Here is a 61,179-nt window from a genome sequence, read left to right as displayed (position 1 = left end):
ATCAATCATAACTATAAAAAGAATGATAAGTTTTTTAATTTTGTTGAACAAACTCCAAGTTTCATCATAGTGAAAGTAAGAAAATTTTGAAAAATCAATCTTAATTTCAATCTTTAAATCTTAAATCTTTAAATCACCATTTAAACTGCATAAATGAGACAACTAAAAGAAAACATTTAACCATTAGTAAGATATATTAATCTAATACAATTCTTTTCTTTTATCAATCATAACTATAAAAAGAATGATAAGTTTTTTAATTTTGTTGAACAAACTCCAAGTTTCATCATAGTGAAAGTAAGAAAATTTTGAAAAATTATTTTTTACTACATTGATTACATCATACAATTTCTCAATGCAAACTTAATTAAACAATGTAATCCTAACTACTGCACTATTCATGGGCTACAACAATACTAATTAAAGAAATAAATATAGGACTTTAAGCTTTCATCTAATAATAATAAAATTAAAATAAATTAATTTAAATAACTTGAAAAATTCTACAGAAGAAAGTTTTAAACTCTAAGTATTATTATTATTATTATTGAAATGTTGATTTAACCATCTATCACTAGTCCAAATTTATTTGTATCAGTATTTTATGTAATCGGAAAATAGCCAGTAATTATGTTTACACTATACAATTTGAGCTTACAAGGAAAGATTTGATGTGGTACTTAGGAATTTCAATAAAACTATTTGTATGGTTAAGCCTTATTAATAAAGGAAGAAAGCATATTTCTGACATTTTCAAGAAAATCAAAGTTACAAACCCCAAATGATTCATGAGTTAGCTTTGTGGAAATTTTCATTAAAGACCATGTAGTTCAACAGCAGCATACTTATCTCTCAGTTGCAAGATTGCTAGTTTATCTTGACAAGTAAATTTTTTCAAATGTGCATAAAAAAGTACTTTTAATACCAAAATACCATTTTCAAAAACCAGCATTTTGATGCCAAAGTTCTTAGCTTTTGCTGCCTCTTCCTCTCCTACTTCCTTTCAAATATCTTCATATAACAGTGGTAATATGTTTAACAAATGAAGAAGAAACCAGAATTAACTTGTCACAACTAAGTGATCAATGGCCGATGCTTATTAGTTAATTCAAAAGTTGATTCTTTCCACCAACAAACAATTTAGTTAGAGTGTATGTTGTTGATAGAGATCTTCAATTCATATTGCTAGATGCTTTTCCATTATTTTTCATTACATCATTCCTCAGTCATGTTAATTTCACTTCAGAATGGCATAGCCTAGTTTTAGCTTTGGCTTCCAAATCTGAGGCTTTCTTAACAGTTGTGTGAACTGTAGTCTCAGGAATGTTAAAGGCACAAAAAACATAAATTAAACATTCTCCTTTCAATTAATTATGTGTATTTTAATGTTTAGACCATATGAAGCATGTTTCCTTTTAGGAACTCCATCATCAGTTTTGCTAAGCTTTGTTGACTTAATTTCAATAAGAAAATGAAACAAAAAACCAGCCAGAACTAAAACTGAAATGATAAACACATGTGCAAAAGTGAATTTTATGTACGGTGATATGTATCAATGCACATGTAAATCACATGGTGAGGAAGTTACCACTGCCAGGAAAACCAGGAAAATTTGTGGAAATTTTTAAGTGGTGTTCTGCAATTTTTTGACCATGTAACTATGAGGAGTCAGATAATACTCATTAAACAAGGACTTCCAGTACGTACTGTACATATGATTAAATTCACTAAGATATAAAAAGAGGCTTAAAAAAATATATTCCATACAAATCTTTTATATTCATAATTTTCAATCTGAAATGGCCTTGACTATTCATTTTATCTGAGTTTTGAGGTAGCACTGGTCCACATGGCCTTGCATAATCAAAGTTCTATTGTAGTTCTTTGTCCCAGTGCATATTTATGATAAATGCTCATGGTGTAGTTTACGTATTGTCCAGACTTTGTTACTGCTTCATTTTTGTCTGTCTTCTTATTACTGAAATTAATTAATCATTCTTTTGCTTCAATTCAACTGTATATATTAATTTTCTTTAGGGATAAATAAGATACAGTACTCCAAACAATAGATATTTACTTACCTTCATGTGTTCACTGGAGAATATGTTAAATTATATGATAATATTATAAACAAACACTAGATACACAAATTCTGTGAAAACATAATTGCCAAAAAATTCCTAAACAGTTTATAGGCAGGAAGATATATTATAGGAAGAATCTTATGGAATACAAGCTTCCTATATAAAATAAAAACCGTATACAGAGTATATGGTTTTTATTCTTTCTAAAAAGAATAAAAACTATATACTCTGTAATTACCTGGTGTGTATAATATTCCCATCATAGATTAAACAGTCAACCAAAGTTTGGAGTATGCTGGTGATACTTCACTCTCTCTTAAGATCTGAGTTAGATTAGGGAACATGAGTATACAATTAGAAGCAAGCTACCTTCCACAGTTTGAGCAACTTATGCCATAGATGAATCAGTCATGTTGAACTGGCAAACATTGCCAAACTATTAACAGATAAACGCTCAAACACATGAAAGAACTGAAGATTTAAAAAGCAGGGAGGTCTATAAACTTAAAAGACCAGGATAATCTCTCCCAAGTGTGGGCATCATGGTTTGAGATCCCACAAAATAGAATATGTGTAGTAATTGTGTAATACTATAACGATATTTATATTATAATTTATTTACATTATTTTTAAATTGTATTTTAACTAATACCACTAATCAAAGCACAGCACTTGTTTTTTAAATGTTAGATTTTTAAGTGTGGTTCATGGTTTTATTTAAAGACATTCAATTATTGTAAAGCAGCCTGATGATGACAATTAAATATGGTCTAAAACATTCACTGATGTGCATTAAAGTGCTTGCTGATTTTAAAGTGTAAGTGTATTCTTAATAATAAGCCAAACAATTGTAATAATGGATTGGACTAATTTTCCACTACTATTAACAATTAAATTCTAAGTAACTTCATACTAGAGATAAATGTTATTTAATAACATTATTAAATAAGTCCTACCTCTAGCACCAAATTACTTAGAATTTAATTGTTAATAGTAGTGGTAAAGTAGTCCGATTCATTACAGCAAACATTTGGATTATTATTAAAAACATTGGGCTTTGAGATGTTTATATATGTAACTGTATTCTTGTTTCTGGTGAAACTTTATTGAATTGAAATGGTACATTTTAATAGTATAGATAAAAATTTATACAGTATACATTTTAAGTTAACTACTTATGAGTAAATGATATGAGCTTAAAATTTGTATAAATTACTTTTACAAAAAATTCAATTTATAATATTTAGTCCCTTCAACATTGATTTATAAGTTACTATTAAACATATGTAACTGTATTCTTGTTTCTGGTGAAACTTTATTGAATTGAAATGGTACATTTTAATAGTATAGATAAAAATTTATACAGTATACATTTTAAGTTAACTACTTATGAGTAAATGATATGAGCTTAAAATTTGTATAAATTACTTTTACAAAAAATTCAATTTATAATATTTAGTCCCTTCAACATTGATTTATAAGTTACTATTAAACATATTGCTAATATTAAATCATCATATTTAAATTATTAATAATAATTCATTTTTCTTAGCATTAATCATAAAATTTATAATAGTCAATAAAAATATTTTGTACCTTGCTGTGTCTCAATCTCTCCCAATTCTATTTGACGATGAGTCTTTATTACATCAAATGGCAGTGTTAAAACTGCAGCAACCTGAAAATATTTTAAATTAATACATATTCATTTATTCTAAAATATTAACTTTAACCAAATAATTATAATTCAATATCTTTAAAAAATCAAAATACTGGAAATAATATTTGTAGATATTTTCTATATGAAATTCACATTTAAACTATATTTGTTGTTTATTTGTTACTCATTAATTTATATATCCATCATGAAATACAATTTCTGTTTTTCAGCAATAAAACTTAAAAATATTTTATTCATTTTAAAAGTTAAGGTTTTAAAATAAAGATATGCAAAATAAGTATTTATTAGTATAAATGCTTATTTAAATAACAACAACACACATTAAAATTTGTAAGTAATTGACTAATGTTAATTCTTATTTGTATGTTTTTGTATTTACCATCATCAAAAACTGGAGATTTTGCATTTTGTTAGTTTTATATTGAAAATTTTTAAAGAATTATTTTATCAAATATAATCAAAGTTTATATTAACAAATCTGTTGGTATATAATATGTAGAATTCTACATTTAAAATAAAATTTCTTTCTTTTTTATAATATAATTATTAAACATTAAATATCTTTTTTTAGCAAAAAAACTTCTCTTCAAACAAACAAAAAACAGCTCATAAATTTCACATGCTCTAGGATACTTCACAGTTTGTACTCTTATTAAACAGTCAAAAGTTTTGAAAGTAAACTTAAGTAAAATATAAAAAGTAAATCACAGGAAAATAAGTACTCTCACAACCTATAGCCTTTTTCCAATAAGATGTAAGTTTGTAAAAACATTCCAGTAGCAATTCCAATCTTTAGTAACAAAAAAAGCTGCCAATTCTGTTTTCATTTTCAGTGCTTCTCAAGTTCAAGCTCTTACTTATGACATGGTTGTAGAATCAAATAAATAATGTTAGTTGGATAGTATGATGTCATAAACTTTGACTCAGAAAATAGTAATTACTAATCAAAAAGTACATATAATACATACTGCACCAGAACTGGCTCCTGCTGCAAAACTGAACCAAAATGTTGGTTGTTCTTGTTGAAATTTCTGTTTTAATGTTTCATATGAAGCCCAATATATAGCTGCAGGATAAAATTTAATTTAGCATTAACTATAACAATATATTACAATTCTAACTACATAAAAATGAAAAGCAAAGCATTACAAAAAACATTTTTGATGTATAACCCATATTATAATCTAAGTTATGCATATGTGACATGACTCTTCAACAATGAAAAATAACTGTATAAAATAATTTTCTTATTGACTTCATTAAATGCTCTCATTCATTTAAAATAAAGTTCACATTACAAAAACTTATAAATTAATGCAATAAATTTATATCATATAAATTGTCTATTATAAAAATTCTAATAATTCAAAACTACAAACTTAACAAAAAAAATTACACATTTCATTGCAATTTTGTAAAATAAATGTTTAATAGTTATTTCAACCAAAAAACAATTGATATGAACAACAATTATAATGAATGAAAATGGTAACTGATCTTTAATATATTAACAACAACAAAGGTCATGAAATTTTTAAAGTTACTCTGATCTGAAAATGAAAAACATCAAATTTTCAGAAGTGTTTATGAATTAAAAATAGTTCTGATTTGTAATTTGTTTTGTTTTAGTTTAGATAAATTCAGAATAAACTTGTTTGGCAGATAATTCTAAACCTATTAATTGCTATTAATAGCATGAGCTGAGCTTATAGGAAACATGAGCTAACCAGTGATAATAGAATTTTAAATCATATGTAAAATGAACTATACTTAAAAATCCTATTAATATAAAATACCTAAAATTTTGTATAAATTATAATTTACAGTTTTGATACATCCCATTAAAAAAGTTTACTAACACTTTTTTTTGTAAATAATCATCCTTTTGCAACAAGCTTAAACATAGTATGATTAATAGTTATTATTACTTCATCCTAATAAGCTAAAAACTCATTGTTCTTTTGTCTATCTGCAATAACCTTAAGTTCTCCACAGTAAGCATTTTTATTTCTTACTCAAAGTTTAACAAGTACAGTACATGTTAACAAGCCTTTTCAGTATTGCTTTTGTTTCACTTATTTTGTTATTCCATCTACAACAAAGTATAATAAAAAATCAGTATTTTAATGTTTGAGAAGATACTTCTACACTGCATACCAGTAAGTGCCATGCTATTATATCTACTCCAGAGGCATGGAGTATGTTTAAAGTGACCAGATTTTCTATATTTAAAATCAGTACTTTTTTTATTTCTCATGTCTACAAAAAACTAAGTTTCAATATATTTTGGTAATTTATATATTTATGTATGTTATAGAAATTTTCAAACATTATTATTTACATTAAATATTAAACATTGTTCCTAATATCGCTTCTCTCTGGTTAAGTTTTTCATGTTTTTCTTTTATACTATTAACCGAAATATGATCCATAATCGCTTTAAAGGAAACTTAGTAACTTTTATTTGGTAATGGTGGATTGTATTAATGTTTAGCTATTGTAGTATGTTATTTATTTTTTACACTTATGTATCATTTACGATTTAATTTTTATTCTAATTAGTTGATATGTTATCAGTTTTTTGGTATTTTTGAATTTTGAAGGTGATGTTCCATTTATGATGTATTCCATTTTTGTATGTTCTAACCTGATGATGATCTATTGAGATCAAAAACGCTTGTTTTTAATAAACTCCCTCAGCAACGAATAAGGTGTTAGTTACTTGATTCATACCAGTGTTTCTCAACGGGGGCGATATTGCCCCCATGTGGGCGTTTTTTCATGTTCAGGGGCGATTAGTAACAATTTATATTTTGGGGGCGAAAAACAATTTTCTGGGCGATATAGTAAAACATTATATTAAGAATAATTAGATATATTATTTGTAACATCTTACAATAATTAAACAAATAACATTATACTAGTCACAAGTCTATTCAATGCAATATGAATTTGGCGTTAGCCTTGTCTCTCGGCATCAGAATTTTGTAGTGAAGGGGGCAATACTACGTAACGGTTTTATTAAAGGGGGTGACGATTCGTTAGAGGTTGAGAAACATTGATTTATACTATTAACTTTTATTTCTTAGCAGAGTTGTACATTTATTTATTTTTTTGTATGAAAAATAAATGTACAACTTGAAATTTTTTTACTACATATTTATTTACTTCTTAAAATTTTATTTTAAATTATTTAATTTTATAAAATATGACACTGTAGTAGTTCGTCTTCATATTGAGGTTGGATAAATACAAGGATGATCACAGCTGTAGAACCTGTGTAGATGTCAAGTGGAAAAACAAAAAAATATTATATAATCAGAAAGGTTGGCATTGTTATCCAAACTAAAATCTTTCAAATAAAGCCTTGTAAAGAATGACATAAAAACAAAAAATAGGATTTGTTTTTGTTTTTTTGTGCTTCTAATTTTTCCAACTTTTATTGGTTAAAAAAAGTAAATAATGAATGGCTAATTTTTATTCTAGTTGTAGTAGAGAATTTATTTATGAATCAAATGAGTCTTAGTTTAAAAATATCATTCCATTCATAAAACTCCCCTTGCTCATAGCCATCATAGGTGCAAGAAATATAATGCTTGTTAGGGGGAACTACTCAGCATTATTTTTTTTCAAATCAGAACACAATCTCTAAAATCAATACATCTGGTCATTTTAAGTGTATGTAGACAAACTCAATTTTGCAAGACAAACACAGAAATAAATCGCAGAAATTTATACTGTCTATTTAATTAATTATTTTAAAAAATTTAAGTTGTAAATTACTTATTATGTGGCCTTTTTAATTTGTTTCTAGAAACAGAAACATATGACCGGTCAGTGCAAGAAATTATGAAAAAGCATAGAATATGTAAGATTTTCTCTTATTCTTCAGTATCACAAACAATAAAATTAAATAGAATTTGATGGCTATTCTGTTTAATTTATTGTAAGTATTGTCAAATCTGAGACTAACACTATTATACATCATTAGAAAGAAACTGTTTAGAATTCAAGTAATTAGTTATATGTAGAAATAGATAGTTAAAAAAAATATGCTACATTATCAAATCACACAGAATAAAATTATTGCATTAATTTATAATCTTATCTTTATTCAGAAATAATTTCTTAATGTATTCTTTTTATTATGTTTTGAACATTATAATGAAAATCAATAAGTCTAGAACCAAAATTGATTAAAATTTAATGAAGTCAGTTTAGTTTGTAAATCACAGGAACACCCCCACACTGGATTTGCCCCCTTTGTGGATCAGCTTGTACAGTTATATAANGTATAAAAGTAAACATTGCATTATTTTATACAGTTCTGAAAGAAAAAAAATGATAAATATTAAATTATAATTTTATGTAATGTAATTAAAACATATAATCATCTACATAAATAAAGTAAAGAAATCAGTTACAATTCCAGCATATTAATCTATTAATTTATAACTGTAAAAATTGCTTATTAAAAAATTCAGAATGAATAACATGTTATACATTGTAACACATTTTTCATTTTTAGTAATTTAACAAATTCATTTGGGATTACAAATAACAAATGTATTAGAAAGTTTTCTCTAAACTATGATAAATCTAAATCTGATTATATAATTATCAGCAGATAAAAAGTTGATAAACAATTTTCATTTTTTTTTATCCAGAAATATTTCAAGTACAATTAATTTTGCAATGCTATAGAAATTAATGCTAAGGAACTGACAGAGTTATTATATATTATAAATCTAAACTACTGGATGTTTCCTTTCATTAATACCCTAACAGCAAAATAGCAGAGTTTTTGGTTATTGTTTAAAATATACTTTTAATAAGAAAAAATTTTGAAATCTTAATATTTTGTAATATATTTTCAAATTTCTTTTATTATTTGAAATTAATGAATGGCAATAATTTTTGCAGGACAGACCTAATTCAAAAATAATATTTGATATATTTACCCTATTCAATTTTGAGCTCTTAGTTCAATTCAATACATATTGCATTAATAAATATGAAAGATAGTAGTATAAGACTGATTTAAATGTTAAAAGTAAGTATTTTAGGTTAATATACTAGATAAAAAGCCCTGAAGTTTCTCCTCTTGCATTGGATATATGCAAAAGAGTAGATAATTCAAATGTGCATTTTTATATTTTAAATATAAGTAGGAATTAAAGGAATATCTTGCTTTAAAGTGTTTTGCATTAGTGTGCCTCACTAATATAGTGCTTTTCAATTATATTCAATGTTTATTATTTTCAGTATTTATCTTACTCTTAAAGAGTTTTCAGTGTTTTTTATTTTTACTTTTTTAGGTCTAGTACTATTGCTCACTAAATAAATGATAGTATAAATATGTTTATAGGCTTTTATGTAGGCTGTTTTTTTTTTCTAGCTCTGATGGTCCATAAAACAAAGATAAGTGTAAATAACAAAATGAATTTATTACAAAAAGTTAGGTACAAACATGGTTACTTTTAGACATAATCACTGTGAAGATTGAGGCATTTGTAATATCTGTGGACGAGCTTTTCCATCCCCTTGTCATAGAATGTTGCCACCAGTGACTTCAGATGGGCCCTAGTATTGTTTTGAAGATCATCATTAGTCTCAAAACCCTGCCCTCCTAGTCACTTTTTCTGTTCAGGAAAAAGGTGAAAGTTGCTTGGCGCTAAATCAGGTCTATACTCTGGGAGTTTAAAGGTGGTGAAGACTTCCACTCAGCTTGGAACTTTTTAATGTGTGAAGACTTCCAACTCTTTCCTGAACTGGAAATGTGGCTAGCAGGGCAGAGGTTTGAGATTAATGACAATCTTCAAAACAACATTGTTAAGGCAATCTCAAACTAGCAGCACACACTATGCACTAGCATAGTGTGTGCTGCTATGTGTTGCTGCTAGTGAAGATAGTGCACACTATGCACTATCTTCACTAGCAGCAACATTCTATGACAAGGGGATGGAAAAGCTCGTCCACAGATATGACAAATGCCTCAATCTTCACATTGATTATGTCTAAAAGTAACCATGTTTGTACCTAACTTTTGGTACTAAATTCATTTTGTTATTTAAACTTATCTTTGTTTTATAGACTGTTGGAGCTTGAAGAAGCCGCTGCTCTCTTATATGCGTTGACATATACTTAGTAAAATAAGAACTGTGACTTAAGGTTTAAAGGCTATATTCACTTTATGACACTGGTCTGAAATCTAAACAACCATAACAAGCACATTAACGTTATGTTTCTCTGAGCAAGATGGAAAAAATTAACACAAAACAAACTTTCTTGGTCTACTCCTAAGAGACTCAATTTTCAGATATCAAATCAATTTCAACATAAAGCAGGTTTTAGGAGTGGACCAAAAGAGTTTCTGTTAATTTTTCCAGAAAAACATCTAACCAACTATATTTGCAAAAGAACGTGCTCAGCAAAATAATTAATAACCAAACATCTTTATTATTGCTGAGAAAGTTTAATTAAAGCAAACGTTTTCGACCTATTCCATAGGCCATCGTCAGGTTGAAAACAGACAATTGGAAGATTTCGTTCCACAAGATCGAATACAAATATTCAAATTTCAAAAAACTGACAATGGATTAAAAGGATAATATACTAGTAATGTATGAAATATATATATATATATAATAAAAACAAATAAAATAAAAATAAACTCAGAAATACTACTAAACATAAGTATCAACTAATACAATAAAATTAATGTGAAAATTATCTCTTCTCAGCTTGATACCAATGCACTAGTTACACAAGATCCTGGGACTGTGGTTAAAGAAATACAGCGCATATCATTAATGGAAGAGGAAGTAGGAACGGTATTAGATTATGAGGGCTTGTATCCTTCCATAAAAATCTTATCATGCAAGGAAGCACTACTCGAATTCTTGTTCAACAAGGTCCCTGAATTGTTACATTACAACAGTGAAGTAGTGGAACTGGCTAACCTGATATGCTACGAGTCTATCTTCAGCTATGATAGCCAAACATATAGACAGATGAGGGGAGTTCCAACAGGAAGTCTGATCTCAGGAATTCTTTGTGAGTTGGTTGTTAGAAAACTGGAGAAAAGAGTTTTATATGACTTCCGTAATGATATACTATATTTTAAAAGATATGTGGATGACATCTTTATATTATGGAATAATAGCCATAAGATAAATGAATTCAGTGAAAGCATTAATTGTAACAACGATGGCCTAAAACTGAAATTAGAACAGAAAAGTTCCATAATAATAGATTTTTTGGACATCAGCATCCAATTCAGAAAAGGGCATTTATCTACCAGTGTTTATGTTAAACCAACGCACAGTCCACTTTATATTCCCTTGCAATCAAATGATCCTTATTGTTACAAGATGGCAGCATTCAGGCTCTAATCAGAAGGGCCTTTCTATATTGTAACAATGTTATGGACAGAGCAAAGGAAATTGACAGAATTCTACAAGTTGCTGAAGCCTTAGGGTACAATAAAGGCACAATAACAGGAATTGTTAGAAGATGCGAGAAGAGCATAAAAATGGGCTCGATACAAGGTCCCAGTAAAATCACAAAATTCACTTATAACAGTTAAGCTAAAGGCATTATGAAAGAAATTGCAGACTGCAAAGGATCAACAATAATTCTAATAAGAGCCCCAAACCTATATAAAATTTTAAGAAATGACAAGGATAGCATTAGGAAGGAAGAAAAAGCAGGTGTGTATAGGATACCATACAAAACCCACAGCTGGGGATTAAAAAAAGATTATATCAGTGTTACAACAAGGAATTTGAGTGTAAGGCTAAAGGAGCACAAGTATAACATCAATATGGAATAGGTCAAAAACGTTTGTTTTAATTAAACTTTCTTAGCAATGATACAGGTGTTTGGTTATTAATTATATTTGCAAAGTCACATCTATATATGAAAATAAATATTTGAAATTTAATTAAAAAAGGCCATTTTAAAATTTAATAGAATAATGATGATAGTTATTTCAATTACCTATGTTCATTTTTTAAACATATTTAACAGTACAAAATGAAAATTATATCAACTTTTTAAAACAATGCATTTTATAGTATGAGAAGAATTTATTTTAGCATTTTATTTTTCTTAATAGTTACTGTATCATGAAAGCATCGATTATCCGAATCAATTGGGGATTAGGGTTGTTCATAAAATCAATTTTTCAGATAACCTATTATGTACAAAAAAATATATTAACCTACCCCATGTTGAAATTTGTTCAAATCCTGGCACATCCTTAAGTACCCTCTCATGGTCATGCCAGTGCTGCCAGCTAAAACACGCACACCAACAAAAATAATATTAGAGTAGCCCAAGACTGCAGCGCCACAGCACTAGTGGAAATTTAAATTTGCCGACCGGAAAGCTTTTCGTTAATTGACATTTTTGTTGATCGATATTTGGATAATTGATGCTCTACTGTATTTACAATGACACAACAGTGCAGTGCCAAAATAAACTGGCACATAAGAATATGCTCTTATATATATGTAGAGTATGGAAATATGAAAAGAGAGATCTGTAATTTACATTTATTTAAAATGAAAAGACTATCAAAAAATCCAGTTTCACTTAGCAATATGTATTGAAATTTGACTAACACTTATAAAAAAAAGTCAAAATTTAATGTACAAAAATTTTTTCATTACAGTATTTTAAATGAAAATTTTTTTATGTTCCTGATGATAATTACTGCCACTCAAAGTCAGAATTTCCAATTAATATTAAATCATACAATAAATAATTTTATCACTGCAAAACAATTTCAGATTTTTCCATTTTAAACCTGTCTATTTTATTAAAAAATTTGTATAAAAGCATAATTTTAATTTTATTCGATAAATAAAACCATGCAAGACAGATGAATATAACTTTTTATAAAAAATAAGTAACTTGTAATGAGCATATTTAATAAATTAATAAAAATGCATGAGAATTTCATAATAAACAATTTTTAAATATTTTATTATTGATTTTATACTAAAAAAAGCAATTGAGATTTTCCCTCTTTTTAATCATGTATTATTAAAATAATATTGTTAACATTTATTTTCAGAAATACAAGTTCCAATAAAACTGAAAATCTATATTTTATTATATCTAATGTTTCAAGTAAAAACTATCTTGTTATTAAATAAAAATAACTTGCAGTAAATTAAATAAGATTAGTTTTAACAAAGTGTACTACAAAGTAGTAATAATATTCATGCCTGCTACTTTTTAAAATGCAACATTTCACATAATAAATAATTATTTTTATTTTCTACAGAAATAACTACTGCATGCAGTTATTTTCATATAAAATTAGTTAAATTTTGTACTGTATTCTACATGCAGATTTTTTTCAATATACTCACTGTGCATACACATCTTATTTTTCATTGTTATTGAATTTAAAATTGATAAAAACACCATGGATTTAAAATTGATAAAAACACCATATTCTTAATACATATATATATACATCTACTTACGTAGATGTGATATATATGTATTAAGAATATGTTTTAATGTTTCTGAATAATTTTTGACCGTGGAAAAAAATCATGTACTACTTTCTGAGGTATTTTAGAACTTTTATTATTGTCATGTAATAGGTTTTTATGGAAAATGTCAAAATATTATTAAATAAAATAATAAAATATTAACATAGTATAACTTTATGTACACTTTGTTAAAACTTTTAGTTATCAACTGAAAGTCATTTTTGATTCCAATAATATTTTTATGTTCTCTTTTATCAATTCCTGTAACAAATAAACAATTATTTAGAATTAAGAGATGAAGTTTGAAATTGTCATTTGAGATCCAGCACCTAAAATAAAATTTTGATTTTTATAAACTGAAATAGCAACAAAATGTAACATCTTTATAGTTTGAGTCGTCATCATACCTAAAATAGGAAACTTATTTAAATACATTTTCTTATATTTAAAGAAATGAAAAGTAAAGTTATCTTTATTAGTAGTCAACACCATATCTACTTATCTGAAATTTATTTAACAGCAACTCTAGTCTTAAACTAAATTTATTAAATTTCATAGTATTAAATGTTTAAACGTTTCAGTATAATTAATACTTTTAATATGTATAAGCTGTTATTTACCTAACTACTCAGAACAAATATTGAATTAATTAATTTAGACTGAAATTTAAATGTCTGGTATATATTAGAAGACTTGAGAACAGATCTATTATAAAAATGTCATAAATACTATATAACATCTATTTATTATTTTTATTTGATTATTTATAGATATAATTTCCAGGCTTTCTTTAAAAACCATTTTTAATGTTGCAATCAGAAGAGTCAATATGATTTTGGCATTGTATTCCTTTTTAGAGATACATTATAGTTTCAAATCAAGATTTGAATAATATATGTAAATCAAAATATAAAATAAATATAAATTTTGGAAAAATCCTGTTTTGTTGGGATACTACATATTTAACAGAAACATTCAATCCCAAGCACTTTTGAACTCTGTACCCATTCTCAAGTGATAAAATGATTCCAAACATTAACTTAGTATTCAGTTTTATTATACTTTAAAGTTAATTTCTTAAACTTAAATAAAACTTTAATGATGATTCTATATTATGAATTACTATAACTGGAATATTTCTATAATAAATAATAAACACTTAATTTTCCAGTATTTGTTCTGTATTGCAAACTGGTATTTTCAATTATTTTGAAAACTCATCTTCATGTTCAAAACACACAAAATGAGAATTTATTTATGTAAATTATATAAAAATATGAATGATATTCAAAATATAAGTATTGAACAAACTAACCAATCTATAAGAATATATAAAGTTATTTCCAACAAATGAAATTAACACCTATATACAAAATATCTAAATATGAATGTTTATTAATTATTATTAATTACATACAGTGATTCAAAAGAACTTTAGAAGTTTGAAAGCCCTATAGTTTCAATCAAAGACTTGTAGAATTAGTTATGACACTAATTTATAACAAACCCACTAAGTTTTACATTGAGTAATCATTTTGGTTTGATGTGAAACTAGTGATGTGGCAGATGTTGCATTTGAATTCAATTTCTTACCAAATTCAAAATAGCATATTTGTTGTCACTTTCATAACTGCAAGATGTAATGATGATTCAAATTTTGAGCTCAGCAAAATTTGCAGACAAGGGTGAAATAAATGCTAGATGTTTAATAAAATCACAGAAAAAAAACTCAAGTGTCAAAGTTGTAAAACAAGTTGGCTTGCCAACCAATCCAACAATCTAGGCAAAATATGCTAAAAAATTCTCTCATTTTACTAGTGATGTAACAAATATTCGGTTACTATTCGGCCAAATACCGAATATTTAATGACTATTTGGCTGAATACCGAATACCTAAAAACAGGAGTAAGAAATAACAAAAACATAGTAAATTAATCATTTTGGTATTTAGATTTAATGTTATCGGGTTAGTGTTGTTTGTTTATATTCATTTATAACTTATAACATGCACAACATAAAAAAGAACATAATATTAGTCATTTGTATTCACAATTTATAATTATAAAGATCTGCACAAGTACACACCTATTCGTTCAAGAATCGTCACACATCCGAGGGTCTGACCCTGCCTATCCTTCTTTTTAAGCGCTTGTCTTTGCTCTTCCCTTTCTCTTTCCTCTATTGCTCTAGTCCACATATGCCTATACATACATCATAATACACGCTCACGATACTTTCGATTCGTCACTTTTCTGTCGTAGATTTCCCATTTTACAATTACATGACTCATAGCCTGGTGATAACAGAGAAAAGAGAGAGATAGGATGTCGGTATAAGTCACAGTTATGATTTCACAGATTTGAAACAGCTTGGTAACCCGAACGACCTCATGCTTTTGCCTGTGCACGCTAAGTGACTTTCATTACAAGCATTTAGATTTCTGAAATCTATGACAACAATTGTTTGGCATTCATGGTCGCGAATTTCGCGCCAATAAGCTGCCTCGACTTGTTCGAGGCAGCTTATTGAGTTGATAACATAATCGATTTGTTCGATTATGTTATCAACTCAATTTCATATTTATTTTCACATTTTCACTTTGCGGTTCTTCTCTGTTCTTCTTTCGTTATTTACATGTGTAGGTCATTTCATTGTTATCCACATTTGATATCATCACTTATCACATACTACCATGACGCTCTTGTCTGAACTGTCAAGAATTAACGCGATTGGCGAAGTGTAGTGACAGAGGGCCAATAGAGAGCAGGGTACTTACCATAATGCGGTTTCACACTAATTTTCGTATGTGTGTTAATCAAGCCGAATAGTTTGGCCGAATATACTATTCGTTGCAACACTACATTTTACAGTTAAAAAATGATGACACAAAAGAACACATGCACTTTCAGAAAGCAAATCATCCATTATTTTACAGATGTTGGGATTTCCTCAATAGATGTTTCTTAGAGTGAATTGGGCAAACAGGACCTAGAGCAGTGTTTCTCAAACTTTTTTGTTTTGTGGCACACTGAAATTATTAAACAAAATTCACGGCACCCCTATTATTATTATTATCATTTTCTTTTTCTTTTTTTTTTGCTTTTTTACGGTTAGTAAAAATATGAAGGATGAGAAGGTTTTGAAAAAAATAAAAGTTTTTTAAAGTAAGTAAGTTTATTTCCAAACAACACAAAAACATTCAAAACAAAAGTTATTATTATAAAGGGTATTTGGTGATAAAATGTGAACTTAATGTGAAGTATGCGCCTGATGGTGTTTGTATATTTCCTTGATATTAGGTTGTGTTTTTGAGAGACATATCCTCATCTAATTTTCAAGTGTTTCTCTCTTCTTTGTTTTAATATTTACGAGTGTAGAGAATCCCACTTCACGGAGATACGATGTGGAAAACTGCAATAAAATATTAAGTGCTTTGAATCCTATATTGGGATATTCCTTCATAATTGTTATCCAAAATGAATTCAGACTCATTTCTGAATGCTTCAATATTAACGTACGATCGTTACGTATATCGATTAATTCTTCGGCTTCTGCAAGACTGAACTTATTTCTGATGTTGTCTCTATAAAAGGATTTCGAATCCAGTTGTACAAATCAACTTATATGTCAGGTAAATAATGGTTAAGTTTTTCTTCTAACGACGTTAAATGACTGTAAATAAGTTTTTGCAAATTTGTATTGTTACATTTTCCTTTGGCAACTTAAATAAACATTTCTACCATCAAAAACATCTTTGCCCGTCGTAGTTTTTTCGAATTTCTTGCAGCATAAAAATTCTTTCCAAAATTTCATCATGTTCAATAAATCGAGTGAAGGCAAGTAATTGTGCTTTACCACCGATATCAGTTGACTCATCCAACTGCAAACTAAATAATTTCGATTCGATTATTTTATTTATAACTGATTTTTCAATACGTCTACTCATAGTGTCATTTGACGAAGGAATCATTTTTATTTCTTCTGCTTCAGCACCAAAAATCGTTCTCACAATTGCTGTACACCAGGTAAATCCCATTTTTACGTAACTGTCTTGATATAAGCGAGTTTTTACATTCTTTTTCAATGCAACATTTTACGAGAACTTACTGTTTCTGTTTCTTTTGTTTCAACAGTGCTTGTTTGTTGCTCAACGTTAAAAATAGTCAAATCTTCACAATAGAGGTCTCAATTTTTGATGATTTACTAGTGGTAATTGATTCCTTAGCTTTGCTACCAGTAAACACTTCTTGATCATTAGAATCTTCGTTTTCTTTTTTTAATGAAAAAATTATTCGTGATATTTAACGACATAATTAACTTCAATATTTTATTATAAAATTTAATTACAAGTTAATAATTTATTTTTTCTTGCTGTAAAGAAGAAAAAATATTTGTATATGATGCTTTTTCGTTATTGTCTGAACATATAACAATAATAAAAACAACTATTTACTGCATTCAACGCATTTATATTGCACTTCTACTCGTTGCAGGAACAGAAGAACAGACAATTAGTAACTAGTTCGTTTTGTTTCTAGTATTTACGTGTCGCCAATTACCGAGTCACTGAGACAAGTGGCGACGTAGCAAGATTAGTAGAAAAACCAATATTCATTTTTTTATAATTGTTTTAATTATTTATTTAATTTAATACTTTAATTCAATTATTTTAAGTAATTTTAATTTAATTATTTAAAAATTTCGGGGCACCCTTGTGGCGTACTTGAGGCACCCTAAGGTGCCGCGGCACCCGCTTTGAGAACCACTGACCTAGAGTATGACTATCATGTAACCTACTTCTGACACCTCTAGACTTTTTCTTCTGGATCTTAAATAAGATCTAGTATTTATTTCACCCTCTTACCTGTAAATCTCACTGAGCTTCAAAACTTGAATTACTTTGGTAGTTACTGGAAGCAACAACAGGAATGCTACTTCAAGTCTGGCAAGAAACTGAATTTAGGTGGGATTCATCAAACCAAAATGATTGTTCAAGACAAAATTTGATGTGTTTGCTATAAATTAATGCTTCAATCAATCTTGTACATCTTCTGAACAAAATTCTACATACTTTCAAAATTGTATAATTGTTTCTGAATCACCCATTTTATGTAGAATTTTAAATTTTATTTGTTGAAAATAACATGTGTTTAAAAGTTTAACTAGAATTTAGTTGCTGTAAGTTGAACCTAAATATAATCTTTCAAAAGGATTGAAAATATTAGTTAACAAGTTAGAAAAAATATAAAAAGTTCTCAAATAGACAATACTTTAAGTGTCCTCAAACTTTGTCCTTTTGTCCTGGCCATTTTTTCAAATATATATTAGCTCACAATATAGAATTAATACTGGAATTAATGAATTACAAACATATTTAAGTTGCATCATTTAACTGAAAAGAAATGCAAATGGTATTTAGGCAAGAGGTTTTCTACGAGGGCAGGCTGAAAAGTAATGCACACATGCTTGTAGAGCACAAACGAAACGATTTTCAGAAGCGTGCCAGGTGGCATATGGAAGTAACATTCCCCCTCTATGCGCATGCGCAGTTTGAGGTTGTTGCATCCATTCAGTATATTTTGAGAAGCGGAAATATGGAGACATGTTCTTGTGCTATGTCAACGCGAGTTAAACAGCATGCTGTTATCAAATTTTTAACTGCTGAAAAAATTATGTTTAAAGGCTTTTTATGGTGATGATGCTGTTGACATGTCTATTGTAAACTGATGGATAATAAAATTTCATGGTTGCGAGCCTGGAAAAGCCATAATTGTTGATGAAGCACGCAGCAGAAGTCCGATCACTGCCACAGACAATTACCGTTGCACCTTGTTGCAATGTTTAATTCTTCTCAGTACATACAGACTCTAAAACACCTCTGACGTTGAGTTTGACATGTTAGAGGCAGCCTGGCACCACTAATCTTGCAACATGACAACGCTCGTCCACACACCTCGCACGCAACTGGCGAGGCTCTGTGAAACCTAAAGTTTGAACCAATTCCACACCCTCCTTATTTCCCCGATCTTGTGTCTTGTGATTTTTATTTGTTTCCTCTACTTAAGAGAGACCTCAAGGGTAATTATTACACCTCAGACGATGAGGTGAAGGCAGCTGTCAAGTCCTGGATTCAAGAAAACTCTGAAGTATTTTTCTGAGGAATGAAAAAACTTGTTACACGTTGGGAGAAATGTGTTAGTCATCATTAATTAAGGCTATGTTGAAAAATAAATATATGATTTTGAAGCTTAAGAATTGTACTTTAATGTACTTTTTGCCCGATCTTGCTATTTGTTTTTGTTCATGTTCTACAAGCATGTGTGCATTACTTTTCAGCCTGCCCTCGTAATAATATCACTACAAAGCCTTACAACATTCTAAAAATATTTAAATCCTTAAATTCATAAATATTTCAATAATTTGAATATATCAACTTAAAAATAAACACTATACTTTATCTTTCTTCATAAAACCATTTTCTTTGATGTAGTTCATCAGTATTTTAAACTTAACATGTCTGAAACCTTAAGGCTTTACTTACAATCAATGGTAGTAAGAAACTCCTTACATTGTGTTTCTTTTGTTTTTAATTATTTTAATGTTTCAAATATTTATGTTTTAAAATAAACTGAGCTCAAAAGCAATTGAAACTAAACATTTGTTAACTTGTACATTCCAACCAAGCAGGATGTTTTTGCTTTTTAAAATTCAATTTTGAATTCAAAAGCTTATTTACATCAATCTTGGTTTAACTTATATATTTAACATTCAAATTAAACTCTTCCAATTGTTCACTAGCAAAAAGTTGTAAGTTCATCTTAGAAAAATTAAATATATTAAAGAAATTTAAACAAAATAAAACAAGTTTAAAATTTCAGATTTTATTGTTTGTTATGACACAATCAAAAATTTTCATACAGTGCAGCTCATTTCAAACAAGGCTCATTTGTAAAATCAACTCATAGAATAATGCAAGTTATTTCCCAATTAATCAAGATGTTCTCATAAATTAATTATCATTTTAAAAAATTAAAGATAATGAATTAATAATGGAGATATCACTCACTTTATTGCACTATACTGAAAAACAAATCTTTTCATCTTAAGATTACACAGAACAAATATTAGCATTTGTAGCAAAGAGTAGACTAACACTGATAACATAGATGACATAAATTGCAAAAACAAAAGATAGACTATACAGTAAATGATTATGAATTAGCATGTCTACATAATACATCATTTAGTTTGTTCAATAATTTGGCTTTAAACAAACTTTAATTGTAAATTTTGATAAATTTTAATAAACATTTTGACCTGTTAGGATTTTTGTAAAACATTACATAAATTCAAACTGAAAGACAATCTTTTCATATCCACAAACTAACTTAGGGAATAGATAAACCACTCACAACTACCATTTTAAAGAAAAGTCTATCAACTACAAGGATTACAGTAGTCTCTCTTAACCATAGAGATTATTGTATAAGGTATACAATGATCCCCATGTAAGAATAGACTAAATACACTCAGTAATAGTACTGGGTGAAATGATAATGTAGTTGTAAGACACTGTGTTAATGTATTTATTTGATAATGTTATCTGTATTAGTAGTACATCAAAATGCACATAATTCAATAACTTTAAACTTTGAATTCTACAAATGTTCTGTGATTTGTACTGTATCTGACAATTCTGTTTGATTTTTTCTATTACATTCAACAACTTAAAACCTTAAGCCTAAAGACCCATGAAACTGGGTTGAAAACATTTGTGTTTTAAGAATATACTTATTGCTGACTTAAAAAGGTAGTTGTGATTGTTTTATTTGACAATCTTTTATCTTTTCTTTTTTCACACAGCATTTAAACTTGCATACTTCCACAGACTGTATTTACAATGAAGGTATGCAATATGTCTTGTTTAGAAGAATGTAGAATGTTATTACCATTATAATAGCCTTCTGTATTCTAATATTCTATATTGTAAGATAAGAAGTTAATATTCATATTAGGAGCTTAATATTTAGTATATTATTATAAACAGAGAAGACAAAGTCATAGACTGTCCATTTTTAATGACTCCTCTAGCTCCACAACCTTGGTAAAACAAGACCAAACGACTTTATACACTACTATAGCAATATATCACTTACATAATTAAATTATAAATATACTAATGACGTTTTAATAATAAACTAAATTGTTTTTGTTTCTCATATACACAAAACAATATATCCTTAATCAAGTTACCATTAAATTCCAAAGCTAAAATTCAAGAACATGATAAATTTGCCAAAATATTTAACTATTAAATACATCTTATATTTAATAATTATAATCAATTCTAGATTGTTTATAACTAGTTTTAAAAATACAAAAATGTATTTGTTCTAAAACAGCTTGTATCCAGTAAAAACTAGAGACTGACATTTGGAACACATTCATAGATTTACTACAACACTCTTAAATTTTGGTTTCTTGAAATTATTTCTCATATTCAGCTACAATTTCAATACATGATATTATTTTTGATTTACAATTATCTCTGCTGAATATCATTAAACTGTAGAAATCAATAAATCATGTTTACAGAAAACACACTAGTGATTATACACATGCAATATTTTTACTGAAAATTATCATTATTTTAAAAATAAATTATACTTGATCAATTAGCCCAGTAGTGCTCAAATTCCATATAAAGTCCTAGGATGGAACCAATGTGCTGGATTTTGAAATGTATATCATTCTACTGTCAAAGCTATATATATGTTGAATAAAATAGAGCGGAATAAAAAGTTTTAAAATTAAAATACAATCATGTCATATGATGATGTATGACATTTGGGTGTTTTTAAATAATCTAAAATTTCTTACAAAAATGTCAGAAATTTCAAATAGTTTGTAACAGTTTAAATATATATATAGAATATTAGAAAATTATAAGCTATTATGTTCTATTTCAAAATGAACACAAATCATTTTCCTTGTGTATATATATTAACAAATATAGGATCCATTTTTATTCTGGAAAAGATTACAGCTACTTTAAATACTAAACATAATGACAATATATTTCTGGGCCTGATTTAAAACAATAAATTAAATAATAGTTTCAAAATTTAGATTACAAATAAGCATGATACTACCTGGCATTTACGTTAATAATTACAAAATTTTAAATATATATAAGTCTACAGAAATCTTCCTGGATAAAGATTTTATCTGAAATCTTGCATAACATATAACTGTATTATAAGGCTAGAAAATATTAATTACTGTAATTAATAATATATTAACACACAAATATGTTATAAATTTTTTGGCAAACTATACAGATGGCAATAACCATTACAATTATATATTAGTCAACAATTTATATATGTTTGAAAGAAGTTTTATAATTACAAATACATTGTATTATATTATTCCGTATATTTGCAGTTTATGCAAATTGTGTTGTAGATCATCATATTCCACTCCAGGGTTTTTTCTCAGATGTATCTAAATTTAATTAACATTATCTGTCATCTAAATTATTCAATCTAACTTAATCAGCCAAAATATAGCCAGGAAATTTTTAACAATGTTCAAGAATTTTATTTGAAGTTTAATATCACTTATTAGTTTTATTTGACTTTAAATTTGTGTTTTGTAATAAATTTCTATGTGCATAGAAATTTGTTTTGTATCATTGTAAAACATTCTTTACACAAATAAATATCTGTTAACAAAAAAACCATAATTTTGTACATTCAATGTGTTTAATTTATCAAAACATGCAAAATATTTTCCTTTACAAATCCTGCTTATTTATTCAAGTCTTTGATTTAACTTATCATTTCTATGCATTCTTTTCATTCAGCAAGTGTTCTTGTATGTAGACATTTTAACTGCAAATGGATCTTGCAGTTTCTCAAACATTTTATTGATATTCAACTACAGATTATAATCATATACAGTATACATGTATTACTTTCATTTCATTTACAGAATTCCCTTCAATTTTAATGTAAGACATCTTTCACAAAGAATAGTGAATGTTTATTCATTTCTGAAGTTTTTCCTCACTTTATCAGTATTTTATATTATAATTTTACATTTCATACATGATTTTTATCACAACAATAATAATTGTCATAAACATAAATATCACACATAAATAATTGTCATAAACATAAATATCATAAACAAATTATATTACGACTAATTATTAATAACTGAACACATAAATACACGTCAAATCCTATCATGTAATTTTGATAATTTTGTTTGTTCAGTTTCTGTATTATAATTTTTACATTGAGTTTATTTTATATTTATGCATTAATAAAAAATCTAACATATAAAATTATCAGTTGTTTTTCATGACATATATATTTTACATAAATTTCATTTATTTAATGTGAGAATTGAGTAATATGCAGTAATTCCTTGTAATAAATGTCACACAAATGTAACTGATGGCTTGACAAATAATTTAAGTCAAACAATAAAAAATAAATTACATGAAAGTTCAACGTATGTTTATACATAGATCAATACATACTTTTTAAGTCCAACAACTTACTATAAAATGCAATTTTCAAAAATTCTCACTTATACTGTGATAAACCACACATACACAGATTGAATATGCCACATTATTGATGATAAAAATAGCATTTATCATCATATTTGTGAGATAAATTTATAGAAAAGTTTAGAAATGCAAGCAAATCATTTAATGATCAATCTTTTGCAAACTTTTTAAGTTTATCACGAAATCAAACACTGATGGCAACAATATGATCATTTCAATTTGGAATTAGAGTAACAGTTTCTAATTAAAGTTAAATATCTTTTATAAACATTCCAAACATATAGTCTAACTTTTTACATAAATTCTAATCTAACAAATGATAAACAATTTATAATTTTTTATACTGCCAAAATGAACAGAAAATAGTGTATTAACAAATAATAATATATTAGAAAATAGCAAATTTTATCATATTGTTGATAAATATAATTTAACAATGTTTACATTCATCTAATTATGTAATCAATAAATTTTTTATTCTTTCATATACAGGTAGCCCTTGATTTAAGCCAGATTTATTTATTCTGTTTCAAAATTACACCTACACAGCCTCTCGCAGTCTGGGAAAGAGGCATGTGAATTATATAAATTAGTAGATTAGTTGCAACTAAGATGTGAAGTTTTTAAAGATATTATTTAATATAGTAAAATATCTAAAACTAGTGAATACAAATTGTTTTATTACCATTTCATTCAATTAATTATCATAGCCAAAGCATATATTAGAAACTGGAGCTGAAAGTAGTAATAAGTCATGTAAAGCAATTACAACTGACAAAAAGATGAAAGTGAGTGATTCATTGCATGAAGTTGAAGAGCAGTATACAGATGTTTGTAAAGCCTTAGACTTTGTAGCTTTGACAATTACAACAATAATAAGCAATGCAAACAAATTTAAGCGTTCTTATCAAGCTGTGTCTTCTGTTTTTGAATGTAATATTACATATACAAGAAGGGCATATTTGAAAAAGATGGTGAAACTTTTGACNTAAGGACAATAATATGCCGATAGTATTTAGTATCTCTGTGTAGTATTTAGTTCGACTTAATTAAAATCGTTATTTACTTGTTACTATGGAGTCCGAATAAGTTACTTCCGCGTCTCTCTCCTCACCTCTACTCCGAATCCAAGCGCTCACACGCTACCGCTCGCGAATCTTTAGACGTAATGTCACGATTTCCGAGTCCCCCATAGACTCGGTGGTGTCAGATTCAGCCCTCCTGACAGGGCGCCAAAGAGGTGCCGACCCTACGGTCACACAAATTTAAGCGTTCTTATCAAGCTGTGTCTTCTGTTTTTGAATGTAATATTACATATACAAGAAGGGCATATTTGAAAAAGATGGTGAAACTTTTGACTTTATGAATTGATGATCTGACCCAAGAGGGTTCTGGTTATTCAAATGGTCATAATGAATAAAGCTAAAGCTTTCTTTTATGAAATTAAGGAAGAAGCACCTAGCAATTCATCATTGCTAGTAAATAAGGGATAGTATTTTCAGGTTTATAACTTAAAAATTCATAATGTTGAAGTGTTTAGGAAAGCTGCAAGTCCAATATTGCAGCAGCTAATATCTGACTACATTCCAAAGAATTATAAATGAAGATGAATATCCTCCTGATTTAATTTCAATTTAGACAAAACAGGATTGTATTGGAAAAGGATGCCATGGTTTCTTCATTGCCTCCGCAGAAAAAGAAGTCTGTATGGTTTTAAAGCCTCAAAAGGTCACTTAACTCTGCTTATAGTGTATAAGGCATCAGGGTCAATGAAACTAAAGCCCTACTTGGTGTACCATTTGGAGACAAGGACAATGAACATACTTCTACAGTTTTTGCCATTGTAATAAAATAAAAGGTATTGGTTATGCAAACTAATTTTAATGAACATCCAATATCCAATTTTAATGATACATCCAATTCTTTTGTCCATAGGTTGCCAAAACTTGGAAATCTGTGAACAAAAGAGGATTTTGATATTAATAAGTTGCCTAAGAAAGTTTTATTGATTATAAACTTGTATAAGAATCAGCCTCACATCTAATTCTTCAGGAGATCCCTAATGATCATTTAGTTGTCAAGATTATTTATTCTCTGCTGAACACAACATCAATTCTTCAGCCAATGGACCAAGGCATAACCGCAATGTATATACAAAGCATACTATCTGCGGACAATCTTTAAAGATATAATAGAAGCAAAGGTGTACTGGTACTTTGAAATTTTGAAGACTATATCATTGTATCTTCCTGGAAAGAAGTGATCCAATTCTGTATAAATGGTGTTTGGACAAAATTTTGGTCAGATGCTATTTTGGACTGTGCTAGCACAGAACATGGTACAGTAGAAGAAATCATAAACATGACACACAATCTTGTTCTCAAAATGATGTCCAGGATATCACTGAGTTATTTGACAGTCATGCTGCACCACTTTTAAAGAAAAAAGCCTTGAAGAGCTGGATTTACAGCTAGAACAGGTCCAGAAGAAGTGCAGGAATAAAAAATGGAGCAATTCTATACAAAGTTCTGCAAGGCAACCTGCAAAAATGAAGTTCTGGATAACTTATATGATGACCTTGACTGGAGCATAGCTCCACAATCTTCAGAGGAATCCATGCCTTCTCCAGTATACCCCAATATTTTGCAGGAACAACACAGAACATGCAGAGCCATCATCAAGAGAACTTGCTGTGGAAGCAGATTTTTGTGACCCCAAAGAATGTGTAAATTTTCTACTAAATGCAGATTATTTTTATCATTATATGCATGTAAAGAATGCTAATTTATTTTATGACAATAAATATTCTAAGTTTTATGCATATTTGTTAGAGAAGTGATGAAATTTGCATGTTTATAATTTTTTTTTTGTCTTGGAATATATCTCATTACTTTGCATTAAAATTTTATCTTGATTTGCATTGTTTCAATTTATGACCTCTTCTAATAGAACCAAACTTTAGCAAAAATCAATTGCTATCTGTATATTTGTCATCATACCATAACCCATATTATATGAATGACGACAATTTATAACAACACAGTGGAAACAACTGGATTCAATCTGACTGTGTGGAATAAATGTACACAATATTTTATTATTTAACATAATTACCACATAAACACGAAAATTGCTGTACTTAAAATAGGAAGTGAAAAACTAAGTAATTTACATCATTTGTGTAACAAATAATTTGTTTTAATTAAAAAGAAATCAAAATAGAAAATAATTTTCATCAATTCTTTATATATTTTTTGAGAACTTTTAAAATTTAAACAAAATATATCAAAAATAATGTGAAAAATTATTTCATTCCATTATGTTTTTTACAATTGACTCTATAATTCAATAACATTCTGTTTCTAACATTCTTGTACAATTCATAAAAGTTGTATTATTCTGGAAATTCAAACAAAAATTAACATGAAACAAATCTTTTAAAATATTTTAGACACAATAAGATAATTAGTGCTACCAATATAGAACTGTTTCATTACTTCTTGTACTTTCGATTATTTTTTTTTGTTAGAAAAATTAAAATATTGAACAGTTTTATTAATAAAATTCATAAAAACTATTCAAAAATTCACAAATCCAAACACTTATAACCCAACAAGAACTGTTATAATGCATTCACTTAATCAATCAAGATGCATTAAGCATGTACATTAACATTCATTCAGCACTCATCCTGTTGGCTCAAGTTCTATCATAATCACACTGTAATCACATTTACACAAATACTGTCTTACAGATCCTGATTGATTGAAAACAAGACTATTTGGAGTTTTGGAGACATCAAAACTCAACGAAAATCTACAATCTAACATACTCACCACACACTGTCATTCAAGATCATTCAATATTTATTTTTTATATTTACTAATAAAAATACATTCATCTGTATTGATATTACTTTCCAATACAACATGATAATTACACAGTATAATTTATCTCCATATATGTAATGCCATAATAATCCCAGAGAACTCTGCTTTGGTTAGTTAAATTTGCAAGGATCATCATAAATGCTAATCAGGATATTACTGAATTATATTTTGAACCTTTCAGATTTCTCTTCAATTTCCTAATATCCAAAACAATATATTTTAAAAAATAAAAATTACAACAAAATTATTCAAATCATGCATCAGTTAAAAGCTGCATTGAATTGATTTTTTCCTATAATTTATGCATCGTTTGAATTCTGTTATTAATATCTATTCTTTTCTACTTTTATCATAAGTAAAATCAGTTATTCATCTTTCACTAAGCAAAACCCATTTAAATTAATGCAAAATTATTGCTGACATTATTAATTTTATTAGATTTCAAGCTATTTTTAACATTTTTTCATAAATATGAAGAAAAAAAAATATACATATTTAAAAGAAACATGCTTCCAACAAAAGTATATGCAAATTCACCTTCAGGACTCACCATAAATTTTATTTTTTGGCATCAGTCTACTCAAAACAGTGACTACAAAGCACAAATTTTAATTGACAAAATATGAAAAAGTCACACAGTGCCTTATTAAGTAAATATGAAGCTTGCAGAACCATATTTGTTGAATTTTTCACCAAAATTAACAAGAGAGTTGTGAGAAGGTACATTATCATGGTGCAAAATCCACCAGCTCTCTCATCACAATTCAGGTTGTTTTCTATGTATGGCTTCAAGCAAATGACACAAAACACTCAAATAATATTCTTTGTTGAGAGTTTTGCCAGTGAGGAAGGAATTTGTGATGCACAATATAACAATAAAAAAAAACTGTCAACACCACCTTGATTTTTGACTAACATTGATGTGATCCTTTTGGTCTCGCTTTACCTTTCAAGCACCATTCACTTGATTGTTGAGCTGTTTTGGAGTCAAAAGCATATATCCATGTTTCATCATTTGTAATGATATATTTTAGGAACTTCTAGAAAGCATTTTCTCAATCACTTGAACACATTTGCTATTTATGAAAAAATTCAACATTTTTGGGATGACCCGAGAAGTGATCTACCACAAGCCCAAATGATCTTTTAAAATTGCTTGACAACATCTAAATGATACTGGAACTTGTTCAATAATGTCCCTAATTGTTAAATGACAATCAATGAACTTTAAATCTCTGACTTGAGCAACATGTTGTTCATCAATTGAAGTGGATGGTCTACCAGAATGATTTGTCATCTACTTCTTCTCTGTTTCCTTGAATATCTTGTAATGTACCACTCAAACTTTTGCTTTTGACAGACTATTGTCATACTGTTGCAACATTTCCAACATTTCTGTAGCAGTAATTCTGTCAGAAAAACAAAATTTAATGCATGTTCTTTGTTCAATTTTGAAAAATTGTTGGCACAAATAAACAAGTGTTTACTGTATTTGTAAAAATCAAAACAGATGATGACATACAGATTACCACTAGATGTCAATGTTTTTTTTTGTTGTTGTACCAAAAAAAAAATTACAACAGCATCCTCTTGCACATACTCAATTTAAATGAACCAATTCCAATATGTATATATATTTTTTTATCATAGTATGAAGGCTATTTTTTAAATAAGGTCCTTTTTTTTTTAATAAGGAGAAAAATACAGTGGAACCTCGGTATACGACCGTAATCCGTTCCTGATGTTTGGACTTATACCGAATAGGACGTATACCAAACCAACCTTTCCCATAAGAAGTAATGTAAAAATGATTAATCCGTTCTCATGTAAAAAAATGGCTGGCTTTAAACACACCTCACTTTCCTGGCTAGTTCCTGCTTGATATTTCATGAGATCAGCATGTATCTTTTTAGCTTTCTCACAAATAATTTCTTCTGATACGTTGTCACCAGCACACTGTTTTTCAGTTATCCAAAGCAAAAGCAATTTCTCAACATGATCTAATGTCTTCAATCTCTGTTTAGAAACTGATTTAACTCCTTTCGCAATGTTAGCAAATTTAATAATGTCTTTATTTTTCACGATTGTTGATATCATCGTTCTCGGAATACAGTGTAGTTTTAATGCTCTTAATAAGTGTGATGCATACTATAAAAAAAATATATTTTTTAATTGTTCTGGGCAAAAAAAAATTTTATGATTTTTTTTACAAAAATGTAGTTAATTAGATTGTATTTTAACACACAAGTGTAAACTTATTAAAATTAAAATAACGTTTATATTACATTATTACTGTATATTATGTTTATATAAATTTAAATTATGTAAAATAATAATACTTTAATTATCACAATGTGTCATTTCTGTAACAAAACTTCCCTATAGAGAATTTTTTTCATGATTAGGTGACTTCTATATAATGAAGTTTCTGTATTGTGTGTTATTAATTGTATTGTATTAATGTACTAGAGATGAGCCTAGCAATTCTCAGGTTGTAACGATAGCAAAGATTATGATTATTAAATTATAGCTGATCTTACTAGTTTTCACCAAGTGCAAGAATTAGGTTCACCCTCTTCCAAGACTGATGTAAAAAACTTTAAGATGGGTTTTAAAATATGTTCAATTTTCTGCAAAAATGCAAAAATCTGAATCTAAAATGGTACAGAAGTAGCAGAGTTCTTCAGGGTAATCCTTTACTCAGTCACTCTCTTCCACAAGGGGAATTTTGAAAAATCCCTTCTTAGTGTACATTCTTACGATATACACTAACTGTGTACCAAATTTCAATTCCTAACCGTTTGGGCTCTGTGCTTATTATTATTATCAACCCATCTCAATTATATTATAAGATTAAAGTAAGAACACTTGTCTACAACTGAAAAATATTACTCTACATTAATTTAAGTAAAAAAAAAAAAAATGATTTTAAGAATATGAAAATCAAAATATATACATTTAAATTTAACTTTGTATAAAGTAATAAAAGACTCGAAAAACAATAGATACCAACATCATGAATTTACATGATGACAGATACATAAATTACAAGAAAAATATGCTGATACGATATAATTTTGAACTGATACAAGATCCAATAATTTCATTAGTATAAAGTGCATGCCAAATGAGAAATATAAATAAAAGATATTCAGGTTTTTTCTTTGTGTATTTATTTTAAAAGTTCTATGCATGTACAATGCATTATATTTACATACACCATACAAAATAAAATATAATTTTATCTAGGAGATTAAACATTATAAAACTGTTTAAGAAAATAAATTATATGCAATTATTATTATTATTTTCAAATTTTAAATAATAAAAAATGATGCTTTTGAATATGAGAAAACTGAAGAGAAAACATTAATAAAATGTATATAATTAATCCACTCACATAAATAAGTTTTTCAGAAAAACTTAACTTGTCACACACAAAAAAGTTATAGTTGATGAAAATTAAGAATTCTGTATTTATTTTACAATAGCAATACACTGATGAAAATTTTTGCTAGTAAGAAAATATCAGAGAAACTCTTCAAACAATAAAATATACTATGCATGATATGGTTTTATCATAAAAAAATGAAAATAAGTAACAAACTCTAAGTTCCACAAAATTTAATACTGAAAAGTTCTCAAGGATGGTTTCTCATCTTCATTCTAACTATAAAAGTTATTTATAACTGGCTCAGGGCCAAGTGGAAAAATACCACTGAACTCTGGTAGTTGGTCATGGGTTTGTGCCTCGCCAATGGGCTAGCTACATGAAGTTTTCCAGGTTTTCTTCATGTTTGTAACACCTAAATAGGGACCAGTTTCCTTTAGAAAGTACTCTCAGGAGGCAACTCCCTTGGCAGATTGCCCATATGTTGCATTGCCATATACAAATAAACCAAACCTATTTCTAACTAAACAAACAATTGAATTATTATGGATTTAAATTAATTTTCTTTATCTATTTAACATATTAATATAATCATTTCAAATTACTTGATCATTCAATTAATTGTGATTTAAGTTATATACAAAATTCAATACAAGGAACTGTACCTTATGACTTTTCTGTATTAAATTTAGATACTTATTCTGTATTTACTTATTCTAAGCTAATTTTGATGTTTATTTTAAAATATATTGCAATATTGTGTAATGCTCTAAGAGAGGATTTGTTTTAGTTACTTAAAATGTATCATGGACTTCTCAGTTAACTAGTGTTTAATCATTAAAATAAGCCTAAAGCAAAAAGTAAAAAGTTTTATTACATCATTAGAATACATTATTATATCATTATTCTTTTCTTCAAAGCTGTTAATCTTCCACATACTACATTTTTTACTTAATAGTTTTTCTTATATATACATAAATAAAATATAAATATAATGATTATTGTTTTCAAATTCAAATTCCCATCCTTAAAAATGTTAAAATAGCAAAAGATAAAGTAATACAGCAGAGTCCTGCAAACTGAATTTAATAAAGACTGAGAATGTGAAGAGTTACAAAAATGACAAGTTTTACAGAATAGCAACAATGCTAGTCTAAATAGAGGAATTTTTGTAAAGGAAATTTTTGTAAAGGAAATATGTGGAAATTTATATATGTATTAACTACATACCAATAGTGACTATTTCTATTTGTAGTTAAATTTTGATTTTAAAAAATTATAGCTACATGGTGGGTACTTTCAAATTAGTGAGATTCACATTGTGCCAATTTGCAATGGTACATTTGAAAAAAAAATTATATTCTTTATTAATTAATATGTGGAATTGGTGATATTATCAGAGTTGCCAGTGAAGAATGATAACTTATTTAATCTAGTATTATATTATAGAGATAAAAATTAGATTACACAAATTTTTTTCTTTTTGAATGACATGACAAGTTTTACTGAACATTGAGTTATCAAGAGAAAAGTTTCCAGGACTCTACTGCATCAGTAATTTTGTAAAAATATTATTTATATATTTTTTGCATCCATGAAATAAAAGGCAAATTTTATGTAGAAAAATTTTCAAAAACATTACTCTCTTAACATTACTATATAACAAAATCAGAACAAAAAAAACCTAAAAAGTTTTGATTTAAAAAGAATATTGAATATTTAATATAAATATTTAATCTTTGCAAGTTTTATTCTATAATAATTAAAAGACATGCATGTATTCCTAATATCAGTTTTTTTTGTTTCATCTTTTTTATATATTTATAAAAATCTGCTCATGTCTGGAGAAGAGAGTCTTCAGTGACCTACATCACATAAAAGTCAGCTTCTTCATAAAAGAGGTTTTATTTTTTTTTATATTAAATTAATTATTGGTATAGATTCTTATGTATTATATCTTCACATTTTGGCACAGAATTAAAATGTAGGTTAAAAGATTGCAGAATCATAAAAAATTAAGGCATCATTAGTGATTAAATATTTATAATAATAAACATTACAAAAGATATCTAACAGCACACATTCATTATTTTTTCTAAAATATAATTTATTTTAGAATAAACCAATTAGAATATAAACAAAAGTTGAATTTTAAGTATTTCAAACAGGATAAGAAAATATGACTTCCTAAAATAGCTTTAGTAGCAGAGCCATTGTGACAAAAAATACTATCAATCAAGCTATCTACAATTTAATATAATTAAAGAGAGAAAATACCAGTCTTTAGAAGTCACACTAAAATAATATTAAAAAGAATCAGAGAAAAAAGGAATTTTAAAGTTTTATGAAAAAGTATAAAGTATTACTAAAAAACTGCATCTCTTGAGTTTTGAAACAGTGAAAAATTTGTAATGTATTAACCTATCCCATGTTAAAATTTTTCTCCAATGTGTGTTGCTTCAACGTTGAATTTTTGGTCGATGTTAAGCCTAATGAAAATTACACGTTTTAGAAAATAATAATAATAATAATGTCCTTGTATCATCCAAAATAATCGTTTTTATTTTGCACAAACAAAATAGACATATTAAAAAATGTAAAAACAGAAAAAGTTATATTTTGGAAGTTAGTTTTAATATAAAAATTATGACAACTAGTGACATCGTGTCAAAAACATTCCGATGCAGAAACAAGATATTTTGGGTCCACCATTCTGGGTCTTTATGTTTCAGTTTGAAATATCTCAATAATACCACAAAACAGGTTAAGACCATTCATTAAGAAAGATAATGTGTTCATATAACTATTACATGTGTTTCAATGAAAGATAAACTTTCAAAGTTTTATCTGATGAACAATTAGTTTCTTCTGTTGATCTTCTCAGAAGTTAAAGATCAACCAAAACACCTTTAGATCAGTAAAAAGCTTTAGAAATTTAAATATCTTAGAATGCAATCAATGTGTCAATTTCCATTCCATAAAAAGAATGACTGAAGATACTTTTAATCTACAATAAACAAAAAAAACGTCTTTTTTTAAATACAGTGTGTCCAAGAAAGATCTTAATAACAAAAATACTAACAGGGGAAATGAAATGCAGTTTGCGGCAAAAGAATGAAGAAATCTAAGAGTTTTTTACAGTACCTTCAATGTAGCTGTACGTGAGCTCCGTTAGTAGCACGAATAATGTCGGGTCTGTACTCAATTTCTCTCCAAGTGTTTTTTAACATTTGCGGTGTAACAGTGAGGATTGCTAATTGTATCCTTTCCTTTAAAATGGATATATCAGAAACAGGTGTTTGATAAACCCTGTCTTTAACATAATCCGAAAAAAAGAAATCCAGTGGAGTTATGTTGGGCGATCATGGAGGCCAAGGTATGGCTCCTCCATGACCAATCCATCTTTCAGGAAACACTACTTCAGGCAATTGATACCAGAAAAAACTCTTAGGTTTCTTCATTCTTTTGCAGCAGACTGCATTTCATTTCACTTGTATTTTTGTTATTAATGTTTAGAATGATAAAGATCTTTCTCGGACACGCTATATATATATACATTTATATTTTGTAGTATTTATATATCTTAGTACTTCAGCTTTAGAGACTTTTTAGTATAAAACAATCTTCCTTAGTACTTTCAAACCTTAATTTCAATATTAAAATATGCATATATTTTGCTATTGTTAACATTTAAAGGTAGACAATTGAATTTGAAAACATAACTATGCATTTACAAAATATTCCAATAAGAAAAGTTTAGTTTCTTATATTCCAATATAAAGTTTTTATTGAATTATCAAAAATTTAAGTATATGTTTTAAAATTTAATCAGAATTTTAATGTAATAATCTTACAATAAAAAAAAATTTAATATGGACATTCACACACACATGCATACAAATAAAAATACTGGCACACTTACACACATATATTGTGTAAATGTGCCTAATACATACATATGAAGTGCATTTATACTCTCATATTTAATATATATCATATTCTGAAACACAACATTTCACACAGAACTATGATGACTAGGTTATTATAATCTATAATTTAACATTTAATATAAATTTGCAGCTATTCAATAAATTACTTTATTTCTAAAATAGGAAATATTAATACACAAAATATTTGCAATGTGTATAAAAATTAAGAATTTACTATAGCTTACAAGCTACAAAACTCTTTTTTAATTCATAAGATAAACCAAGAGAAAGTGAGTCCTTCAGAAAAAGATTTAAGCACAAAGAAATTCATAATGAAATATTTAACTGAAATGATTTTAACATATTTAAAATTCTGAACCAAAAACCTGGTAAAAGAAACAAAGATGTAATTGAATTATTATAGTTTAAGTCTATCTCATTTGACATATATAAGTCTATCTCATTGAACATATATATGACAAAGCAAATTGACATCAGAAATTAAATATTTTTATAACAATAAAGTAAATCAGAAAACTAACAGAAATAGAATTTGATTATTAAAAAACAAAACATATTTCATGTATCATTTTTCCTACAAGTTCTCAGTTAAACACCTCCTGCAATTCATGCAAAACAGATGCAAAGAAACAAATTTATGACAATTACATATATTTAAAATCTAAAAAACTAACTTGCTAATAATAAAATACTTTTTACTTCTCCAGGATGTTTTTGCTTATGATTTTAATCTTGAGATTTGCTCTTCATGTTTATGATTTTAATCTTTAGATTAAAATCAAACATCAGGAGCAAATTAAAAATGATTAAAATTGTAACTATGAATCTATTTTTTACTGAAAATCAAACTTACTTTTTAATAATGTTGCATCAGTAATTTTGATTTTGCATCTGATAATAATTTGTAACATCAAATTCTATTTATTTGTTATATTGTGGATATACTTATCAAAATGAAGACCAATTTTTGATGTTTAAGTTTATGAAAAATTTAATATAATATATATGTATAAAAATTTTAATCAAGGAATTATTATTTTTTTAATTTACACTACAATCTGATGTTATCTTCTAATATATATTTTTTACATACAATTTTTGAAAATTATTTAATATTTATATTTAGATAATTAAAAATATATTTCATATGTTTTAAATAAATATTCACATTCATGTACAAATGAACACACACACCACATACACACACAAACTTAACTACTTTAAATGTTAAATATATATTTTTTTTTTGTTTAGAACTGTATGAGAATGGTCAACTATATTAAATAAATGACAAGATTGTATGCATTATTTTTATTTAATATGAATAAACAAGATGAAATTAATGTTTAAAATACTTGCATGCAAATGCATCATGTTTAACTTTATCCTTAGATAAGTAATAGGTTCTTGTACAAAACAATTGCAAAGCCAGACTTCTGCATCTCATCAATGTCAAATAAAATTAAAGAATGTTTACTTACAAGAATAGTATCCTTACAGTTGCAAAGTCAGCTCCAACAATCTGTCCTCTTTGAAGTTAGATTTGTTTCTTCTCATCAATGGATAAATATTCTATTTTCCAACTTTTATTTCATAATTTTTTCAATAAAAAATAGTCAGTACTAATAATAGAATAAACTAATATGTTTAATTTTGTGCCAACATTATGTCAATGAAAATATACAATAAAATTTACTTATAAGGAAAGTGTCATAAAAAATAAATTTGCATAGCATAAATATATTAAGCTTTATAATTATTGAAAATAGATATAACCATTTATAACATCAACTTTCAACTGAAAATCATTCTTTGATTATTGATGTAATCATTACTTGGTTTTATATTTTCACACATCAAAACATTTAGATGAAACAAAATATTTCATCTATAAAAATATAATAATGACCAATAGTACATCAATTCCCTTAAAAATATTCATATCTAAAATAAAATATTAATAAAAATTTTGATTGATTTATAAGCATAAAATTAAATATACTTGTAGAAACATTCTGAAATAATGAAAATTATTATTAATTGCAGAAAAACTTCTGGAAAAAAAATGTATAAGTGTAGAAAAATGCTAGAAAATATTTCATAAATAAATATATATTATAAAGACAAATAAACATTATCTGTAATAAGTATTAAGAAGTCAAAGTATGTAATAAAATCTATTAAAAACCAATGGTAAAGTTTCAAACTTCTTACAAGAAAACGGAACATCACGCATAAGAGTTGGTGCTAAGCCACGCCACAATGATGATAAACCTTGATACTGAACAAGACTTCTAATTGCTTGACCAATTTCTAATATAAAGAAGGTTTATAATAAAAATTTAATAATAAAACAAATGTGCTATCAGTACTATCAATACTTTTTATATTAATAAAAAGCAAATTCTTTTATTTTATTAAAAATAAGATAAAATTCTAAAACCTATGTTATCATTCAACATACACACACACATTAATCTGCAAGTGTTGCCAAAAACTGCTGGTATTATTACTGCCTGACAACTTAAATATTAAAGTGTATAAATGTATAAATAAATCAATTACAGTGGGTGATCGGTTAACGAACATAATCTGTTCCAAGACTGTTCATTATCTGAATTGTTTGTTAACCTTATCAATTTACCATAGGTTTTTATGGAAATTTGATTAATTTGTTCTGGAGACTCCAAAAAGTAAATATATATATATACTTTTTTTACTACATTTATTTATATGTAATAGTAAAAATACATATATATATGCAATCATGTTTTTTCCATTTGTGGGGGTTAAAGAATCTGTCCAATGTCGATTGCTTTTCTCTTTTCTTCAGGATTTTTCAGAAGTAATTAATAGTATTGTAATTGTAGAGATCCCCAATCCCATTAACCTTATTCTGGTTTGAATGCCACTTGGATGATCGTTGTTCTGATATTCTCCCACTTCTTCAAAAGGTCTTTAGTAGCAGATGTCGACATTGATCCTCTTCCGTCTTCCTCTTTTTCAAAAGAAAACACATCTTGCTGAGTTTCTTGGTATTCTTCATTTGAGAGTTCTTGGAGTTCTTCTGTTGTCAGATCAGTTTCAGGTTCCATTATGAGCTCTAAAATGATCTTTATTTCTCAGATGTGATTTTCATTACTCTATTAGCACTTGAAACTTCTTGATATATCTTTCACAGCTAAGATTGTGCCTACTGTAGACCTGTTCAAGCCATACTGCCTAGCAACATTAGACATCTTGTGCCCACTTTCTACCTTGGCTATTATCTCTTACTTGGTTTCTATGGTGAGCACAGTTCTTGACACCCCTCTTTTTAGGCTTCATAATATTATCAGTTTCTTTTCTAAATAAAAAGTTCAGAAAAGCACTTACAAAAATTCAGAGAACAGAAATCAACTAGCCCACAAAAAATTATTTAAATGCAAGACCCAGATGAAATTTGAAATTTGATATATTAAAATGCTAACAAATATCTGATGGGGCAGTTATACCACCATACCTGACTAATCCACTGTTGAAAGGTTAAACTTTCACCTTTTGTAAATAAACCCCAATGCAAAACTTAACAAGTGCCCACCCAACAGTCTCGCGAAGTCTATAAAAAATTATTTGTCAGAAAAGTAAATAAAAAGCTGGAATTACAAGGGAGAATTTCAAAATTCAAAGGAATACTATCTGATCGGTATCAGGTTGAGTGTCAATGTTGATGTCTCCCTCGCTCTGAAAGGTTTTGAATTGTTACCTGAAGATAGGAGAAAATCAATCGGTATTCCTTATTTTCCGTTGCTTCTTTTTATGTTTCTTCAGTAAAGTGTTCGTTACCAAACACGTGTTTGTTATCTGATCATAAAAATCTTTCGTGAAAGTGTTCGTTATCCAATCACCCACTGTATAGTCAGGAATCTACAATCTTGTTTATGAAACCTATACCATGAGGACACCCCATTTTCCACCATTACAAGAGATCAATTTTAGAGATCAGTTGAGTTTTTGGTTATGTGATGCACTGTTGTTGGTTGTAAGAATGCACATATAAAGTTAAAAGAAATGAAAGAATGTAAAATTTATAAGGGAGAAAGACATAAGCCACATGGATTGTGCTTGTTTGATACCCTACAGTTTATTTACTTTTCACAAAAACTTTTTACTCAAAATTGCAGCACAAAGAGTCTCTTTCCTTAAAAAGAATGAAATTTTTATTTATTAATAATATTTATTGTATAATCACTTAATACCACCAGCATTTAAATCTTTATAATTTTATAAAAAAATAAGTTAGTTCGGTGCATTTTACAGATGGGAATTCAATGAAAAAAATCCAACTTTATAAATTTAAAAATACTTTATAAATTTATTTAATAACTAAATTCCTATTTAAAATGAACATTATTGATTTTTAAGGTTAATTTCTCTATTAAAGTACTTTTAGATATTAATAGAAAATTCAAACTGATTTGTTATTCACTTTATAAATTTATAAAGAACTTATAAACAAATAAGTTTAATTTATTGCAATCATTATAATAAATNAAAAAAAAAAAAAAAAAAAAAAAAAAAAAAACATATTAATGAATAAATGTAATAATCTAGAATGTTTATTTTAAGTTATTTTCTTTCAAAACAATTTATGACTAAACATAGATCTTAAATACTAATATGTGATGAAGTCTCGTCTATTCTGAGTGAAAAACAAATGTGAGAATTCACATGGATTTTTATTATTTTAATACTAATTATAAAAAGAAATCATATTATTTTATAAACTAGAAAGAAAATTAGAAACAGAAATTAACAGGAAAAAGAAGAGAAAGAAAGAAAGTTCACTTCCTTTCCAACAAGTTTACTTCCTTCAAAAAAGTAGTCAGTCAACCAATGACTACATGTTTAGATCATTGTCAGATGATCCTTATGCTCAATCTCCATTGGAGGAGAAAATTAGTATAAAATAAAGATAAACGCTAAAATCAGGGCACTTCAGCTCTTCAGCACCTCAGCATGTCTTTGTTTAACTAAGTGCCATAATTGCATAAGTCAAGTTATCACAGAGGTAATATTAAATAATATAATTTGTAAACGCTCTCTCTCATCTTTAGGGACCTAGTTTACGGTTTTATCATTAAAGATTAATCATAGCTAGATGTATTTTAGTTTGTTCATTTGTATTCTTTCTTATTCATTAAAGTTCTTGTTAATTTGTTAATGGGACTTGATTCTACTTTCCTCATGGACTCCTATCACTTACTCATGTGCCTCCCCACTCAAATGAGCCCTCCTAATCAAAATAATAGAAGAATTGCGAGTTAAACCGCAACATAATAGGTTAACTGGTGTCAACATTCTAATGTGGATCTTAATCTATTGATAGATCAGCGGTTCTTAACCTGGGGTGCGAGAGAGCATTTCCAGGAGTACAACAGAAATTTAACATGAGAAATGAGGCAACCATGTTCTCTACAAACCATGGTACCCAGCAACACGGCATCCCACTTCATTCTCTATCATCTCACTTCTACACTCTCTACTCTATGTTTCTCAGCACATAGTGCTTGTCATAAGTCGTCAGTAAATGCAGTTAATGTAGTCACATTGTCACATGCAATACAGAAACTAGTTGAGATGTGTTCGCATATCTTAAATACAGCACTTTTGCACATCAAAACAAAAGCCAGAAATCACTTAAATGCATCTGATGACTTACACGTGGCTTTTTCAAAAAAAAAAAAAAAAAAAAAAGGCCTTGTTTTAATAGAATTATTATGAATAAACAACAACAACCTAGCCATTAAAATTTAAATATTGCTTTTTATGTTATATAGTAATATATATATTGTAAATAAATACGGCATTTATTTATACAATAAATGTTTTTTCTTAGATAAAAAATATATACACATTTTTTTAAGGGAGTGCAAGAGCTTATTTTCAGATTCAAGGAGTGCTGACCACTAAAAAGGTTAAGAACTGCTGATCTATTTCCTTATTACTGCTCATAGTTTAGCCATCCTCTGACGTAGAGATAGGATCTTGCAATCTAGTGCAGGATAAGTGGTCATTGGAATTTACCTGTGACCCTCTGCCTATCTCATACAAACCAACACCAGTTAAAATTGCCTTTTATTATAAGTAACACATTTCAGATTGGAAGTTTGCCAATCTCTCTTCATGCTAGGAAGAATTATACAGGATTCTTATGAAACTTTATAAACATACATTAAAAAATTAAACATGTTTAATAAATTGACAATTTCAAAATAATAATACCATGGAATCCTGATAACTTGATATCTCATTAATGAACTTACCCAGCTAATGAAAATTTGCATAAATGTAATCTTTGTTTTTTACCCTTGTAATCAAAAATGTATCAGGAATGGTTCAATAAAACACAAGATTTTAATTTATTTATCAAAATTTGTTTTGTTTCCTTCAAAGTAATCCCTTTTCACTACAATACACTTATGCCTATGTTTTTTCCAATTCTTGAAATATGTTTTAAAGTCATTTTTGTGAAACACCTTCTAGACTGACAGAAAATTTTGTATTATGGAATTAATTGACTCAAAAATGGTGACCACAAAGTGAAATTTTAGCCAAGGAAACAGGAAAAAGTTACATAGTGCCATATTAAGTGAACACAAAGCTTGCAGAACAGTATTTGTTGAATTTTTGGCCAAAAATTCACAAACAGGAGCATTGTTGTGGTGTAAAAAATTTATGAGTTTCCTCACCACAAATTGGGTCATTTTCTACAAATTTCATCATACAAACAATGCAGAATGTCCAAATAATATTCTTTGTTGACAGTTTGGCCAGTTGGAAAGAATTCATGATGCACAATACCACAACAATCAAAGATAAACCGGAAATACAAATTAACAGGATCTGGATAAACAAAGTTCCACTTTAATTATTTAGCCTTAATAGCCTAATAAAGGAATTCAACTGTTCACTTGATATTTGAAGCAATTATCAGGGAACCTATTCTGAGCTCTTCCGATAAATCAACGCGAGCAATACACGGGACATTTGATAAGTCCCCTTAGCGAAAGGCAGCTAATGAACCTTAGACAAATTGCTATTCTGTGCTCCACATTATGTGGGTTTCGCTACGGGTAGTCAGTTGAGATGCGTCTGGGTTCCATGCTATCAATAGCTATTACACTTTAACCAATCACAGTTTAGTTAACATTGTATTTTTGTCACGTGACTACAACCCACCATTTTCTAAGCAAAGCACGTGGTTTTAGCATTGTCGTGTACCAGTGCTAGTGAAGTAGTTTTGTTTTGAAATGTTGAAGAAAGGCCAACGAAGCCAGCAAACTACAAGTCGCCAGTTTGAGATGCTCGTTAATTTTATAGAAGGCAACCCTAAATTAATGTCAGGGAAGTTAGATGCTTCCTTTACCATAAAAGATCGCCAGAAATTGTGGCAAGAAATAGCCAACCGCCTGAATTCCAACAGAGTCGGCTAACAAAAAGACCCAGAAAGATGATGCAAAGTAACTGATAACTTTGAATATAAATATATGATTATCATTTTAATTTATACATATGCAAATGAAACCTATTTCAGAAATAATGTTCATGCTATGGTTACTTACTTTAAATTTTAATAAGAAAGCAATTATTCATACAATATTCATAAATGTTAAGGTAATTATTTTTAAACAACACAACATAGTTTATTAACTCTCTAATTGCTCATGAAGTAAAATCGTTCTTACACCAAAAGATGCTGTGTTGTTTACACTTTCGTTACATTCCTAATGGCAGCTTGAAAGTGATTGATAACAAAAGTTTAGTTATCGCACGTGGCTATTGGAACCAAAAATGAAACGTACGGCTTGGAATAGCATTTTCACAGTTGATTAAACACAAATCACGTGGTTCCGACAGAAACCAGTTTTTATCATACTCATTAGCTTAATGATACTACTCAGAATAGGTCCCCAGATTAGTTGCATTTATTATTTACTTAACTAAGGGAATTAACATTACAACTACAGCTTTTTAAATGAAATTGATTTTTGAAATTTACAATTCCTATACAGTGTTATAAAATTAATATTTCGTAAAAATATTTTTCCACTTTTAATTGACTCATATTGATCTTTGTTATACAGATATCTGCCTTATCAGAGTACAAAATCTTTGGTTGCCCAGTTGCTATTGGCAACTATAAATTTTAATCTGGTGACAACATCAGATTAATTTCATTTAGAGTCAGTTGCATGTGTAGTTAACCTCAAAGTTAAATAAATGCACTTTAATCTGTAGAATTACTCATAACATATTGCATGAGTATAATTTTTTGGATAAAATGCTGGCTAGATTAATCTGATGATTTAGAATAGTTAAAATTTATTCTGTAGATTAGCAAAGAAACAAAATGATCAACTAGCCCTGTTTCCAATGTGAATAAACTTTATTTTTTAAATATTTTTTTTTTATCTGAATATTGGAAAAATATTTTTTCCAACATTTCCAAAGAAACATAATTAATTACTTAAAGCAAAATTTTAAATAATGATGAAGATTATTTTTATGTAATGATTATTATTTACTTACCTCGTGCTGCAGCACCTGAAAACATTGGAATCCATAAAGGTTTTTGAGTTGCATTAATCTTTTTTGAAATTCTTTCTTGAAGTTGATCATATACAGTAAAATATACAACTGTTGCTGGAACTGCCATTATTCTAAAAATTTAAATATTTATTTCTTGAATATCTAGATCTCTCTATTAATTATAAAATAAATAATACTGCATTTCTTCAATTCTAAGAAATTCTATAAGTTTGAAATTGAATTTTAAGATTTCTTTATGGAAAAACTAATAAATCTTTAAACTTCAAATAATCAATTTTACTAAATTTTGTTGAGTAATAAGTAAAGCAATACAAATATTGGATTGGGGCATAAATAATCATTTTTTGTGAGCATTGTTTTCATGCTATAGCATTACTTGTATATACACCAGTCAGTTCAAATGCTACATAAGGATTTTAATAACAATATTCAAAAGTTTTTCATATTAAAAAACTTTTGAATATTGTTAAAAAAGTTAAGTTATTAGTGTCAAAATGAGCTTGGAAAAACATATACAGCATGTAATGTTTTATGAATTTAGAAAAGGTAACACTGCAGTTATGGCAATGAACATTGTGTAATATGCATGGCTATGAAGCCTTAAATGTCAAAAAATATCAGCACTATTCAAAAGACCTATGGAGATTTCAAACTTAAGCCATATTCTGGACAACCTTTTACCTTAGAAAATGCTGAAATTGCTCCTTCCAGGAATTGGAAAACCTTTAGAAAAACATTTATATTTCACAAACAAGAAAGTGTTATTTTGTTACCTGACAATTCTCATCTCTACCCAACAAAAATTGAGAGAGTTTATTTGGAAAGTTCTCCCTCATCGCCCTTATAGTTTTAATTGACACCTACAGATTACCACATCTTCCAATCCCTTAAAAACAGTCTTGTCTTTATGGAAAAACTTTTAATTCAAAAAAAGCTATCCAGAAACACACAGCAGGGACAGTCACAAAGAATCACATTTTCCACACTAATGCTCTTCTTTCATTCTCTCTGCTGCCACCATTCTTTGTTAACTTTTAAACTCAACAGATAATAATCCAATCATTCAGTCATTTGAAAGACCACTATCAGAGTCAAGTCATCAGAGTGCACTCTGAATTATTTGAGTATTAAATAAGTGATAGTTACTGAGAAATTTGTTAATACTAATGTAAGTTTCATATAGATTTCATTTCATCTACTAACCAAAAACCTTACTTTCCCACCAGCTGAAGTTTAATTTTTCACATAGATATGGACAAATGTTTTTGAGCTAATTATAGGTCTTAATGATCAATTTGCTGACGATCATGCCAAAATATTATATTGTAAAAAAGGGAAGGCACTGAGGTCGGCGTTATGTGTGTACATAACACACATAACGCCGACCTCAGTGCCTTCCCTTTTTTACAATATAATTATAGGTCTGCTTCTGGTCTTACTTTCCATTGTATGAAGTTCAAAATTTCACCATCATTCATTCCAAACTTTGAAATTTTATACCATTCTTCTTCAAGTTCCAAAATAAAATGAAAAATTTTAAGACCTAAAGCATACCTATACTTAGGTCAAAAATTTTTGTCCATGTCTATGTGAAAGATTAAAGTACTGTTGCTCCTGCTGGTGTGAAAATAAGATTTTAGGTGAGCAGATTAAACAATCCAGCTTATGGAAGTAGTTGATGATACAGATTTCATCAGGTTTACACAAAAATAATAACAAGCATAATTTTACATATATGTTCTAAAATTATATCACGAGAAGAAAAAAAATCCTAAATAAATGGAACATTCCACTAACTCATGGTTCACAGATTCCTTGTTGTCATCAATAACAGTTGTTTTGTTTTAAGAAATATGAACAAATTCAGCATGCTCAGAAAGTAATCTGTAACCAAAATAAACAGAATAGTGTGCTCCAATTTCTAAAGTAAATGTATTTAAGGCATACTGAATCTTTAATTGCACTCAGATTGTAAAAGTAAAGTCAGCTTAAGTATTTTAAAAATGCTCATCTTTATTTCTTCTCCATTTCCTGCATTATGGTGTCTGTATACCAACTCTGTTACAGATTAAGGTAAACACAATGATAAAAGTGCTTCTAATCAGCTGCATTAAATATGCATCAAATTCCACTTCTATGTAGGCATACAGTTTCTGAAATTCAATATTAAAGATGGCAATATCAGGACAAAAAAGCAAAAAACAAACATCAGCATAATGCATAGACACTGCAGAGATGTTCCAGAATGAAGGCAACAGCAAGTTACAGGAAAGATCTGTTGAAAATCAGGCATGCAGAGACAACCACTATCACTCTGTAGTGTCCTATTTGTAGTAAAAATATTACAGTATAAGCAAACATTAAAACTAACAAGAAGAATGAGAACTACAATTCTGAGATGCTACTAGATGATAATTAAACAACAAGAAGTAAAGAAAATCTCATGAAAGGGAATACACAGAAGCTAAAGACTTTATTGCAATTTCTAGTTGTGTAATTTCCGCATTACAATGCTTTCAGAGACTGAAAGCTTTTGCTGGAAAGAAGCTTCAAACTTCTGTTACTTGTATAGTGTTAAATGGTATAGATCAGTGGTTCTCAACTTTTTTGTTGATGTACCCCATTAGCCTACTAGTTATTTTTCAAGTACCCCATATATTTTTGTATGTACAGGGTTCCTACTCAAATTTTTGTTTTGAATTCCCTGACTTTCCCTGACCAACTTTGTCCAAATTCCCTGACCCTCACATTTTTTAGTGTGGAATATCGACATAATAAAACAGNAATAGAGATTATTATTGTGTACTTACAATGTAATGGCTGCGAATTTATAACGTGCAGAACAATGAATCTTTCAATTTTTGTAACAAACATAATGTCTAAATTTGCTAAATATCAAGTAATGCATACATGCATGGTGAGGGTGTGATCCAAGCCTCGTTATTCCTAATAGCAGTAGTCCAGTAAAAACACAAAAAGCCCAAATCTCATTGAGCAATAGTTATAAAACAGAATAAAAAATTTTTTCTATTCTAAAATTAATGCTCGGTTAAACCGTAATTTTACTAGACTACAGGTTCACTCGGCACTAACGGCACAAATAGACAGGCAAATCAAATGGATAAACAAATTGTTTGGACTGTTAAAAGGGAAATCAGTGTTCATACCGGGATATTTTAAAGCAAGTTTTTGTCGTTTCTTGTTTCTTGTGTTAATAATTTACAGCAAATTGATTAACATACGTCATTTTATAATGAAAATTAGATGTACCCCTTCGATTTACGCTCGTACCACTAGGGGTACATGTACCCCCAGTTGAGAACCACTGGTATAGATATTAATGTAAAATGCAATGACGTCACTACTGCAGATAACTAAGTCTCAATATTTTATTTTGCTAATGGAAAACATTCAAACATAATTTGAAGAAACTGACATCATTGCTAACTTTTCCATATTTGCATCTTAGATTTGAATAAATACAGTATATATGAAAATAAATATTTTGAATAAAGCAACTGACTTTCTTCTGACTATGCTAGAAAGAAAAAAATTAAATAACTTTTCATTAAAACATTAAATTAAAATAAAATTCTGATTTTCAGTGTTGAGTTATACTAAAGCCTGGTACTCACATGTGGAAACAAATGACAGAAACGGCTGCCATTCCGTTGTCTTTCCGTGCCACGAGTACTCACATACGGAAATTACTCTACAATTGAAAAGTTCCATCTGCCAGCCATAAATATAAACAAGCTAGTACTGTAGGTAGGCCACATGCCAGTAGTTGAAAATGGAGTCTACCAGGATTGCTTTGTTATATCAATTAAACAATTAAAGGTAAACAATTTAAGTTTACCTTTGATCTTATGAAAAAAAAAAAACTCAAAAACGAATAATTTGATAAGAAAAATATTCTAAATCGTCGAAAGTTAGGAATATCAAATACTTTCGACACCGAATTACGATTACTTTATTTATGATTTCCAATACTTTATGCAGTAAGTCTATTTGACATTAATATTTAAATCGGATAATAATATAGCATATAAATGAAATATATTAGTATATTAGTGTACAAATAAAGCTTTTTAGCTTGCCGACCACCATAGTTTGAATGCTATCGTCCCATATGGTCTTTATGACAATATTGCTAAACGGCATTCCTATTGGTCTAATTTTTGCCATTCCACTTTCCACAACAGCAAAAGTTTAAAATTTTCAACTTTGTTTTCCATCGGCTTTGACGGCAAAAGTGATGTCATTTTGCCATTCTGTCAACAGTTTCCGTTGCCACATGTAAGAGCCAGGCGTAACTTAATGCTCCAAGTCAGAATTTTATTTTATTTATCCTCTTTGATGTAGAGCACAATTTAAATTCTCATATAAGGCATTGAAAAAAAAAAAATAATTGAATTTAACACTATTGTATTTAGCAGACATGATATTATGTAATGATATAAATATGTATAAATTTTATCAGCTTACAGAGTAGGCGGAAGTCCACTCCACAATGAAGGGATTCCTTCTGATCTTGCTATTTTGATAAATGCATCCTGAAATAAAACGAAATAAATTTAACAATTTATTCTATTTTGTTTTCAATAATTTGATATTAGTAATTATAAATGTAATGTGCAACATATGATATTTATTCATATACAATAAAATTAATAATTTGTGCAAGTAACAAATAAAAACTGATCATGGTAAAAATATCACTAAACTTATTAAAAATATTACAGAAAAAAACTACTATTTTTCAAAACATGTTTTCAATTTTAGATGTAGTCATTCTGATATCACATAAGATTAATTAGAATAAAGTTGTCAATTGAGCTGCTCCGTGATGAAAACAAGCTTAAGCAATGGTGTCTTCAAATGGTGCACACTCGGTAAGTATTCCTACAATTTTTTGTTTATAGCATATTTTATATGGATTATTCCCAAAAAAATTATACGTGTTTTGGAAATGTTCAAGTCAAATTAGTCTAGAATCGATTAATATTACAGAAGAAAATCTTTCAAACAGCTGTACCCCCTAAACTGCACAAGTGCTGGGCTGTGAACAGCTCATATATTTGTAAAATCTAAGTGACTCGTACAACACGGAATGTATCTACCATGTTATGGGGGGTCTAATTGTACTGGAAATGATACTAATGTCACTTAACATGTTTTGCTTCATAGCTTCTCAATTATATTTCGAACCTAATGTGCAATTCATTTCTCAGCTTCTCAAAAAGTTCACATTAAAACAGAATAAATACAGTAACATCTTTCAAAAAGGAACTTTTGATGACATTTTCCAAAAAATTGATTCATGTCTACTCCCTTGCTGCACTGACTAGTTATTTATTAAATTTTAATTTTTCCTGACATTAATTTTTGTTAATATGTATGGTTCATTAAATAAATAAAAATCAGTTTACAAACTATTAATTTCTTTTTAACTAAAAAAGCCCTTCAAGACTTCTATAGAAAGACAACTTTGTGAATAAAAGGAGTCAATAATACTTCATAATCATTTAATTAATTTCTTTTACTATTCAGTTCTTTTTTTATTACTACCATTTCTTATTTTTTGAGAAATTAATTATGAAAAAAAAGACGTAACTACTTACAGCAGTTCCAGTAAAATGATGAGATCTTAGCCGATTAGACTGTTGACCAATATATCCTACTGAGCTATTTTGAACAGGCTGTCCAATGCAACATATATCTTCTATTATTCGATCACAATAGATATAACACTTATTTTTCATGAATTCTTTTTGTTGAGTTTGCAATCTTATTTTAACAACATCTAACGGAGTAACTGAAAAAAATTTTAAGATTGGAATAATTGCACTTAATTATTATACTATTACTTTTCTTATTTATGTATGGTTTAAAAAGTATTATGAACTAAGCAATAAGTTATTAACTAATGATTTATGTAAAAAAACATTTGCAAAAGAGAAAAAATTTTATTTTTAATTTAACATAATGCATTAACAAAAATTATTTTTTAACATTCATTTTTTCATGATTAAAAACTTATCAAATTTTTCAAAATTTACATTATTATTCTTTAAATTTCAAGTTCAGATTTTTTTAAAACGAATGTGATTACTTTATAAATTTTAATGAATTAAGTTTTAATTTAAATATTAAACAATAGAATTATCAAAATTATTGCATTAATAAATTACTTTCAAAATTAATTACGTATTTTCTGATAATTTACAATGCAATTTTATTATAAATAAAAATTTCTGCAATAAAGAAAATAATTACAGTATATCACTTAAGTCTATATTCACAATCTGGAATTAAAGTTGGAAGTTAACTGATAACATTTATATACCAAAAGTAAAGCAATTGGTAACTGCTTAATTCACATCCTTACAAGGTTTATCAACATAGAAATGATTATACTCACTTCATTCAGTTACCACTAAGACACCATATTTACATGTATAGGCTGTACTTTTTTCCTCAATTTTTTTACCAAAATTAGGGTGCACTGTATACTTGAAATAATGAATAATTTTAAAACAATTTAAAATTAGATAGGTGTCAGGAAGTGACTGTGCCATTGAAGTTCAATGCTGAATCATGAGCTCATGTCATGGCATGACATGATGCCATGAAACATCTGCCTAGCTGTAACTTCATTTAAATTCTTTTTGGGAATTTTCATACTTTGAACAATCCTCCAGGTTTTGAACTGAATCATTTCAACAGACACACAAAATCTATTTGCCCAAATTTCATGGATATATCACAACAAATTTGCTTCCAGGTTGGGATATTTTTGCTATATTTCACACAAAACAATTGCCAGTTTTATGATCTTTTCTCAAGAACATCCTTTATTTGAATCCATTGCCACACATTTTTCATCTATATCAAACTTTTTTCCTCACTCTTGATTTCCATTTTCTAGTGCATAATGCACCACTTGCAATTTAAACTTTCCTGTGTAACTCCCTCTCACTGTTTAACATGCACTCAACAATAAGCATTAATCACCACTTCATCTCTGGAGTTTGCGATGTTGCCATATTTCTGTATACCCACATCTCTATTCTCAACCATTAGCAGAATTTTGAGATTTTTTATTTCTTCCAGGTATATCATTTCAGAAGCAGGTAACCCACCTTCAATTGCCATATATTATCAGACTATTACATTTCACTATACCTTTAAAATGCAGTCTACTTTTGTCAGTTCTCTAACGTTTTCGGTCTAATTTATAGACCTTCTTCAGGATTGCTACATTTCACTATACCTTTAAAATGCAGTCTACTTTTGTCAGTTCTCTAACGTTTTCGGTCTAATTTATAGACCTTCTTCAGGATTGATGTAAAATATTTTAAAAATTTGAACTTTCTCAACAGTAATTCGAACCACGCACGTTCTATAATCTTCAGATATTCGATCGCGCATGCCCATTAGCTCTTTATAAAGTAGACTGCATTTTAAAGGTATAGTGAAATGTAGTAATTAATTAATGCAGTTAGAGATTTAGTAATTATCAGACTATAATTTGGCAATTGAAGGTGGGTTATTGCAATGTATCAGGTGTAGTAAAGTCCCGATACATTTATATTCAGAAGCAGGGTGTAACTTATACATGCATGAAAACAGTATTCAATTTTCTTTTTCCAAATAAATTGATTGGATAACACTAACAATTAAAAAAACATAAATATTCTTACTTATAAACATAACAATCAGTTTTAGCAAAATTATAAGACTCTTACTAAACATTTTGGATAATAAACTAGCAAAAAGAATTAAATTGTAAAAAGAGTATGTTGTTTAAAAAGAATAGCCAGATAAAGAAACAAATTAAAATTGGAGATGGCCAAATTGCAATTATTATAATAGATTGTGTTGTCTCTAAGATTAAATAAAATATCTTGGGCATAACTTGAAAACAGCAAAAATTGAAGAAAGGATGACAGATGAGATTATGATGGCTAAGTTACATGTTGCAATAATCTGAAATGATACATATTAACTGCTTGGATCAAGAGTGACCATTTCACGTATTCAGAAACAAGACATTCATAAACATGACAGGCAACAATACAGTAAAATGGAGATGGTACACAATAGTAATAGCAAAGAGCTCAAAACAAAGTTAACAAACAGTAAAGATTCACAAAGCTGAGTCGCAATAGAAAAGACCAAGAATCATATGTATTTTGTTAAATTGCCACAGAGTAAATGTTTGCAAGTATTTTTCTTAAATTCTTTAAAAATCATAGATTTGCTTACCAAACATTATACCTTTCCATAGCAATAGTGTGGTAATGTTTGCCCTGAAGAACAATTGACAAAATTCTTTAACATCCAGTAACAAAATTTTAATGTAAAAATTGATGAAAAAAATGAATGTAAGAATTTTTTATGTAAAAATTGTAAGATTCAGAACATTCATCAATTTTTAGATTACAATTTCATTACTGGATGTTAAAGGTTTTGTTAATTGTGCTTAGTATAGTAGACCCCTATAAAACAGGTTCATATAATGCAGATTCACATATAATGGCAAAAAAAATTGCAACCATATTTGTATAAACACACTAAAATAAACTTGTAAAATACAGTATAACGTCATCGCCGACTCATGTCGCAACAGGATTGGTCGAATCTAGACCAATAGCAGATATTGCACAAACTGTTGAGTTTAAATGAGCAGCGAACCTACTAAAAACTATTTATTATTTAATGGCCATAAAAATTATATTTATATTAATGATGTCTCCAAAGTTCAGCAAATTTTTCTGCGAAAAATAATTTATCAGGAAACACACACCCATTCGAGCGCCACTCCACAACAAAAACAAGCTTAAGCAATGGCGTCGTTGAACGATGCACACTCGGTAAGTAATCCTACAATTTTTCGTTTATAGCATAGTTTATATGGATTATTCACAAAAAATTATACATGTTTTAGAAATTTTGAGTCAAATTAGTCTAAAATCATTTAATTTTATGGAAGAAAACCTTTCAAACAGCCGTAGTCCATAAACTGCATATGTGACGGGCTGTGATTGGCTCATGTGTTTAAGGACTCATACAACATGAATTTCATAAAAAATGGAATGTATCTACCATATTATAGGGGGGAGGTCGACTGTACTTTGTTCCAGTTATTGAGAAGAAGGTAATTTTGATAACTGTCCTCAAAAACCTTTATCAGTGTCGTGTTCATTACAATATCCACTAACGTTTCGACCTCCACCAAGGTCTTCTTCAGATGCTGACTAAGCGTTGTCTCCCCTTGACCGCTAGAATGATGTCATCTGAGATATAAATATTGCACATATCACATTTCACCCCTCTGCTTGTCCCTGTTTGAATTCCTTGATTAGGTATCTCCATGCCTGCATGATCATCTCTCCATCTTTAAAGTTGATACAGGTGCCCCCAACGTTGGCTTTATAGATCTCCCAGGCCTCCAGGTGACGAATTGATCAATTTGAAATGCCTGTATGATTAATCTGGTGTTTGGGAAGTCTGCCTAAATTTCAGGGTCGCTAATATACACCGTCAAGGCAGTGGGTATGCATGTTATTTTTAATGTCCGATTGATGCTCGCGTAACCATTTTTGTGTTGAGTGCATGGTAGAACCGATATAAAATAAGTTTCTTTGGAATCTATCATCCCTAATGGGAATGGAGTAAACCCCTGGGGCTCTGTTGAGATCTATCGCATCTTTAGCATTGTGCAGCAGGTTGTACATAGTGCCGTTCCTCCTGTATGCGATCTTTGTGTGATTATGGCAAGCACCACTCCTTTAGTAATTCGCGTGCACATTTCCTAGATGTTGACATATGTCTCGGGTGGCAAGATAGAAACGAGCATTTACTGCAAGCCGAACCAAGTTTCGCTCTTCATCTCTGCTAACTCGTCTGACCCCTTCGCTTACAAAATCGTGGCCTTCCAGGCCCTAACCAAATGGGCCTTCACACATCACACAAACGAATGCAACACCCTGACTGAGCTCCACCGCATAGAAAAAATTGCGGTTAAACATGGCTACAGTAAGGGCATGATTCATAGTTTGGCCTGTGTCTGCGCCAACCGTCTTCCCCCACACAGCAGTGCTAGCCCGACTACGCCGGACAGTGGACAGCAGTCCGTTAAGAACAATAGGTGCATGGTCATCCGATTCAACCAACATTTGGACTCTCTATACAAGGAGATTGCTTGTCATAATCAAACAAAGATCACCTGCAGGAGGACCTGCACTATTTATGACCTACTGCGCAATGCTAAAGACATGATAGATGTCAACAGAGCCCGAGGGGTTTACTCCATTCCCATCAGGGATGATAGAATCCAAAGAAACTTACAGTAGACCCCCCTATAATGCTTAGATACGTTCCACGCTAAGCGAATGTTACGTTATATGAATGATTAAATACATGAGCCAATCGCAGCCCGATAGGTGGGAACTTTACGGACTAAGGCTGTTCGAAAGGTTTTCTTATATAAAATTAACCGATTCTAGACTAATTCCACTCAACATTTCCAAAACACGTATAATTTTTTGGGAGTAATCCGTATAAACTATGCTATAAACAAAAAATTATAGGATTACTTACCGAGTGTGTACCGTTCGACTACGCCGTTGCTTAAAGCTGGTTTTCGTCGCGGAACAGCACATGAAACGGCGGCCGCGATTTCTAATAACGAATTTTTCGCAGAAAAATAACTTGACCTTTGGAGACATCATTAATATAAATAATTTTTATGGCCGTTGAATAAGAAGTGTTTCTTTCACAAGAAATGTATAAAATTAGTGCTGTATTAGACTTACGGTACCTAATTTACATACTGTGCAGACGATAATAAACTCAACTTACTAGCCTAAGATCTCCGTAGCGTGTTGCCAGGCGGCAGAAAGCATATATATAATTATAATAAACTTACAATAAATTAAGTTAATATATAATTATATATACAGTACCTAATTTATATATAATTAATATATAATTATATGTACAGTACCTAATTTATATATAATTTATATATAATACTAAACAGACGATAGCAAACTCAATTTAGCCGCTCCGTAGCGTTGCGCAGGGTCGGAGGAAAGTAGTTCGGCTGCTCATCCACTATTGGTCCAGACTCTATCAATCTTGTCGCGAAACGACGTTATGGGAGGTATGTTATACGACAGTTTCTACAATTTTTTCGCTACGTTATAAGAATTGTCGTTATTGGAACGTACGTTATAGGGGGGTCGACTGTACTTTATATCGGTTCTACCGTGCGCTCAACACAAAAATGGATATGCAAGCATCAATTGGAATTAAAAATAACAGGCACACCACTGCCTTGACGGCATACGTTAGTGACCGTGAAATTCAGGCGGACTTCCCAAACACCAGATTAATCAGACAGGCATTTCAAATTGATCACATCCATCACCTGGAGGCCTGGGAGATCTATAAAGCCAACGTTGATGGCACCTGTATCAACTTTAAAGATGGAGAGATGATCGTGCAGGCATGGAGATTTGAACGGGCACAAGCAGAGGGGTGAAACATGATATGTGCAATATTTACATCTCGGATGACATCATTCTAATGATCAACGGGCGACAACACTTAGTCAGCACCTGAAGACGACCTTGGTGGAGGTCGAAAACGTTAGTGGATATTGTAACGAACGCGACACTGATAAAGGTTTTTGTGGACAGTTATTACTCAACACAGTGTTACAGTTAGAAGACATTTGTAAGATAATTTTGCCCTGAAGAAATAGAAGCCTAAGCCTTCATATAAGATGGTTCAGGAGGATATTATTTTCAAGGTCATTTTAATCAAAAAAAAAAAAGTCTTATGAAGTTGGGCCCATTTTTAATAGTTACAGAATAACTCTCTGTAAACTGAATGAAGTGTACCAGACAAAGACAAAATCATGTGAAGAACTACTTGTATTATGCAAACTGCTATAATAATCATTGATAGGCATGTGACCAAGTGTATTGAAAGGAACAGAGATATTTTTGAAAATTTATTGCAAACTCATAATTTGCATATATTGATGCAAATCAATCTTTAACAACTTTTTTTAATAATAATATTTACAAAAGTTTATTATAGAAAAATGAATTTTATTTTTAATTTTCAAATTACCCAAGGCTATGTGCTTTTCAGTGATTTACAAGGACTGTTCGGAAAGTTTGCGGCCTTGTCTATACGCGACGCTGCAATCAATTTAATTTTTGGCAGGAATAATTCAGCCATCTTTGCTAAAGATACAATACCAATTTCCGCTTGATTTGTCATGAAGTTTTGCCATGACAGCTTAGCAGATAGTCAGTGTTCACATGCTTTGTCAAAAATGAAGAAGACAGAGACTCGTGTGGTCATAAAATACCTGACGAAAAAAGGGTTCACCCCATCTCAAATCAAAGCTGACATGGATGAAGTTTTGGCAGAGTCTGCTCCTTTGTACACCACTGTGAAAAAATGGACAGCCTTTTTAAATCTGACAGAGAGAGTGTGAAACATGACCCTCGCAGCGGACGGCCGCCAACTGCTGTCACTGAAGAAAATATTGACAAAGTTCATGATTTGGTATTAGCAGATTGCTGTTCGAAAATGCGTGAGATAGCTGAGACAACAGGCATCTCTATCGACCAAGTACACCACAGCCTAACCAAAAATTTGGGTATGACGAAGGTCTCAGCAAGGTGGGTGCTGCATCTGCTGCCCGCCAAGTAAAAACGTATTCACACTTTGATGTCAAAGGAGTGTTTTGGACTTCTACCAGAAAAACCCACAGGATTTCTTGTGTCGGTTTGTGACTACTGACGAAACATGGATCCATTACTACACTCATGAAACAAAAAGCAATGGAAACACCACAGTTCGCCACCACCAAAGATGGCAAAGACAGTTCCATCAGCAAGGAAAGAGATGGCCTCGGTTTTTTGGGATGCTAAAGGCATCATCTTTATTGACTACCTAGAAAGAGGAAAGACCATCAATGCTGTCTATTACTGTGAACTTTTGGAAAAACTGAAGAAAGAAATTGAAGAAAAGAGGCCACACTTGAAGAAGAAAAATGTTCTGTTCCACCACAATAATGCATCTGCAAATTCCGCCAGAATCACTAAGCAAAAGTTAAACGAACTTCGCTTCCAATTAGTTCCACATCCACCATACTCACTTGATTTGGCCCCCAGTGACTTCCACCTTTTTCCAAACCTAAAAAAATTTTTGGCTGGAAAGAGATTCCACTCAAATGACGAAGTCATCTCTGAAGTGAACGAGTATTTTGCACACCTTGACAAATCGACCTATTGTGATAGCATAAAAAAGCTAGAACATTACTGGAATAAGTACATTGCTAACAAAGGAGACTACATTGAAAAATAAAAAAGTTTTAACATTATTTTGTTTGTTGTTCTATTTGAGGACACAAACTTTCCAAACAGCCCTCATACTCAGGGCTGTGGAGTCGGAGTCGTGGAGTTTTGGTGTTTTAGCCAGAGTCGGAGTCGTGGAGTTTTGGTGTTTTAGCCAGAGTCGGAGTCGTCAAAAAATCAGACGACTCCGACTCCTTTTTACTTACCAACTTGTTATGTATATAAAACGGAAAAGTATTGGAATCGTGTCAAATTTGACCCTCCAAGTTTTTTTTGTTTTTGCAAATCTACACGTTTGGAGACCTCCTGAACCCTCAAAAAAGTCAGTAAAGGGGAAAAATTTGCGCGCGCGTGTATGTTGACATCTAATTTGTTTAATTTCTTTATTTTCTGTTCTGAGATATTAAACAATATCTCAGAATGGGTAAAGTTTAAGAAACGAAATGTGGCACTGTAGCTTGCGTATAAAGGGGCATTAATACTATTAAATTTTGGTTCTTAATTAAAGGTCGACAGGGTGAAGACATAAAAGTGGTCATGTGTCATATCTCTTAATGAATATTTTACTCGTTATTAGCATTCAAAATTAAAAAAAAATAAAATAAAACTCGTCTCTACCCTCAAAGTAAGCTTTTTAGCCATTTTATAATAGTACAGTAAAACCCGTTAAGATGTTCTCGCCTAAGATGTTAGAATGTATATGGGGACACGATTTAGTTCAACCACTTTAACGCTTGATAACTAACTCCCGTGTTAAACCATCTAACTCCGATTCTGACCACTCTAATCACAGAAATTATTAGGCTTCAAACAGAATGAACAAAATCATGCCCCCCCCACCAGTAGCGTAGCGAAGGAGGGGAGGCAGGGGCGGCCCGCCCTGGGAGGCCCTTTTTAGGAGACGGCAAAATTACGTTTTCGAGGGCAGAAAAATTTCACAATAAATAATAATAATATCTTGTAAGAATTTGAACCATTTTATTTCATATTTTCGTTTACCTACAATTCAGACCGATTGAAATGAGCACAGAATAGTGTTACCATCCGACTGGCCATCGGGGGATATCGTGAGCAACCTGTCGACCTTTTTTTTCTTTATTTTTTTGCTTGTACGATTCATTTGTAATCACATACACCTCCAAAATCCAATAGAGCTAGGTCACTTGCGTTACTCCTATCCAAGTCTCCCTAGTTGCTAACTGTAACTGATTTAGAACTGGCATGCACTGCACGTTATTCTTAGCATTGCAAAATTACATTGCGCATGCGTCAGGAACTTCTGTTTGAACAAACCTCACCTGCCGTCCGGGACAGCGATTTTAAAAAGGTAGCAACACTAGCACGGAATTTTTCACTACTTATTCTGTGACGAAACTGAATTTTAGTCTTTTAAATTGAGATACATAAATAAGGGGGCGGCGAAATTTTCCTCCGCCCCGGGCGGCTGACACCCATGCTAGGCCACTGCCCCCCACACAGTCTAACATCCACACATATAGAAAAACCTCGAATTTTTGCATATCTCGAAATTTTACAGTGTCCTGAGTCCAAAAATGTAAAAATTTGGGAGGGGTCATTTTTTGACTGAGCGCTACACTTTTCCTCTGTTATATATAACAGCCGGAAAAGTAAAATTATCGAATACATATTTATATATTACTTAGAGAAGTCTTTTAGCTTTGGAATAAAAAGTTTCTACGCTCTATCTTTATTAGAACTCTATTTATTGAATCTTATTCTGAGGTCACGTGATGATATCAGAATTTCCGGGTCTCTTTTGGTAACAAATCCGCCCCTGGTCGGAGTCGGATTCGGATGGTAAGGAAAAGTCGGAGTCGGTAGATTTTTACGCGACTCCACAGCCCTGCTCATACTCCACAACTATTGAGAATAGGACTCAAGTGTATAGGATGTTTGCTCAATACGAACCTCTGAAATAAGCTCCATAAGTGGGAATACTCATTTCCCAACATCATTTCTTTCTTTTCAATATTTCAATACTAGAACCTTTTTGCTAAGAAAACCGTTAATTTTTAAATACAAAATAAAAGCCAGTAAAGCACTACTCATCTTTACAATGAAAACCCTTAAGCGTGCACGTACACATGCTAAAATAACTCGAAAAATTATATAATAATATACATTAGAATGCTCTAAAAATCGACAACACGAATTGCAGAACATATTTAAGATATAAAAGCTCCGAAATTCGCTTGTCACTTTATCCGTTATTCCATTCGCTTTTTTTTTTTTTTCTTTGTTAAACGTTCCAAGAATTTGAAAAATGTTTTAAATACGGAATGGCGAATACGGATTATCACTGTAAGCAAACGAATTTTGGTTGAAAACGAAAGATTTATAATCTGAACATTCGATCTTTACTTAATCATAAAAACACCAAATTAACAGTAATATTTTTTTAAAATGAATGAAAACCATACCAAATATTGACGTAATAATGGCCCCGGTGCAGGAAGACATCATTTGCTGTAAAGGAGTGATTGTTGTTTTGGTCGGAGTCATTGTGGAGGTCTTAACTTGAACTAACTTTAAACCGATTCCTATAAAAATAATTTTATACGTCCTCTAGACATAGTACATTTCTTCTGTAGTCTAAAAACGAATGGATAAATAGCAAAACGACTCATTAAAATAAATCAAATAAGTGAATGCGAAGTGAAACTCTTTCTCCCGTCTCTGCTACAATTGCCCAGTGTTGCCATATAATCAATTTGGCATATTTTCGATCCAATCCCATCAAAAACCGCCAAACTTTTTAATACACGGTCCGTTATATATGTATAATAATACTTATGTAAATGTGGCGAATTTATTTTAAAAAGTATTATTTTGATGATCCGATATTGGTAAAAAATATTCGTTTCTGTCGTAAGCCCCTCTGTTCCTTGATTGGCGGATGGCCGAGCGACCAAGGTAACAGCCTACCTCTCTGGAATCGAATCCGCACGGGTCGAAAAATTCCTGGGGAGTGGATATGTCGTACCCCGTCTCTCACCATCCAGCTGCCCATTGTGGGCCTGGCTGAACCCATAATGGGCTTGCTAAAACGAGGACCTCTTAGTACCCACAGAGCGGAAAGAGTTAAAAAAAAAAAAAAACATTAAACCACTATATAGTAGCCACAACTATATAGCCGCATATTGAAACATCAGGAAGACATACGTCACAGCAGGTACCACGGAATTAGCTAAAAAGGTAATCGAGCATAATTTTATATCAGCCTGGAATGAGACTACCCTATTGAAGCAATGTATGGACACAAGACCATTTTTATCTGGGAGGCTTTGATCATCGAGAAACGAGGACTCTGCAATAAACCCACATTTGAGCTTCCAAGGCTATAGATCACGCTGTATAAATTCTTAATGAGATAACATAAAGTAGACCGCTACTTTTACAATTTAATCGCTTTCGTAAGGTAAAGTAGCGCTAATCCTGATTCTACGTACAGTAGTTGGATATCTACGCGGCATTCAATTCGTCATTATATTCGAATTTAAATATCGTAATCGTGTTCCATCTAGAATGAGCCAACGTTTAAAATTTAAAATTTTATAACATTCGAACGACGTTCTTTTGCCATTCACCCGATGAAGACGTTTTTGAAAAATCTGAAAGCATTTGCGAAACATTACTTTTCGGCAATAAACACGGATAACGTTGAAAAAACAGTGTTCCTAGTGTTAATTAATTTATTTCCCAATTTTTTTATGTAATACTAAATAAATAAATAAATAAATAAAGTTGTTCTCCGTGAAGAATAAAATGCATGCATTTTTAAAGTACTTAATGAAGACTTTAAAAGATAAATAAATAATTTTAACGCTTTTAAATTTTGTCATTCAATCCTACTGATCCTTAAAATACCAACACTAAGCATGCACACACAAACAGTAATAAAAGACTTTATTAAAATAAGATCAAAGCTGTCATCTACATCCTCAGGCTACACATGGATAACTTAAAGAACTTTCGCGCCTTTATTTCCTTTATTCCCGTTGCCAGGCAACAACTCGTTTTAAGTGTTGCTGGACTGTGTTCACGATCTCTGGCACTAGCGGCCACAAGATCATCTATATCAGGGG

General features: G+C 29.4%; 1 protein-coding gene across 1 annotated transcript; it reads right to left on the bottom strand.

Moving 5' to 3' along the window:
* Nucleotides 1-3,645: 3,645 nt before the first annotated feature.
* Nucleotides 3,646-59,803, bottom strand: LOC111613133 (solute carrier family 25 member 40-like). The gene is made up of 7 exons (XM_023354453.1): nt 59,515-59,803; nt 49,310-49,503; nt 48,174-48,241; nt 43,665-43,795; nt 37,308-37,412; nt 4,734-4,831; nt 3,646-3,762 (listed from the first exon to the last, which is right to left on the bottom strand). The coding sequence occupies exons 1-7, from the start codon at nt 59,594-59,596 to the stop codon at nt 3,661-3,663; spliced, it is 780 nt and encodes a 259-aa protein (XP_023210221.1). The 5' UTR covers nt 59,597-59,803; the 3' UTR covers nt 3,646-3,660.
* Between the last annotated feature and the right edge of the window lie 1,376 nt (nt 59,804-61,179).

Source organism: Centruroides sculpturatus, unplaced genomic scaffold, assembly GCF_000671375.1.
Source record: "Centruroides sculpturatus isolate CEXI.00-Female unplaced genomic scaffold, Cexi_2.0 scaffold1733, whole genome shotgun sequence".
NCBI classification, from domain to species: Eukaryota; Metazoa; Arthropoda; class Arachnida; order Scorpiones; family Buthidae; genus Centruroides; species Centruroides sculpturatus.
The sequence above is the reverse complement of the archived record's forward strand: the minus strand, read 5'-3'. Positions and strand labels throughout refer to the sequence as shown.

What these genes read in the sequence shown, in the direction of transcription:
- LOC111613133 (XM_023354453.1), bottom strand. Translation starts at nt 59,596, where the DNA reads ATGACTCCGACCAAAACAACAATCACTCCTTTACAGCAAATGATGTCT. An exon ending in TTCAGGTGCTGCAGCACGAG is followed by an intron (nt 37,413 to 43,664) that starts GTAAGTAAATAA and finishes AAACCTTCTTTA; the next exon opens with TATTAGAAATTGGTCAAGCA. An exon ending in CAGGAGCCAGTTCTGGTGCA is followed by an intron (nt 3,763 to 4,733) that starts GTATGTATTATA and finishes AAATATTTTCAG; the next exon opens with GTTGCTGCAGTTTTAACACT.